General features: G+C 43.1%; 6 protein-coding genes and 1 pseudogene across 7 annotated transcripts in view; 1 reads left to right on the forward strand and 6 right to left on the reverse strand.

The window, feature by feature from the left end:
* The window catches only part of LOC133924980 (uncharacterized), a 2,831-nt gene extending 1,983 nt beyond the window's left edge, over positions 1-848 (reverse strand). For both annotated transcript variants that reach the window (XM_062370750.1, XM_062370751.1), the window contains exon 1: positions 490-848. In XM_062370750.1, the coding sequence (XP_062226734.1) occupies positions 490-669 (180 nt within the window). In that variant the 5' untranslated portion in view covers positions 670-848. The remainder of the gene's footprint in view (positions 1-489) is intronic.
* Positions 849-5,776: 4,928 nt separating this feature from the next.
* On the reverse strand, positions 5,777-21,581 carry LOC133924981 (probable LRR receptor-like serine/threonine-protein kinase At1g56130). The gene is made up of 24 exons (XM_062370752.1): positions 21,244-21,581; positions 20,995-21,181; positions 20,821-20,892; positions 11,987-12,058; positions 11,837-11,908; positions 11,336-11,407; positions 11,147-11,218; positions 10,980-11,051; positions 10,702-10,773; positions 10,535-10,606; positions 10,386-10,460; positions 10,195-10,266; positions 10,024-10,089; positions 9,868-9,933; positions 9,698-9,742; positions 9,530-9,594; positions 9,046-9,425; positions 8,751-8,949; positions 7,972-8,133; positions 7,774-7,892; positions 7,349-7,559; positions 7,029-7,260; positions 6,793-6,943; positions 5,777-6,350 (listed from the first exon to the last, which is right to left on the reverse strand). Exons 1-24 carry the CDS (start codon positions 21,371-21,373, stop codon positions 5,982-5,984), a joined length of 3,105 nt encoding a protein of 1,034 aa, XP_062226736.1. The 5' UTR covers positions 21,374-21,581; the 3' UTR covers positions 5,777-5,981.
* Positions 21,582-25,072: 3,491 nt separating this feature from the next.
* Positions 25,073-35,076, reverse strand: LOC133924982 (probable LRR receptor-like serine/threonine-protein kinase At1g56130). Its single transcript, XM_062370753.1, has 24 exons — positions 34,796-35,076; positions 34,023-34,209; positions 33,706-33,777; positions 33,297-33,368; positions 33,142-33,213; positions 32,884-32,955; positions 32,706-32,777; positions 32,435-32,506; positions 31,764-31,835; positions 31,598-31,669; positions 31,440-31,514; positions 31,237-31,308; positions 31,080-31,145; positions 30,929-30,994; positions 28,910-28,954; positions 28,744-28,808; positions 28,263-28,642; positions 27,967-28,165; positions 27,220-27,381; positions 27,010-27,128; positions 26,608-26,818; positions 26,289-26,520; positions 26,050-26,200; positions 25,073-25,626 (listed from the first exon to the last, which is right to left on the reverse strand). The coding sequence occupies exons 1-24, from the start codon at positions 34,929-34,931 to the stop codon at positions 25,285-25,287; spliced, it is 3,084 nt and encodes a 1,027-aa protein (XP_062226737.1). The 5' UTR covers positions 34,932-35,076; the 3' UTR covers positions 25,073-25,284.
* Positions 35,077-46,528: 11,452 nt separating this feature from the next.
* Positions 46,529-47,409, reverse strand: LOC133923654 (multiple organellar RNA editing factor 3, mitochondrial-like; annotated as a pseudogene).
* Positions 47,410-49,411: 2,002 nt separating this feature from the next.
* On the reverse strand, positions 49,412-50,123 carry LOC133923655 (auxin-responsive protein SAUR71-like). The gene has a single exon (XM_062368942.1). It carries the CDS (start codon positions 50,016-50,018, stop codon positions 49,659-49,661), a length of 360 nt encoding a protein of 119 aa, XP_062224926.1. The 5' UTR covers positions 50,019-50,123; the 3' UTR covers positions 49,412-49,658.
* An 8,327-nt stretch (positions 50,124-58,450) lies between these two features.
* Positions 58,451-59,304, forward strand: LOC133923656 (auxin-responsive protein SAUR32-like). Its single transcript, XM_062368943.1, has one exon. The coding sequence runs from the start codon at positions 58,547-58,549 to the stop codon at positions 58,856-58,858; it is 312 nt and encodes a 103-aa protein (XP_062224927.1). The 5' UTR covers positions 58,451-58,546; the 3' UTR covers positions 58,859-59,304.
* Positions 59,305-62,395: 3,091 nt separating this feature from the next.
* LOC133924984 (peroxisomal ATPase PEX6) lies at positions 62,396-67,666 on the reverse strand. The gene is made up of 17 exons (XM_062370754.1): positions 67,311-67,666; positions 66,218-66,862; positions 65,870-66,113; positions 65,631-65,772; positions 65,254-65,437; positions 64,969-65,160; positions 64,614-64,886; positions 64,462-64,533; positions 64,222-64,308; positions 63,969-64,091; positions 63,777-63,887; positions 63,622-63,660; positions 63,408-63,529; positions 63,189-63,333; positions 63,023-63,106; positions 62,793-62,939; positions 62,396-62,709 (listed from the first exon to the last, which is right to left on the reverse strand). Exons 1-16 carry the CDS (start codon positions 67,545-67,547, stop codon positions 62,850-62,852), a joined length of 2,790 nt encoding a protein of 929 aa, XP_062226738.1. The 5' UTR covers positions 67,548-67,666; the 3' UTR covers positions 62,396-62,709; positions 62,793-62,849.
* Positions 67,667-70,202: the final 2,536 nt, after the last annotated feature.

The raw sequence follows: 70,202 nt of genomic DNA on the forward strand, positions 1-70,202 counted from the left end.
TAAATTGCTCTGTGCCCAGTCTGTTTTGTACTACTGCTATTTTTGGGAAGGCAACACCAAACAGTTCAGTCCAAACAGTATGCTGGATTCAGTTGCATCTTATTACAACACTAAGAGGGCCAGATTGAAAAGTGTACGCGGTGGTCACAACGGTATCTGTCACCTACAACCAAATGCCTGGCAGCATACGTTTCCCTCAAGATTGGAACCCATCCATAGCCCTAACCAGACAATCTTATCATTTTTACCGAAAAGACAAGTAATCACAATTAGCAGCCCTAAATCGCCGGTATCCTTGAACCCGCGACCAAATAGCCACGCCTGGCAGGCTAAAAACCGAAGCTTTACCCTAATCGGCGCTTCCAAGCACCAAGGGACGCCCAAACCCATCACCGAAGCAAAGTCAAATTAAACCAACGACGTAATCGTTCTTTGAAGAAACCGGCGATGTCATCCGCGAAAGGGAAACAAAGGGAAGCAACAGGAGACCTTGTGGAAGTCCTGGAGCTTGAGGTAGCAGGCGGCGCGGTTGCTGTGGAGCGCGATGCGCTGCGCGGGGCCCCGCGCCGCCGCCAGCGCCGCGGAGTAGAGCTCCAGCGCCTCCCGGTGGCGGCCGCCCCTGTAGAGCTCATGCGCCCTCTCGACCGCCGCCGCCGCCGCGCCCGCCATCGCCCGCGCGGAAAATCCGGAGGCGATTTGGTGTTCCAACGAATCGGGGTGGGTTCGGGGGAGGAGGATTCGCGAGTTGCGATCTGGGGGGATGGATAATCACGAGGAATAGAGGAGGCGATGGCGAGCGGAGGGGAGGTTTGAATGTGGGTGGATGACTGGACGGTAGCGGGTTGTCGGGTTGCTGCCCGCGAGGAACACGGCGTCCGGGTTTTATCTTCTCTTCTCTCTCTGAGAATTGACGGATTTGCCCCCCGTTCCTAAACCTCGAACCTTCCTCATCCAGGCATCCTCACTTTCTGTAACCTCTAAATCATCTCAAGCACATACCTTAAAACTTTATTTTTATAATATTATTACAACGCTCTCTAAGACTATTATATTATTTCTTATTTTTTCATCTCCAACAGCTATCATATTTTTTGCATTTCTTTATTATCCTCTTCTCGTATCAACAAACATACTTTGCGAACAGTGATAGAGATCGAACAGAGAATCGGCAAATATGTCATAACCGTATCACTGTAGTGATGGATACCGCCTCTGCTGAAGAGTGAACCGAGACAACAGAGGCGGCAATCCAGCCGCTATAGTTATACGGGAGGTATTTGCTATCTTTGTTGGAGTAGATTTAAGGCTTTTTTTGGATTGCAGATTTTTTTCTCGAATTATATGTTTTTCTATGAAATTCCTGTATCATTTCTATAAAATTTCTATGTTTAAAAGAAACCCTAAATATCCGCCTCTCGTGTAGTCGTGTGTGCTCCTCTTGGCTGGAAAGATGGGTTCTCGTGTGCTGTTTCCATTGTGGTGCTGACACTAGGATTTTTTTTTTAGGTCATGCTAACACTAGGAGTATATAACATGTAAATGATTCAAACAGCTGCCGATTTTCACCTGCTCTGTAACACAATAATTTTTGCAAGTTATGGTAGCCCCTACAGCCACTGCTTTTGCTTGGTATGTGCTGATTGTGTCATAGAAAGCGTTGGCTTGGCATGACTATCAAAAGATTTCAATTCATCAGTTTGTAGGCTTCCTTCACAATGGCTTATACCAATTTGTTCGTGGTTCGCTCTGTTGGATATATGTAAGAATCACCACGAACACATGATGCCTTCTCGAGTAGCGTTGCGAGTTTTTGTGTCCTGATCTTGAATTTTCGCAGGGTTTAGATGATTATGGCCGGAGTTGTATGTGTGTTTGGATGGGTGGATTTCAGATGATATCCAGATCAGGAGTTGTTTTGCAGTCTTTTTCTTATTTGGATTCTTGATTGGTTTCGAGGGGAATCATGTAGCAAATTCAGCAAGAACTAATCGAATTATGCTCCAAGATTATATCTTTTGGGTAATCTTAATCGTGTTTGGCGAAGCCTTTGAATTCTGATTGATCTGTTAAAGATTATGCTGTTTTTCTGAATTGCTTGATCTGATGGGATCTCAATACAAGAAGCATAATCTTTTGAAATGTGATAATCTGGTAATTTCTTCTGAACAGTTAACTGACTCTGAACAACTAACCATATTCGAACATTCCAGGGAGTTATAGAGATCCTACTTTCACCATGATTTCCATAAATTGAAATTTAACACATACTTGCTTGCAGAAAATGATACTGGTTCTAGGAAGCAGTACAAAAACTGGGAACACTACACCTTCAGCTCCACCATTACAAGATGAGGTGTCATGGGCTCTAGTATCACCAGGAGTTGATTGAGAAGAAAATCAGGGGCCTCTAGAAGATCAAGAACCTGGAGAACGAGTTGATTGCAGTCAAGTGCGAGATAAAACTGTCGAAGATCAAGAAGACCCTGCTGGATAGTGCTTTGAATCAGCTCAAAGTATATATCAACATAGAGGCACTGAAGAGTTTTTTTCCAAAATGCAGTTAACTTTCCAAAATGCAATTGCTTGTACAGTTTGGTCTATATGAACATAGGGGCACTCAGGTGTAAATTTGGTGCAATTGCATGCATAGTTTTTTCCAAAATACAATTAACTTTCAGGAGTGATATTACAACACAAAGACACAGAGTTAACTTCATAACATTGTGTTCAATTAACTGAGAGCAAGAGCAATCGAGACGATATCAAATAGCCCATTACAACAAAGGCACTCAAATTGTTTAACTTTATCCATGGGAATATTCTCAGGGAGCAATAGAAAATTGTTCCATATAAATAGTCTATGCTTGAGCTAAATTTTAGCGAAAACCGAATAAATTCTGAACTAATAGAATACTAGTATCATATTTCACAAAAATATTGAAACGACCATTAAAAAGATCGCAACATATTTTGGGACTCACATATATTTTGCAAATTTACAATATATGTATTATCAACTATTTGCATGTGTCCAATAATACTAGATTACATGCACTTATGACAGTTTTTCCCAAATATTAACAATAGTCATTAAAAATATTTTGTAGAAACAAATACATTCACAACTATCAGTCAAGAGCATTATAGATATTGCACACTTCATTCAGTTCAAAAGCTATCAGTTAGGCTATCCAAAAGTAGTGTTGACAAACTAACATAACTTTTACATAAGCAAGCTTTTGGAAAAAAAAAAACTTCTTTACCATCAGTCAAAAGCAGCTTTTGGAGAAGACAGCATAAACAAACAGACCCTTAATTTCGTAAGGGGAATGTGGTTTTCGTGCTTTTCTCTTCTTCGTTTTGATGTGTTTTGATTTATATACTATTAGACTAACTGATTGCTTGTGCGTTGTAACTTAACAAAAATCTTGCATTTAAGCATTACAGGTGATTCATGTGAGAGTAGGGCTATCAAAAAAATAATTTATCTGAAATGATATCCATTAAATGAAATTTTCTGAGATTCAGACAACTACGATTTCAAGCAAAAATTTTGTAACAAACACCAATAGTTCTAGCATGCAATGGTAACCATCGTGCTTAAGAAGGGCACAAGCTGCAATGGTAGTACGCAAGCTGCAAAGGTGCAAATGCATATAGAGAAGCACATCAGTTTCAATTTTAAATATTGGCTAAATATGAGCTTCATGGAATATAGGAAGGGCTTGTATGTAACTGCAACAAATGGAACTAACATTAGTTCATCCTTTTGCGAGTGTTCATGTACATCAGCCTTAGTTTAATACTAAATTTTCTTCTCTTTACAAACTGGACATAAAAGTAAACAAAAGAGCAATTATCTTACATTCAAAAGAGGCTTATCCAGTAAGTCAACTCAACCCTAGAATATCCAGCCACTTTGATCTGTGACCTCTGCATTAAAAGTAAAAAAATTCTAGAAAAACAAAAATAATATTTGAGCAAGAGCAATTTACTATTTCTGCCATGATTCACCAGTGAGATCAGCCATGAACCTTACATTGTCTTGTATGACTGCAATGAAATTTGAATAGAGCATCACAATATGCATTCATATAGCAACCGTATAAAATTGATGAAGATGAAATGAACAGAAACACTCCATCAGCATTTATTTGTGCCTTGACACACCCCTATTGCTTAAGATTGTCACATGATTCATCAGTGATTCTTTGCCGTGCCTTAGCATGCACCATAGAAAGATGAATAGCAAAAAGAAATAGACTAATGTTATTTACAGTCTAATATTGTAGTTGTCAGTCAGAGGAAACCATTTTTAATTGTCAATGCCACCAACCAATTTTCCTTGTTACAGATAGAGCTTCAAAACAAATATTACATTAGAAAAACACACCGCTCCTCCTGAGCAATGTCTTAACATTTGAAGGCCTATAGCTGCACCTATAATGACATTTGTAATGTTAAGTCAATATCGAGCACTACATACCATACCTACTGTGTTAATTCAAAGAGGAGATATACCTTGAAATCATAAGAAGCATTTACTATTAAATGAAAAAGGAGTATATTCTTACAAGAGAACTATTGTTGTTTAGCTCTCTAAATTATTTAGCAAATGAGTGGGGCGCGATTTTTTTGGTTGTTGGACACTGGTGGGGAGGGGGAGGATCGGAGGAGGAAGGACACCGACGAGGATATGGAGGCAGGCAGAGGGGAGAAGGGTAGGTTCACAGTGGGGGCGATACGCGGGGAGGAGTCAAGGTGGGCGGGGTGGAACAATTGAAGGGCGACTCGGGAGGGGACGGACGGGTGGAGGGGTAAGTGAGTGGCATGCGGCTATTTAACTACGGAGGTAGAATATGAGGAAAGTATGACGTAAAGATAGACACCGAAGGATACAAGAATCATTATGCATTTTTTAAATAGTAGAAAATATATGAAATATGTGGTATATGATAAATTGGATAGACGATTAATCCTACGGATTGTTAGCGCTAAGGATCCTAAGCATGCTTAAACACGGATCGTGGTGATCTATCTCCCCAATGAGCCCATGTGAGTTTGCTAACGGTGGATATCAAAGCTAGTTGAAGACTTGCATTGCACGGTCGCATGGATGCATGAGCTGCACATTGAGCAATATTCGCATGATACGCACCCTGCAACAAATTTATATATTTTTCACAAAGGAAAAAAGAACACGCTTTGATTTAGCACCCGAGAAGGAAAAAGGAGGTGAGAAAAGGGCAGGAAAGGTCGACCGGAGTACCGGACACGGCTGTCCATTCTCAGCAAGGGGAAACAAATACTGTAGGCACTTGCGCTAACCATGTGAGGCATGACAAATTAAGACTTTGTTTGTTTAGGTTTTTGTTTCTGTTTTTTCTAATACATTGTGTTTTTTAATTTTTTTTAAAGCTGCTTTTTGATTTTAGCTTTTAAATTTTACAATAATTGTTTAACTTCTCAACACACAAGCTACTCTTAACTAGTTTCTCAGCTTGTAGTTTATTTTCTCAGAAACAGACTTTTGACTTCTCAAAAATCACTTTTCAACAAATCCGTTTGTTTAAACTTCTAACTTCTGAGCTTATAACAGAAACAAAAATAAAAAACAATCTAAAACAAACAAGCCCTAAGCAGATGACTTGGAATTTCGCTGGGGCCTCGCAACGTGGCCACCTACGTCGTGCTGGCGTGGCGTTAGCAAGGCAGAGACCTGACGGCGACTTTTATTTTTGAGTTATTGGATCAATTCAAAACTTTAAAAAATAAATTAGATGTTCACTTCCACCTAATTAAATTAAGAAAAAAAATATTAAGTATCAAGAACAAACAAAGGTTATCCTTTTTTAACACGAGGTTTAAGCTCAAAAGCATCGCTCAGCAAAATGGTGGATGCCATGCATGCTGCAGAAGGAGAAGCAAGTGCAGGAAGACGAGGTGACGAGAAAACCAGCACGCTGGGCTCGCTCTTGCCGTCACCTGCCCCCCTCAATGATGGAAGTGAACAGCGGCGACGGGGCCACCGGCGTGACCTCCCCAGGCTCACCGTTGACGCCAGAGGACGGCTGCGTCGACGACGAACCGAGCTGAGTGCTCGTGAAGCTGCCGCTGACAGCCTTGACCTGCCACTCCGTGATGTAGCTGGGCTTGGTGACATCCTCGGCCATGTCAGCGTCCCCGGCAAGCATCGAGACGACCTTCGACATGGATGGCCGTTTGTGAGGCGAGCCCTGGGTGCAGTGAAGCGCGACGCGGATCACTCGCAGGACCTCGTCGCCGTTGAATTCGGTTAGGTTAGGGTCGACGAAGTCAAGCGGGCGGTCGTTTTCATACAGCTCCCAGACCTGAGAGCATTGGGAATTTTGGACGTTACATTAGTCTCTCAACATTTTGTTATTCCACCACTAAAAGAATAGGAGTTAAAGGAATTTTATAAAAAACTTTAAAACAGTGAGCTCTTGCACCGCCACATGTTCCACAATCAAGCCTCTATAAGCACATCATCTTCAAGTATAGTAAAAAACGAAGCAAAGCACATTAATTCCTTCATTCCTTGGGCATGCATATTCAGAATTTCAGATACACATCTAGGGACCTGGTTATTGTGGTTTTCTAGATAAATAAAGGTAACATTAGGGGTTTCATCAAGATTTACTTTAGTATATGAACTTCATATTCCCAATGAGTATAGTACACATTTTTCAATTGTAGTTTTTTCAACTGTGAATTTTACCATAGTAAAGTGACAAAACTTATGAGTAGGTTTAAAGTTCGTATTAATATTACCCTTTCAAATATATACGTGGTGTCTTCTTCAAGTGAACTGTAATAGTTTGATTCACCGGCAACGATCTCCAACGCGACAACGCCAAATGCAAACACATCAACCTTCTCAGTCATATGACCCCTCATGGCGTACTCAGGTGCGAGATAACCACTAGATGATACAGTCAAAGAAGACAACCAATTGTCATTAGCTCACATATGCAAATAATATAAGGGTGAGATGAAAATATACTTACAATGTGCCAGCAACTTTTGTGCTGACGTGAGTCTTCTTGTCATCATAAAGCTTGGCAAGCCCAAAATCCGAGATTTTAGGATTGAGATCAGCATCTAGTAATACATTACTGGCCTTTATGTCCCTGTGCACAATGCAGACACTCGATTCCTCATGGAGATAAGCTATACCTCTTGCTATGCCCAAACATATCTCAAATCGTGTTGGCCAATCTAGGTTCAAACTTCCCTTTCCTGAAAATGAAGGTTTAGGGCTTTAGGCATATGAAATTGCTACATTAAAGTTCCACTATTTGTCATGTCGGATCAAATGAACTCATACCAAACAACACATGATCAAGGCTTCCATTCTCCAGGTACTCATAAACCAGCAGAGGTGTATTGCTCTCAAGGCAGCAACCATACAACCTCACGAGGTTACGGTGTTGCACTCGAGATATAGTTTCTATTTCTGCAGCAAATTGTTTTTTCCCCTGATTAGACGATTGAGAGAGCTGCTTCACTGCCACCACTCTTCCATCACTCAGCTTACCCTGCAAGAAAGTTGCACTACTTAATTATGCAAGGTATTTCATAGCTCAGGGCAAGGTTTTGCTTATGAGAACATTTGAAAAGCATCAGTTTACACTAAAGGACATATCATTTGACTTTTCCGTGTAGTACTATTTAGATTATCAGGAAACAACCTTTAAGCGATAATAAGTTCACACATTGAATAAAATGCAGTTATATACTAGAAAGACGCACCTTGTAAACTGATCCATATCCTCCTTCACCAAGTAGGTTACTAGAACAAAAATTTTCTGTAGCTGACCTAAGCTCACTATAACTGAAGACATTTGGTCTTCCAACTATAGTGTACAATTCTGCAAGGTCCAACAAAGCTTGTTAGCATAATTTCTGTGTGCAGTCAAGTGCATAGTGTGATATCGGTATATCAGGTACCTTCTAGCTCTAACAATAGCTTTCTCCTTCTCTGACTCCATACAAAGATTCCAACCAGTGCAGCCAATGCAAAAACTGAAACACCAACTACAACTCCAGCAATCACACCAGTTTTACTGCTCCTCTTGTTGTCTGCAGAACTACGCACTGTAGGGACGAAATCTGAAAAAAAGATCACTTGGTTGGAGCATTGAAAACCTTGTATACAGCATAATTGAGATGGAATACGCAGTATTTAAAACATTGGCAATTACATCAAGTACTAGAATGGATAATGTGCAATCTCAGCCCTTATCATGGGTGTTTCGATGTTTGTGCTACTTTTCAATTTGAAATGGCGTACACTCAACTCAATTTAGGAAGATTAATCAGTTGCATTTATCCATGTTTGCTTTATCACCACAACCAGTCAAGAAAACTTTGATTAATAACTTACAATAATATATTCAGTTACAACTATAAACCATCATGAGTACCTGCGCCAACAAATTTACATGTTCTGATTCTATCTATTAAATAGAAAAGTAATATAAATAAATAAAAATTGACATCATGTATACTACACCACCATGTTTTTTGTTTTTTAGAAAGGACGGCAGGAGGTCTGCCGATTTTATTAGACTAGGAGTAAAAGAAGGTTTACAAAGGAAAAAGCGAGACAACACCACCATGTTTTTTGTTTGATTATACTAGTATGCATTGGTTGATACTTCAAAATGGCATTCTGGGCAGTAGTATAACTGCAATGTAGAACAAAGAGTTAAAGTTCAGGTGAGTACTTGGAGTTGCACTCAATGCCGATATCGCAGGCCCATAGTAGCCTTGAGTAGGAATGCAGCAAGTACCCTTGCCAGCCCAGAAGAGATGAATCTCAAGGAAGTTTTTGGTCACTGGAACAACATACTGCTTCTTAACAGCAGTGAAAGATTTCCCTCCTGCCGCTTTTCTGATGTCAAAGTTCTGCTCCTTGCGCTCTCCCTACACAAGCATGAAGCATCAAGCAAAAAAGAAGTCTTGACCGCAGCAGATAATCTAAAAGCATCAGATGCCAGCAAGATATAAGTTTGTAGCCACCTGAACATAGATATCAAAAACCCTCCTCCCTCTGCTTCTCCAGGACTGTATGTCTGGAAAGTCAGACTCTGCAAATTGAAGTGTGACTGTGTAGTTTCCGTTCTCGAGTCCAATGCCATAGTATCTCAGAGATGATGGTGACATCCTTGCTGTTTGGAACAGTGCAGAATCTAGTGTGTTCTGAAACTGGCGTGAACTGTAGATTATGTAACTTCCATTCGGTGGATCCATGAATCTTCCAACGCTGCTAACACCCCACGTAGGTGCACCCGCAACATAATATGATGCAGCTCCAAGACTAGCATTATCAGCCTGATACATGGAATTATCTGAACCTGATATGGCTCTACTACCACCACAGTCCACCGCAAAGGAGGCAGCTGCATGCAAATTATCAAAAAGTATTCAGTTGGAATCTGCAATTTCAAGTCCAATATTCATGGAATAGACACATGCTCGAAATTGCAAAAGGTTGAAGTATTACACTGTGGAGAACCAAGGAAACAGGGAGTATTCCGCTGAAGACAGTTCAATCCCCATGGCAAAACACTGCAGACAAAATGTTTCAGTATTTTGAGTTCTGATTAAAAGCTAAGATGGGCAAATCTTTTTTTAAGTTAGCCTTGATAGGAGAAGATGAACTGCCGTTCACCTGTTATTAGAGCTATCCATCACAAAGTCGTTTGCCACCAAATTCCTTAGTACAAAGTACAACATAGGGGAGAAATTAGCGATTACTATTTAATTGAACCAGACAGGTTTTGTGTTCAATAAGTAAAAATGTATAGAATTCACAACAGAGGTTTCAGAACACAAACATACAATTGTAAATTTCCCTGGGAAGCCCAAGAAGGAAAGCTTCCTGAGAGATTGTTGTATGAAAAATCTCTGCAGAAAAGTGCAACAAAAGATAGATATTGATCAAGAGTATTTATTTCCTTGAGCAAAATGAAAAAAAAAAAGAGCACGTGAGCATACAAATTGGTCAGTAAGGGACTTTTCGTGGCTGGAAGACTTCCCGAAAGGCTATTGTTCCCAAGAAATCTGATTCAAGCACATTTTGGAAGTAGGATATTTGCAAATGTCAGCAGAAGATTAAAAAGCAAAAGGTTCATTCAAACACATTATGAAAAAGTTCAGCATGCTTACAAAAAAGTAAGTGACGGAAGATTCAAAATTGATTGAGGTATTTGGCCTGTGATATTGTTGAAACTCAGATCCCTGCAACAGCGGGGGAAAAGAGATTAGAAAACAAATGACAAACTTTCAACTGAAAATTAAAGTACAATATAAAGAAGTTGTCACTTTATTGTGACTGTCTGACAGGGGAGAATGCTTACAGTAAATTTAAAATTCCAAATTTGGAGAAGTCTACCGATGCAAGTGTGTCAGATATCATGCTGTTCCTCAATACTCTGCAAGATAGAACCTTGAATGTTTAGGCTCTTAAACTTAAACTGAAAGGTAAAGTGGAGGGCACGTGCCGTACAGGTCACCCAAAGATGTCATGTTGCCAATGAACGCCAGTGCAGAGCTTCCATTTGCTATATCGCCTATTCTTCTGTTACATTGAAACAATCAATGCACTAATTACTGCCATTAGCTTATCTTTGCAACGATAACAATCCTACAGACACAAAACTACCAAGGACTCACAAGGTTGTTAAGTTGACAAGATTAGACAAACTTCTGGGAATGGGGCCTTGAAAAGAGTTCCCTTGGAGCCTCCTGAAAGCTCATATATATTTGATTAGTAAAGTAATACCTATGCTAGTTCCTCATGATAAATAAGTTGTGTTATGAATTAACAGATGATGAAGGTAAATAGGCACATCTTGCAATTCTCCAGAACAATGAATGACTTTCCTTATTGAGGTCAAGAAAACAGTTAGAAAAACATTGAAATATTGGTAGTTGGTCAAAATAAATCTTACAGTTGGGTCAAGTTAGTCAAGCTCCCGAGATAATCAGGTATCTGCCCACTGAAATTATTGTCTGATGCCCACCTGGATACACGATGGCAAGGGTGTGTGAGATTATTATTTTCTACCTCGGAAGAAAGAACAAATCCACAAGTAGATATCTTGTTTTACAAACTTACAAGACTGACAGGTTCTTAAGTTGGGACAATGTCGATGGTAGAGGACCACTGAAGTCGTTACTGTCAATGTATCTGCAACTCAAAAATGGATAGCTTTTCATTTATGCATATGATTATCACTCTAAACAGTAAAGATTCCACTGGTGATCACGTAGAAGACATGTAAAAACGACCAAATAGATAACTTACATTTGCCGAAGTTTTGTCAATTTCCCCAGCTCATCAGGAAGTGTGCCGTTAAAATTATTTGAACCCAATGCCCTAAAAAGAATAAGCTAAACTAGGTTAGCTCCAACAAGAAGTGCTGTAGAATTATTTTTAACAATTTAAACGCTGATGAATATTTGATCGGGAAGATGCTCATTCTCTTTCGTCAGATTCTCTTCCAGAATATTATATTAACCTTTTTGAGAAAGCAATATTATATTAAAACTTGCATGAATGGGGGGGACACATCAAAGATCAGACTATACTCAATATTTGGCCATAATGTTCGAGTGGTATCCTATATGCAAACTTCAAGCCCTTGACATACAGCCTCATGACTTGTGTGCAAGTGAAAAGCAAGTATAGCCAAGAGCTCAGAACAACAGATGCATGGTAGTAATTGAACATCGACAATTCAACATCAATTAGAGAGTATCTATGTTTAAGACCACCCATTATAATAACATGATAGGAGGATCTTACAGTGATAAGAGATTGGTAAGATTCCCAAGCTCCTTTGGGAGAGGTCCTGATAATGCATTGATGCCCACGGTTCTTGTGATTTTCAAGGAAAAGAATGTAAGTTAGGTTGAAAACAGGAACTGCAGCGCAATTTTGAGTTCAGAGTGTTACACGAATTCCAGAGCAGTTAGTTCTCCAATGAATGCTGGCAATGGCCCGGTAAAGTAATTTTTTCTGAAGTCCCTGAAATGATAAGATCAGAGACAAGCAGCGTTAATCTTGCAAGTCTCACACGAAGATTGGATTGGGTCACACAGGATCGTTCATGAATTTGGCTAGTTAATGATCTTTATTATCCACGACAAATTTTCTGAAGTCAACATCAATTTGAAAAACTTTATGCATACTTCAGAAACCAAGGAACTGAGCCTGGCTGGCGGGAGGTGTGGGTGTATACCTCCACCACACGGGTTCAAGTCCTCCGCTTGAATCTAGGTGTCTAATGCAAAGATATCTAGTACCTTAGGCAAGCGACGTTTGTGCAGTGATCGCCTTGCTCGATAACCAACCAAACAAACATTTCGCCTTTTGACAGAGAACAGAGTAAATAAAGGAGTGGTAAATTTGACTCATGCACACTGACCAACAGACAAATCGGCAGCCAAAGAAATTGGGGGTTCTGACTGCGGCAGTTGATGGGTTACACAATGGCCACCAACAATGACTGATTTGCTCCTACTACTACCCACTAGACATGAGCTAGGACTCGCGGGGTTGAAGGAAGAGTAAGCATCACCTCCACGATACTGAAAATTACAGTGCACAACCTGGCAAGCCCTAGGGATTAAACTGCAACCACCAGCCAAGAACTACTCGTTCCTCCGGGCGTCAAGCCCTCCCGCGCGCACTGCGCCGTCGGACGCGCCGGGCGAGCGACGGTCGGCAACCTCTCCGGCATTTTGGGAGTGGATGGAGCACGGTGAAGAACGGAACGGGGAGAGTTGGAAAGCGGTGTTCATAACTAGCAGACCGGGCCGCCCGGTTGTTTTGCCCAGCCGACAGAAGTTGTCTACAGATACTCTCTCCCATTAGGCGAGAGTATGCTCATGGTACCGTAAAAATCATGTTAAAAATGATGATTTTTTACATGAAAATCCCGTGAACCAAATTGATAGGATGTAACCAAGGCATTATGTAGTTGGCAAGAATCTAACTGGGAAGAAAAAAAACAGTTCGGCCTTGGTCAGAAACCACTATTAGGCAGCATATGTTGAGTAACAATGTTAGTAAATCTGGACGATAGAATTTGGATCCGTCTTGTTCTTTAAAGATTTATTTTTTTTAAATAGGTTTTTATTTTTTATAGATTGATCCTATCTCTTACAGATTTTTACAATATATATAAAGGCAACACATCTTATTATAAACACAAATGAATAAAGAATAAGTAGTATTTTCCCAATATTATGTTTCATTTGTAATTGTTCTCTCGAGGGATTGCTAGACTACACCTGTTAGCAGCGATTTCTCAACACGTTATCAATACGAAGCCCTGCCGGAGACCATGCTAGTGGAACGAATCTGCATTGTATTGAAACATCTTCGTTGAGTGGGCATGTCATGGTCTAGCCTATATGCCATACGCGGCACGAATTCGCAAGAATTGAAATGTATGATTGATTCGGTACGTATTCTCGCTACTACTGTTTTTGCGTCAAAATAGATATGGAATCGTATGAACAGTAATGGATCGCAAGAAGCAGTAGCGAATCGTATGAACAGTAATAAATCGCACAAACAATAGCATCGTATGCATGAACAGCACATCGCAAAGAACGACATTGTATCGTCGACATGAACACAACTGGTCGGCCCCACAACCACCACCACGCCGTCGGTCGGCAAACCGACGGCCATCCCCCTACATAAGAATGTGTTGGCTCAAAGGCCACCGCCATAGATCAAAACTAAAAAAAGGTATACCGCCGCCATGAAGCCAGCAGCCTTCTAACATCTGCGTTGCCCGAAGCAGCGCCACTGCCGTCGTGTTGGCTGACTACAGCTTGTCGCTCGTCGTGCGCCCGAAAGTGGCCCTACCGCACATCGTGCAGGTCACCAACCGCACTGCACATCCCGGTTGATGGAGCCACCCCGTAGACCACCTCCTCCCTTGCCTGGCTACGCCCAGCCGCAGTCGCTTGAAGCCGGCAGCCCACCGCTGCCTACGGCACACCAGCAAACTCACTCGACACCTGAAGCACGCGTCGTCGAGTCACTGCAACATTTGTAGGCTCGACCCACCGCCTGCAAGCGGCCAGGAAGCCGCCGATCGCGCGCCACTACCTCCTCCCTAGCCCGCACGCTGCCACGCCATCGTTTGTAGTCGTCGTGACCCCCTCACACCAGACGCCGACATTGCTCCACAACGGCCATGGAGATGCCACACCACACCGCACCGACCGCCAGCGCTACCCTGTCACCAGCTGTCGGCGCCACCTCGCACCAACCACGCAGGCGTCGCTCGCCACTGCCACGCCCCTCTCGCACCTTGCGCTGCTGGCCTGAAATTGACCGCTGTTGGGTTAGAGTGACGGCTAGGGTTTGGAAACCCTAGCTGCCCCATTTTATGTGAAGTGCGCGGGCTGAAGTGGGCCGGCCCAGCCCAATGCCAACGGGACTGCCCAAATAAGGAAGAAGGCAGGTGAGAATAAAGAAATAAGAGAAAATCTAAATTTTGCATTTAGCCCCCCAAGTTTTCCATTTATTGAGCGCAGCCTCTGTATTTTACGTTTAGGCCCCTGGTTGTTCATAAAATTATCCAAATGACCTGTTTTTTCGCATATTAGACCCTGTGGTTTCTGAAAATTACACAAATCCTAGAAATTTTATGTATAAACCCTAGGACTTTACAGAAAATCCCAAAGATACCTTTTCTTGCAGAAAAGTACCTCTAGAATTTGATTTTTGCATCTGTTTTGCAATTATGTAGTATTTATTTCTATGTTATTTTTACTATTTAAATTGCCTATTATGCATTTAAATTTAATAAAATTGAATAATAGCATAGAAAATATTGAAAAATTTGCAGCAATCCTATTTAGCAACACGATTCAACTTTACTAGAAGTAATACTTGTGTCATTTAAAATATGAAGATGGCTGGCATCACGAACATGGAGTTCGCTAAGCTAAGTGCAGATGGCTGCAACTATCTCATTTGGGTGTCGTATGTCCAGATTGTACTTGGAGCGGAAAAGCTCCGTGCTACGATTGGCCTAAGAACGAGTAGTGCAATGGTTCACACGGAGGATGAGAATCATCATGCATTTTATTTTCTCCACCGTCATCTCTCCCTCACTTTCAAGGATAAGTACATGTCAATGATTAGTGCTAAGGCACTATGAGAAGCAATGCAGGAGCATTTTGAGCGCCTTAAGTACACCATCAAGCCTTTCGCAGAGCAAGAATGAGTTCAGCTTTGTTTCTGTGACTACAAGCATGTCAGAGGTCCACGCGGCACCGCATTTGCATAATTTTGTGTCTCTGTGGGAAAGAGATCACAAGAGGAGAAAATTGAGAGGACTCTCTCCACTTTTCCACCTGAATGCGGTAGAATCTACATGCAATTACCGTCAATCAAAATACAAGAAGTATCCTGAACTGATTGACGTGTTGCAGTTTCATGAAGTTCATGACGAAGTCATAAACAAGAACTCCTTATCCCAGCCATAAGGAAAGAGCAATGGTCTAGAAGTTAATCCCAGCTCTTTCATAGCACGTAAGAATCACAATAAGAAGCGGGAGAAGAGAGGAAGGAAAGTGGTGGTAGATAAGGTCAAGCTTGGTGATAATAATGGCAAGACAAAGAAAGAAGTCAAGCCATATGGTGAGCAGAAACAGAATCTGCAAAGCACCATAGCATGTTGCAGAAGCATACCAGAAGAAGAAGAAGGAGGAGGAGGAGTAGCCAGAAGCACACCTCACCATTGCAGTGGGAATGGAGATGGAAAAATAGCTGCAATTGAAAGGAAAGCATCTCACATGGAAGTTGATGATGCTCCCACACTTGCAGTAAAAGACATTCCAATAAAGGATACAGAGGCATCTAATTTGCCCTTCTCCACTGTCATAGAAGATGCCATGAAGTATGAAGCGGAAAAGAAAGTTATTATAGAAGAAGTGGCTGGATATCTCGCAGACTCTATCTAGAATTAGAGTAATTAGCTATTTATTTAGTTGCTAAATTTAGAAAGAATAATATTTTTCGGTATAGAATATGTGTGATGCCCACATAGAGGAAGTGTGTTTTGTGGATAGTGGAACTATAAACGCCATCTTAAGAGAAAATGTATATTTTCAATCTATCAGAAATAACTATAAAAAGTTGATGACCGTCATTAATAGTGATAAATGCATAATATATTTTGAAAGAACCATAGTCATACTACCTATGGGAACTACTTTGCACATCAAATAAGCATTGTTGTACCCTGAATCTACAAGAAATCTCTTAAGTTTTATATATATTCACGCTAACGGTTTCAGGTAAAAACTAGTGAAGAAGATGGTAGGTAGCACCTACTCATCACTAAGCGTGATAGTAAAGTGAGAATATTAGAAAAACTTACCTCCATAAGCAGTGACTTATACTACACTCATATTAAAGCACCTGAAGTGTTCACTCGTAGTGCAGAATTATTCTCCTTATGATATGATAGATTAGGTCACCTTGGTCTTAGAATGATGAGAAATAAGGTCATGATATAAATGTGAAGAATTTCTCAAATCATGAAGATTTTGTATGCCTTACTCATGATACCAAAAAATTAATTATAAGATCGTCTACCTTGCAGGTACAAGGTGAAATTTCTACATTCCTAGACAGAATCTAAGGGGATATTTGTGGTCCTATTCAACCACTTTTGGCCCGTTTTGGTACTTTATGGTATTGATAGACGCATCCTCAAAGTGGTCACATGTATGGCTATTATCTACCTGTAACCACGCATTTGCAAAGTTGATCTTGCAGATCATACAAAAAGGAATAATTTTTGGATCATCATGTGAAATCCATTAAAATGGACAACACTGGAGAATTACTTTTAAAGCGTTCGATAATTATTGCATTGGTATGAGAATTAAAGTTGAACATTTTGTACCGCATGTCCACACTCAGAATGGACTAGCCGAAACGCTGATTAAAAGAATAAAGTTTATTGCTAGACCTTTGTTACAGCCCTGTAATTTGCCTGTTGCATATTACGGACATGCAGTCTTACATGCGACAGCTCTCATTTATTATAGACCATTCTCCTATAACATCCATTCAACTATGCAACTAGTGCAAGAGGTAATTCCGAAAATTTTCTATTTACGCAAACCTGGATGTATGGTTTATGTGCCAATATCGCCACCACAGCGAACCGATATGGGACCTTGCATACGGCCCGCTTAGCTGACTGCATATTTGATGAAAATAATTTCCCGTCATTATGGGAGGAAATATGTCCTTGGATGAAGAATGTCGAGAAATTATTTGGTAGGCTGAAGGAACCGCAGCACATAATCCTCGCACTAGTGAAGCATATGATGAGTAAAGAAAATTATCGTTTGGCAGAAATTAGCAAACGATCTGTCTAATCATTTTTTGATTTGAAGAGCGTGACTAAGTCGCATGTGACTGCACGCAATGCATCGGGGAGGGTGAAAATACCAAAAGAATGTACTCCTCATCTTATCCTAGGAGCTCCAAAAAATAAATAAATGATAGAAAATTCAGTTACTCAAGTCCCAAATAGCCGGAGACGTCTAGCGAAAATGGGAAATAAGAGCTTACCATAGCCAATCACAGAAATGCCCAAAAGGAAAAGGAAGTGGAACCAGTTGGGACCTGGTGATGGTATGAAACCTTATGAAATAGGCATACTGGATTTGAATCTTCCCACGCGGGAAGAAACTAGCGAAAATACGCACACTGAAATAGAAATTGACGTTGGTAAACTAAAGGGTCTTGTTCCAACAGTAAGAAATAATGAAAAAGCACCTGAAAGAAATTATGAAGGGCAAGATGAAAAAGCACCTAAAAGTGCAACCTATGATGGCATAGCAATAAACTATGTGAATTCAGCAGAATCCTGAAATAGAGCAACCACAATAGTTGATATATACTTCGCAAATAAAATTACCACAGCCATAGATTATGACCTTGAGCCTACATCGCTCACTGAATAAAGAATGATGTCAGATTGGTAAGACTATTAGAAGATAATAACAGTTGAACTATTGTCTTTGAATAAAATAGAGCTTTTTAGACCAGTATACTGCACACCTCCCCACATCAAACTAGTAGGATACAAGTGGCTTTTTGTTCATAAGAGGAATGAAAGGAATGAAATTATGAGGTACAAAGCACGACTAGTGGCACAAGGTTTCACTCAACGGTCAAGCGTTGATTATGAAGAAACCTATTCTCCGATGATGGGTGGCATTACCTTTAGATATTTAATCTCAATGACAATTAATTTGGAGTTGAAAATGAAATTGATGGATATTGTGACCGTATGGGAGTCTTGATTCGGACATTTATACAAAGGTACCTGAATAAATACCTTTGTTGAATTAAGATAGAAGAAATAGACACATTTATACTGTACAATTGAAGAAGTCGCTATATAGGTTAAAACAGTCAGATCCCAAAATGAATTTTTGCATATGAAGATGATCTGAATATCATCGGTACAGAAGAAAAAATAGAAGAAGCAAGTATGTACTTGAAGTATGAATTTGAAATGAAAGACTTGTGTAAAACAAGTTTTGCTTAGGCCCGCAGCTAGAGCATGTGACAAATAAAATTTTAGTATATCAGTCAAACTACACTCAGAAGTTGTTAGAGTGGTTTGGTTTTGGAAAAAAATTTATTTTCCGCTAAAACCCATATGGTTGGAAGGTCATTGCAAGTACATCAAGATCCCTATAGACCTAGAGAAGAGGGAGGAAGTATTGGGACCGGAATTTCCAATACAGCGCAGAGCCCACTAAAAGGCATTAGAAGGGTGTGAAGGATATTCTGTGTTACTTACAAGGTAGCAAAGATTTGGGTATGTTCTACAGAAAGAATTATGACCTAAGTCTGGTTGAATACGCAGATATGGCAGACCCGCCTATAGCAAAATCATAGACTGACTATATTTTTCTACGTGATGGAACTGCAATTTTCTGAAAATCATCAAAGCAAAGTCTTGTATCTACTTAGACGAGCCACTCAAAAATAATAGCATTATATGAAGCCGCACGGGAATACGCATAGATTAGAAGAGTGGTCAACTATATCCAGCAGTTATGTGATTTGAACATTATTTACACCCCACCATTATCTATGAAGATAACATTGCATGTGTTGCACAAGCGCAATCAAGAGAAAAGCAACTTAACGGAGCATATCAACCATAAATTCTTTTATGTTCATGAATTGCATAAAATAAATAAAATAAAAGTAATGCATACCAAGTCATGTGAAAATCTTACAGATTTATTCACTAAGTATCTTATTGTATCTAGTTTTGAAAGGTGTATTTGTGGCATTAGGATGATGAGGCTTAGATAGTTGCACATTTCAGGAGGAGAATTTTTACATAATATCGATATGAGGAATTAAATCTTAATCAAGAAGATTAAGTTTCCAAAGATAATCATGAAGATTATATGAAGTATTTTGGGTGAATTGTACTCATTTTTCCCTTAGATGAGTTTTCCTTAAGTTTCTCATATTAAGGTTTTTAATGAGGCAATTTGTGTGATCATGTCGCAAGCTATATATTTTTCTCCAAATTTTTCTCACTGGATTTTTGGGAGTTTTGATGAGACATATATATTTCGCGAGAAGTGCCCAATGGAGAGTATTAGAAAATCTAGAGTTTTACAATATAATTTAGGCCCATCTCGGTCTCTAAAGATTTGGCATTCTTGGAATATGTCTCTATTTCTTAGGGGTTTTTTGACACTATATATACGAGACAATACCCCTTATTATAAACACAGATGAATAAAGAATAAGCAATTTTCCCCTACATTATATCTCATTTGCAATTGTTCTCTCGAGGGATCGCCGGATTTCACCTGGTAGCAGTGATTTCTCAACAAACAAGACTATACGTCTTTGTTAAAGTTGGAATCGAGGCTCCAGGGGGATCCCACAACACGCCAAGCGCCAAGCTCCACAACCACCCCCTCGGTCGCCCTACTTCTTCCCCTCCAGCAGTCTCACCGGCGGCAAGAAGGAACGGGGACCTCATCTTCCTATAAATTTATATAATTGGAGTAGTTTAGTCCCTAAATAAATTCCTCTAGTAGTAGATCTATTTAAGTTAGGATTTAGCTTCTCCACGGTGATAAGTGTGCTTAGAGATTTTTGCTTCCTCCATCTCTTCGACTGTAGATTATGCGAGTTCTACAATGAAGATATGAAAATGTATGTTTTCTTCAACCTAATTGCAAACAGGTTCAATGGAATTTTGCCCCCCTAGTTTGGGTGCCCCTCTTCCGGGTTGTCGATACTTCAATCGATAACGCTAGCTTTGTGTTCCTAGTTGTTGGCTTGTTTAGTGGCGCCAACTTTCTGATCTGCAAGAGAAATAAAGGTAGTGACCGATACTCGTTCATAGGCTCTTGCGTGCCGAAAGTTGGTCAACGTTCAGGTTACCCTCATATGCACGTATTTATTGTGGGCTTTCAGGGTTTGGAGCCGCTTTGTTTATTTGGTGGATGTCTATGTTCCATCCTCGTTGTTTTTCATCTCCACATGCTCTTGCAGTGGTCTGACGACATCCTGAGGTGATCGGGATCTATGCCAGCTGAGACGAGAACCGGTGTCTATGCTAGTGTAATTTAGTTAATCTCTAGGATTCTTATTGTAAATCAGAGCTGTAATCATTGTCACTGATTTAATATAATGTATGTCCGTTCGAAGAAAAAATTGGTTGAGTAAACAAGAGAGTCGACAGCACATACAACTTTCTGAGGTGAGTGAGGTTCCGCAGCTCTTCTGGAATCGGACCAACCGCATCCAGCGTGTTTATTTTCCTGCACCGACAAAGGGAGACGCAATCTGATGAACCTGAAGAGAGCAAGGTCGTCCTCATCATCATCATCAGACGAAGCAGCAGCAGCTTTGGATGGACTCACAATCTGATGACGTGACAGAGCGTGTTGTTGCGGTCGGAGCAGTCGCACTTGATGGCCGGGTTGAAGGTCGGGTTGTCGTCCAGCGGCGTGTCGTCCGTTGCCGCGCCGCTGCACGGGTTGCCGCTGATGTTCCACGACGCCGGCGCGCTCAGCCCCAGCTTGCTCAGGATCGCGTTCACCGCCGCCGCTGCAAAAAACCAAGTCTCAGCGAACGAACGGGCTGTGTGTGTATGCGCGCACGGAGCGTACCTTCAACCGGATCAGTCTGCGGCGGCTGAGGAGCCTGCGCAGCTGCCCTCCAAGAAAAACACAGGAGGAGGAGCAGCACCGCAGGGGCGGCGCCATGGAGGAAACTGCAGCGAGTCAGCCTAGGCTTCATCTCTCCCTCTCCCTCTCCCTCCCCCTCCCCTCCTCTGCCTGCTCCCTTCCGAGGCAAGTGGTGGTGGATCGAACAAAGGAAGTGGACAAAAGTATTACAGCTATGGAAGCATGCAATGATGCAGAGATGTAGGGTAGCCGATTTGTTTATATGAAAATGGCGCCACAACTGTAACAATTTGGCAGCGGCTACACTCTGGCGAGCCGGCGCCGGAGGAGCAAAGTGATCAGGCTTTTTAGCTGGCGATTGCTGAATTTGATGAGCACGGGTGGTATGGTTTCAGATTGGAATTCTATTATTGGACAGCCGATTTTTAAACGACTGATGTGGAAGGGGGACCTAAGGCTATCTCCAGCAGCTACATCAAATTTTCATCCTCAAAAATACTATTACAGCATCCTCTATCACTATTACAGTATCTCTTATTTTTTCATCTCAGTTACCCCATTTCCTATCTTCTACTCTCCCCGGATCCACATGTCAGTCGCTGGCTACAGGAATACGGCACCCTTTTTTCCTCCGCAAGTTTGCAGCCGGGAACTCTACCTCCGTATCCCTGTTTACCTGAAACCGGCTCTACTGGAGAGCTCTCCACAGCGACTGGATCGGCAAAAGTACAAGCTGCAGGCGGCACAATGCTTTACGAAAGCGGAAGGCGAAACTGCTGGAGAAGGCCTAAGGTGGCAATGCCCAGGTCCAATGAATCCAGTAGACTCTTGCCAATTATGTGTTTAAGAGCTCGTCTGTGAGAGCTCTGGTTCTAATTTTTTTTAGAGCTGTTTATTTTTAATTTCAAAAGTTTTTGGAGTCTGAATTATAGACAGATTAAGAGTCTTTAGTTTAAATATTTTTTTTCTTATTTTGAAATAAAAATAGATATTTAAATCACTTTATTTTATTCTATAAACTCTAAATTCTATATGAATCTTAGAGCTCCACCAAACATAGTATAAATAGATGCTCTGTATATAGATCTTGTTTGTCAGAGCTCCATATATCTATGTTCACGTTAGGTTTTAAGATTGTAGGTTAAAATAAAGTTTAATTATTAGTTTTAATCTAAAATATAAATAATATGACTCATCTAAATATCTTTAATGTACCTATAGCTTCAGTACCATAAATTTTTGAAGCTAGAAATACACGGCTTTAAAAAATTTAGAGCTACAACTTTGTTAAATTGAGCCATAGTTGAGGTTAAGCTACTAGTCTTTAGTTTTCTTCAAGTACACCCCTACAAAATTCCCTATTCTGTGTCCTATGTACTCCATCTGGTAAAAAAAAAATATGATGTTTTTTTATTTTTTAATAGTTTTTATTATGAAAATATAGTTATATATAATAAAAATATAATATTATGAAAATAATTTTCATGACAAACTACGCGTATAATTTTTATATTTTCAAACTAAATATTTTAGAACCTATTGACGGTTAAAGATTTAAAAATTTAACCAGATCTTGATCAAAATATCAAGTATTTATATCTAGAGGAGTATAAATCAAAGACATTATTGGCATTTCAAGTGATGGTTCAAATATAAATTTATTTAGGCATCATTTGGCTGAAGATGGTTGCATTTTTATTTCTAGATCACTGACGTACTAGCTAGCTAGGGAATCATGATTTGTTTCAGAGCTGGTGATCCATTCATGAGATGTGTATTTGCATTTTTGTTCAAGGGGACTTTCGTGAGGAGGTCTGGTTCATGTGTTTCGACTTGGACTCTTTTGGCTGTACTATTCTAGTGTTCCAACTTGGACTTCAACCGCAACGTCATCATCCCCGTTCATTTGCTTGGACAAGGCTCAAATTCCGCTGTTGGACGCAAATATCAACCAAAAATCTACCACGTCAATGAAAGATATTGTATATTGCTCTTGCTTTCCATGGATATTTTCAGAACTAAATTAAAACAGATCCAGCAGTACAAAAAACAATGCAAGTGGGTGTGGCAGTTTATCGTCCTTTTGCACACAACTTGACCAATTATAAATTACGAGTTGCTAATAACTAATCAGCCACGAGAAAGTGGAGATTAAAACTAGCTGAGGTTCATCAAGCGGATGCAGACATTCTACCCAAGGATTCGTCCTAGTGCAGTGAATGAATGAAGGCTCTTATTAGTTGCATCTTGAGCATCGTTCAACATATTCGGACATGCTAACTCGTGTAATTTCTGCTAGATATTATGTCTTAAAATAATAAATATACTTTTAGTTAGATACGTTTCAAATATGGCCTATAAATATAGATCAACATTTGTACTTGTATTTTCAATCATTATAATACATATTTACCTCTCGTGTTTTTTTTACCTTTGCTTTGAATGGGTTTTTCATATTAAATCTGTATTTTCCATATCCATAAATCCTAACAATCTCTTATTAAAAAACAAACATATCACTGGTTGTATTTCCAACCGGTAAATTACTCAATTAGCCTTTAATCCAATCCAGCAGGCAAGTACCAAGGAACTTTGTTCTTATTACCTTACTGGTTGATCCTATTCCGTAACTCCTTTTCCTAAAAAAAATTATATTTTTTTCCTTACGCAATAAACATGCAACTATCTTACGCGAAAATATAGTAGTGTGTAAGGACGACTGCACGTGACCGACTGTATTTTCAAAACTTTTGATTGATCAGCAAGGCAGCAGCTAAGCACATGCTGTCTGAATCAAATCATTCAGGTCTGCAATGGTCTGGAGTTCAAAAAATGAATCGTTTCGTCATGGGCGACTTGTACGACAGTAACCAGTTCAACGGAGCAACGTCAGCTGCTTTCTTTTGAACAGTCGTTCAAAAATGAAGCACATCAGTTTGAGCCAACGAATCATCATTGGCATACACGCGTTAGCACCCGTTTAGACCCCATGAATTATCTTCTTTTTGAACAGGAAGGCCGCAGGAATTTCATTAAAAAAATAAGAAAGGTATTTTTCTAGGTTAGAAAATACTTTTGTTGCCTTTGTTCCTAGGATTGATCAGGGTGTTTATTCTTCCATATTTCCAAAATTTCAGACGCTTGAAATTTAAGATGTGAGATAAGGCGACGAAGTCCGACAACAGGGGTTAGGGTTAGGAGTTTTGGGATTTGGAGTGTCCTTCATGGCTGCCGAACTTAAGAGTAGGTCTGGGGGAGGAAGGTTGGTCCGTCAGAGGAGGTGGGAGCAGGGCAGAGCTACGCGATAGAGGCGGTAGGAGTAGATTCGATGGTGTCCTCATTGCCGAAGATGGCTGGAGGCAAGGCGGGGCGGGATTGAAGATGATTGTGAGCCGTTAGATGCCCATCTAATAGCTTACCGCCGTCGTCTGAATTTTTTTCAAAAATAGACGTATGAAATTAAGCATCCGCCTTATTCTTCTACGTTAGAAAAATATTTTTGACTCTCTAATTGTATGGTTTATCAAGGTCATATATTTGTTTGTAGGGTTCACCAAGCTAACTTAGAGGTAAACTATTTTCGTATGTTTACCATTAACATGCAAAATAATCAAAACAAAATAACGGAATTTGATCCCATGTTCACCACCGGATCAAAGCAGCCAGCTATGCCCGGACAGGCAGCCCAAGAGTCCATAGCATGCACGTTGGTCAAAGTCGATGAGCTTTGAGGTAGGTGGCAGAAACATGTTTTTGTACAGTGGAATCTATTTCCAGGAGGCCCGAAACGTGTCTGGTCCAGTCAATTGCAATTTGCAAATCTTATATACACATCCAAATGAATCAAAGCAAACGCCATCCGATTATGCATACATATAAAACTCGCACTGCACACGTTATAATCGAACGGACCTCCCCATAAAAAAGAAAAGGAAAAGATGGTGCCAAAGCAACCATCAAACGCAGGACAATCCGGGCACCATTTGACAGAAGCTGATCTGAACTGAACCTGATGGTCGATCATCACCTGCCGTCCTCGATGACGGAGTTCAGGAACGGCGACGACATGGCTGCCCTCGTCCCCGAGCTCGACTGCCCGCTGACGTCGCTGCTCATGAAGCTGCTGGTGTTGCCGCCCTTGATCTGCCACTCGGTGATGTAACTGGGCTTGTTCACCACCACGCCCACCTCCACGTCCCCGGCGAGCATCGACACGGCCCGCGACATGGACGGCCGCTGGTGGGGCGAGCCCTGGGTGCAGAGGAGGGCCACGTGGATGGCCCGGAGCACCTCGTCGCCGTTGAACTCAGCGAGCTTGGGGTCTACCATGTCCAGAGGGTGCTTTTCCTCGTACAGTTGCCATACCTGAAAGCATCGAGGTGGTAAACTGAGTTAACTTTCAGTGATGCTATGTTGCGGGTCAAATTCAGATCTATTTTATGCTTGTTGCGTTTATGCAATCGGATCATCATAAGATGATTCAAAATACTAAGCTATTGTACTGCAACAAGATCCACAATCATGCTGCTACGCTAAAATTTAGCACACTACTGTATTCAAGTACTCTGTAAGCCTAAGCAGATAACAACTAGCATTTTACATATGGTTTAACGATTCCACTGCATTTTTTCATAATGCACTAATGTGACAAAACTGTGGTTTTATGAAGGCATGTAAGGTCCATATTATAAATCCCTAGCATAAATTTTACTGTAGAGTTTACCGATAGTACAGAAACCAGATTGCAACATTGCCCGACCTGGAGTCTAGAATTCAGAGTGAACTTACCCATTCTAAAATATAAACCTTGTCTTCGTCAAGCGTATTGTCAAAGTTCGGCCTTCCAGCTAAAGTCTCCAATACGACCACACCAAATGCAAACACATCAATTTTCTCGGTCATATGACCTCTCATGGCGTACTCAGGGGCAAGATAACCACTTGACAAAAGAGTAGATTTTTTGCCATTAGCTTACATATGAAAATAATCTGTAGGCATAAAAGGGCGCAAGATGGAAATGTACTTACAATGTACCGGCAACTTTTGTGCTGACATGCGTCTTCTTGTCATCATAAAGTTTGGCAAGCCCGAAATCCGAGATCTTAGGGTTGAGATTGGCGTCAAGTAAGACATTACTGGCCTTTATGTCCCTGTGCACAACACGGATGCTAGACTCTTCATGGAGATAAGCCAGACCTCTCGCAATGCCTAAGCATATCTCAAAGCGTGTTGCCCAGTCTAGGTTCAATCTCCCACTTCCTGCAAATGAATGTTTGAGTTTTCATATTTCTTAACAAACCTGAACTTCTAGAGTCACAGCTGCATCAAACTGAAAAGAACTTATACCAAACAGTGCTTTATCAAGGCTTCCATTCTCCAGGTACTCATAAACTAACAGTGGTTTATTGCCCTCAAGGCAGCAACCATACAACTTCACGAGATTACGGTGTTGCACTCGAGAAATAGTTTCTATTTCGGCTGCGAATTCCTTTTTTCCCTGATGAGATGCTTCAGATAGCTGTTTTACAGCCACCACCCTTCCATCGGTTAATTTACCCTGCAAGAAGGTGCCATTTTTCAACAATGCAAGTTTCAGGAATCGCATAGCCAAGCATAATGTAATGGAGAAAAGAAGAAGAATTTACACAAATGGGTATATCCTTTTGCTGTGCACAACTTAGAATAATTACTTTCAGAGGTAAAATTTCAAAGCAAATTCACATCCATGTGTACTATAGATGAACTAACCTTATAAACTGACCCATATCCTCCTTCACCAAGAAGGTTACTGGAATTAAAATTCTCAGTAGCAGCCCTTAGATCACCATAACTAAGTACATTAGGCCTTCCAACAATACTGTACAGCTCTGCAAACATCACAAAAGATAAGTTTATAAACACAACCTCTTAGCACGGTTAAGAATATGTTGTGACTTTTGACCATGGCATATCATTTACCTTGTTGCTCCAATGATAGTTTTCTCCTTTTCTGCCTCCACATACAGAGTCCAGCAAGTGCTAGTAGTCCTAAAACTGTTGCACCAACCACGACTCCAACAACTACACCTGTTTTACCACTACTCTTCTTCTGTGCAGCACTACGCACTGTAGGTTTGAAATCTGTCAGGAAGTTCACTTGTTAGAAAAATGTGATCTTACAGCCGAATCATTATATTTTGACTTTTAATTCAATGTTAGGTGTATATGAATTTTCACTCGTTTTTATTTGAAAGTACACATGAGAACATTCAGCGCAGTTCAATTCTATCATAATTTTGGTGGCTTGGTCAATCTGGAATCATCGCAATCGCTGCGTGTTTGATGGGATTACCCCCAACCTGAATGGTGTTTTGTTGCTCATTAGAGAGGAGTTACTTCTATGGAGTCTGGCTGGGACTAGAGGAATTTCTCATCTCCTCGCTCTAGTGCCAAGTGCAAACTAGGGCTCTCTTTCTCGGTCGAGGTCAAGTCTTTTTTGAGTGAGGTGCGGTGTGTGTGGTGTTGCTGTTTGGGTTTTTGGGGTTTTATACCCCTTTTTCTTCTTCTTAATATATAATGATACGCAGTTCTCCTGCGTGTTCGAGAAAAAAAAAAATTGGTTCAGCCAGCAGCATTTCTTGTACTAGAAACTATGTATGCATTAGTTTATTCCAAGTAAATTATCTAAACAGTATTAAAACAATGATTCGTTGCTAAGGAAAGTACTTGGAGTTGCACTCAAAGCTGAGATTGCAGGTCCGTAGTAGCCTTGACTAGGGATGCAACAAGTGCCCTTGCCAGCCCAGAACAGATGAATCTCAAGGAAGTTTCTAGTGACAGGAACAATATACTGCTTCTTGACAGCAGTGTAAGATTTCCCGCCTGCTGCCTTCCTTATGTCAAAGTTTTGCTCCTTACGCTCACCCTGTACCAAAAATAGGAAAAAAAATAATTAAGAAAATCTTGACCATCTCATAAGCTAAAACCCAAAAGCGTAGGTTATCAGCACAACTGGAACCTACCTGGACATAGATATCAAAAACCCTTCTCCCTACACTCTTCCAAGTCTGCGAGTCTTCGAAGTCAAACTCTGCAAATTGAAGTGTGACCGTATAGTTTCCATTCTCAAGTCCAACACCATAGTATCTTAAAGACGATGGTGACATCCTTGCTGTCTGGAACAGTTCTGAATCTAGAGTATTCTGAAACTGGTGTGAGCTGTAGATTATGTAACTTCCATTTCGTGCATCCATGAACCTCCCCACATTGCTAACACCCCATGTTGGTGCTCCTGTAACATAATAGGATGCAGGTCCAAGATCGGCAGCATCAGGCTGATACATGGAATTATCTGAGCCAGATAGAGGTCTACTGCTCCCACAGTCCACAGCAAAGGAGGCAGCTGCAAGCAAGTTAAATTATTTAATATGGTGCTAATTTAGTAAATATGTCTAGTATTCCTGAAGTAACCGCATGACTGAAATTGCGAAGATGGAAGCTCACACTGTGGAGAGCCAAGAAAACAGGGTGTGTTTCGCTGAAGGCACTCCAGCCCCGATGGTAAGACCCTACAGATGTAAAACATTGAAATTTTGAATCCAAAATATGAGCTGAGAGAATATAATAATTGTACTTGAGGACTTGAGGAGCTATTGGAATATGAGCTAACCTGTTATTGGAGTTGTTGATCATGAAATTGTTTGCCACCAAATTCCTATGAAGAATGAAACATAGAAAAAAAATTAGACGGCATCATTCATACTTCGATAGCATATTGAGGGTTTGTTTGGTCTAGAATAAATCAAGATACACTAAAGCAGGGACAAATAGCTGATTCAGTTTTTTGCGCTAAACTGTAAGGTTAAGTAGCAGTATTCTCAAGCTGGTGGTGCTGAGCGCTGAAACAGATCAACAAGCAGCAAAAGAAGGGTCTTTTTTTTTTTTTTTTTGAGAACGCAGGAGAGCTGCGTCATTTGTATTAAGTAAGGAGAGACTAGGATCAAAGATCCCATGAATAGTTACAGCGGGCCAGAAACCTGAAACCTTAAAAAGTTGTTACATAAGCGAGAGGAGGGGAGTTATACTCCCATGCAGGAGCTAAATGGCCATAGAAAGTGATCCAACTTGGCGCAAATGAGCATTCAGTGTTGACAGGTGTGAAGCACCGGCCAGACACCATTGTTCAGCGGACATCCTAATTGTGGCTAGCAGAGCGTCAGTGGAGGAACGGCTGTTATTGAACACTATGGCGTTTCGAGCTGACCATATTGTCCAAATGGTTAACAAGATGAGAGAATCAACCCCTCGGCGGAGTTCTTTGGCAGCCCGTGCTCGGATGTGTAGCCACCAGTCGCAGAGGTTGGACTGATCCTGCGGTGAATGAATGCCCAGGATTCTCCACCAAAGCTCCCTCGCCACAACGCAGTGCAGAAACAAGTGGTCAGCCGTTTCGGGGAGCTGGGCGCAGAAGGAACAGCAATCATCCGACTGAAGACCGTGGCGTCGCCGACGGGAGGCCGTCCAGAGTCTACCATGCAGGCAGAGCCAGGCGAAGAACTTGACTTTTCTCGGCGCCCAGGCCTTCCAGATTACCTTAGCTCCGGAGAAAAATTCAGAGCCTTGGAACAACATCTGATAGGCTGAGCTAGCGGAGTATACACCTGAGGAAGACCATCTCCAAATAATCCTATCATCATCTTCGGTGAAGGAGAAGGAATTTAACTGGTTCCATAGATGAAGGTACTGTAGAAGTGCCGGTAAGGGTAGAGGTCCCGACAGGTCACGGATCCATCTACGGTCGTCTAAAGCCTCGCAAACTGTTCTGATGCTGACGATCGAAGTAGCGACGCAGCGATGAAGATCAGGGGCTATATAGCGTATGGAACGGCCGTCAATCCAAGCGTCGTTCCAAAGATTGTTGAGGCATTGAAGAGTGCGACCACCTCACGCGCGTGCTGCAGAGGGACCGAGGCGTATGGGGTGTTGAGGTCGCCCCTCTGCCGCCAGAGCCAGCGTAGACTCAAAGCCACGGCCGCTCGTCGAAGGTCTAGAATGCCTAGGCCGTCGTAAGCCACAGGTCTGCAGACTTTCGCCCAAGCTACAGTGCAAAAGAAGGGTCTTAATTCGCTAATCATTTTAGATGCTTGGGAAAGTTGGAAACATTGAAATGATTGTGTGTTCAATGGAGTTTCTCCTGATGTGGGAACGGTGGTACTAGCAACGACATACCAAGGCGTTCTGGTGTGTTGCTGGAGCTAAGGACCTTCGGGTCTTGTTAGCTGGGTAGTCTAGGATTCTGTTCCCTAGTGTTTGTTTGGTCGCTTTTTATTTTCCTGTGGTGCATCTGTCTTAAGTTTTTTTGTGGGGGTTTAGGTGTTGTACTTTGTTACTCGTCTTCTTTAATAAAATAACACGTAGCTCTCGTTCGAGAAAAAAAAAAGGTTAAGTACGTCTACTTCTACAAAGATTCTAAAATATAGGTGGCTTAGAAATGCAACAATTTTAAAAAGAAATATAAGCAAGATGCACCAAAAGCAGCTTTTCAGATGTATCACAAATTCTAGTTTAATGCATGCATACATAAGCCTAATAATCCAGGTTGGGCTGGGCTGGATTATTATTCAATAGATTATAATTGGGCTGGATTTGGTTCAGTCGGTCAGTTGAAGTTTCAGAACTCAGGACTTACAATTGCAAATTGTTCTGACTAGCCCAAGAAGGAAAGTTTCCTGAGAGTTGGTTGTAAGAAAAGTCTCTGCACAAAATTAAAAAAGGCAATGTTATAGATAAACGCCTTCCTGCATTTACTGCACAAATTAAATTAGACCACAATGACATACAAGTTTGTAAGAGAAGGTCCTATAGAGCTTGGAAGGCTTCCTGAAAGGCTATTATTCCCAAGAAATCTGATAAGAACAAATTTGCTTGCATTAGCAAGATAAATAATGGATGTCTTCAGTTCCTGAAATAAGCATTGGAAGGCAAGAAAAACCATACAAGAAATTGAGCGAATTCAGATTCAGTAGGGTTTGGGGTACTTGTCCTGTGATATTGTTGAAACTCAAATCCCTGTAACAGTAAAAGAAATGAGAATAGGAGCGAAACGAGTCATCAAACAATGCATAATCCATAGCAGTTCATTAAAGAATCTTGCACAAAAAACACTTGACTGGAGTTTAAGAGGAAACAAAACGCCTTACAGTAAGCTTAATCTTGCAAACTGTGAAAAGTTTACTGATGCCAGGCTATCAGATATCCTGCAGTTCCTCAAAACTCTGCAATGAAGCATGTCACCAGTTTTAGGATTTAATAACTGGGTTGCATTTGAGTCATTAAGTGAATGACAAGTTATGCATACAAGGTGCTCAAGAATGTCATGTTACTGATGAATGCCAGTGAAGAACTCTCATTTACTATGTCACCTATTCGTCTGCACCACAGAAATAAATAATTCATTCTTCCCTTCTGCAACCTTGACATTTAAAAACAATACTTAGCTGCTCTCGCCTTCAGCAGTCACTTACAAGTCTGTCAGTTGGACCAGATTAGAAAGAGTGGTTGGAAGTGGTCCTTGAAAAGAATTGCCTTGAAACCGCCTACAAAAAAGTAATTCTTGTTACTATATGAAGCATCATTTCTTTACAGATGCATTTACCTACTACCAAGCAAAGAACAAAGGAAGATGACACTTAATTGGTAAAACAAAATTAAATAAATTTATGTAGCTAGAAATACAACTTATTTCATAAAGAAAAGATAAGTATTAGAAAAATTATTCAGATAACTAATACTAGCAATTTATTCAAAAACAGCACCGTGTTATCATGAATAGTGAAAGAAAAAGATGCAAAATATTTACTAATACCACCTCACATCCGTCCTGAAAAAATTATTTTAAGAAGCCACCGAATGGAGATTCGGCAGAGTAAGAAAAAAAATAGAAAGTAGAAAAAAGATATCTCTTTTACAGACCACAATGAGCCAAGTAGGTTTAAAATGAATATCTTACTTCAGGACCAACTTAAGTTCTGCTAAAGTAAAGCTCGACTTGTGGAGAACTGTAGAGTATTGTACCCATACTCTTTGGGAAAAATAATCAAAGCAATATGAAAAATGTAAAAAATATCCAAACTGTCTTTTACTATTTTCAATTAGAAAAATAATTACAAAGAATGAAAGTTAATAAAAATCTTACAGATCTGTTAAACTAGTCCAGCTCCCAATATAATCTGGTATTTGCCCAGTAAAATCGTTATCTGATGCCCACCTGAACACAGAGAAGAATAACACATAAGATTGAGTGCCGTGGAACAACACTGTCGACAAAACATCATTTCCTAAGAAAACACTGGAGGGGAGACCCCCCCCCCCCCCCAATTTTCATTTGTTAGGTAATGAGAACAACTAAAGTTTACAAAAATAGTACAGAACTACATAAGTAGACAAAACGTCTTTTACATGCATACAATTTATTCATTCTTGTAAGCTTGGAAAATGATGATGGTAGAGGACCACTTAAGCCAGCGCTATCAATATACCTGCATATCTTACAAATATGAGCACATATTAGACATGGAGCCTGCTAGTCCAAGCAAAATGAAAAGTAGAAACTGTATGGAGTGCCCAAAATAAGTCAAGACGCACAATTCCTTAAGTTTAGCCAGGTTCCCCAATTCTGAAGGAAGGGAACCATTTAAGTTGTTTGAACCAATGCCCCTGAAAACCCACCAAAACAATCCAGGTTAGTCACAAAAAAATGAACACTGAAATCTCTATCCTTGGAAGCATACTAGAGCAGCATAGATACCTTTCCAAAAAGAGATTTCCAACTTTTTATGATTCGAAACTTAGTGTTGATTTCTAATGAAATAAGGTCACGACATTAAGAACTATCTTCCTTACAGTGATATGAGATTCGTAAGGTTCCCCAGCTCCTTTGGAACAGATCCAGAGAATGCATTGATGCCCACACTCCTGTATGTTCAATGGAAAAAAGTTTAAGATTTGATGTTAAGCAAAACATGTAATGTGATAATGTTTTAAGTTCTAAATCTCACATGTACTGCATAGCAGTCAATTTCCCAAGGAACGATGGTAAAGGCCCTGTCAAGTAATTTTGTCCTAAATTCCTGAAACAACATCAGATCAGATCAGACATCAATGAAAAGAGATCGGCTCATTAGGTATTATTCTTAGCATATTTGAATTTGGGTGCAATGTCGTGCTACTGTGAACTTAAGAATATCCTTTTAAGTTACTGCCAAAGCTCATGAGAAATAATAGAACGTGCAAACTCCATAGTGGCAAACAAGCAAATGATAAAAGTTGATGGCAGAATACTATTAAGCAATACGCATTGGCAAATAACGAACTCCCCCAATGAAGCACAAGTAAACAGTCTTATTGGACGCTTCAGATATAATTGGCTCGCAGACTATTTCATGCAAGAAAGTTGAGAGTTCATACAGGTTGGTCAAGCGCGTGAGGTTCTGCAGTTCTTCTGGTATCCGGCCAACTGCATTCAACGCGTAAATTTTCCTGCAGCGACCAAAGCCAAGTAACATCAGCTCACAGCATCTCAATTTAGCCATCATCGCTGTTGGCCAGATATAAACACCACCAGCAGGCGTATGGAGTACCGCCGAATCCTCTAACTAGCGCTATATAGTTACAGAGATAACGACGCACTAGCACGGCTCAGCACAAACAAACAGCCTCAGTCAGGCAATCCGTCGAACAGCTGATGTGCGGAGCGGCAAGACGTGATCTGTGAGGACACTTACAGCCTGGTGACGTGGCAGACGGTGTTGTTCTGGTCGGTGCAGTCGCACTTGATGGCCGGGTTGAAGTTTGGGTTGTCGTCGATGGGGGTGCCGTCCGTGGCCGTGCCGGTGCAGGGGTCGCCGCTGATGTTCCATGCCGTCGACGCCGTCAGCCCGAGCTTGGCGAACACCGCGTTCACCGCCGCCGCTGCATCGCCACATCGAAACCCGGCTTCACATTCCCAACCAAAACTTCAAAAGAAACGACTACAGCTCCTGGAGGCCTGGACCGTCCGATGGCCCGAACCCGCGCCGATCGGACGGCCAGGAATCAGGATCCACGCTGACATCGCAAAACCGGGCAAACCACACGTTGTTTCTGACTTTTCGTGGGCAGGCAAAACAAGATCAAAAGTCAAAATATATATCGATAAGCATGGCAGAGTTGACCTTCGAACCGAGACAATTGGAACGAGCTAGTTTCTTGGAACAGATACAGTGGGTAGGATAGATCATGCTTGCGATTAATCAATTCTGCAAATGTTCTATCCCGCCCCAGCACAAAGCAACTCAATCGACATGCATGCCATGGAAAGAAAAAAAAATTCTTTCTTCAGAGCAAAACACAGAGATGAACCATGAAGCGATTCATCATTCCGACAGCAAAGCAGCCAACATCGCAAAGAAATGAGGAGAAACAAGAACCATGAAGCGATTCAGCAGAGCAAGGTCTCACCAGGAGCGAACGGCTCGATCTTAAACCACTTTCTGTCAGGAAGGAATTGCACACTCACCTTCAGTTGGATCGGTCCTTGTACTCGGCGCTTGCTGAGCTTGCGCAGCTGCTACCATAAGAAGAAGAAGAAGAAGAAGCAGCAGCATCGTCCAGCGCACAGAGCCATGGAGGCAAGAACTGGATCCAGGCCTCATCTCCTTCCCTTCCCGCTGTCTTCTCGTAGCTTACTTAGAACTGGAATGGGCCTTGTCTGAGAACCCCGCAGCCGCAGACATTTGTACTCGATGCATGTAGGCCGGGTGCAAGTGGCGCCACTGCTGTCCAAATACAGAGCACCCGACTACCTGCCCCACATGAAAAGGAGATGGAGGCAGACGAAGGAGACGACGCGCGCGAACCGAGTGGCTGAAGCAAGCTTGCAAGTCTACGGCTTTTACATGCGTGCCCTGCACGGACGCTGGATGGCGATTGGCGTTGTATGTCGGATGGACGTGTAGTTGGCTGGCGGAGAATTGTCCACATTTTAGCGCGGCCGCTGAGAGCACGAGGGAAGGAATTAAGAAAGTTTCTCACCTATCGCGGCACCTCGTGTGCATAACTTTCAGCCTTTGACGCTCAACTTGAAGAATTTAGAAAAGTTTGCCAACCCACCCCGTGCTGGATGGACGAGTTATAAGGATTAATTAACATGAAAAAGAAATATATTTGTGTGGTCTGTATTATTGTAGGTGAATGGATGTGCACTTGATTTGTAATTAGGGAGAAGAGAACGATGCGTTTTGAAACGGTGAAGCTGTTTACACGTGACAATTGAGAACGGAGGTTGAGTCGTAGATGAAGGGAGTTTGAATGTTCGGAGAACTTGCGACGGCGGACAAAGGCAGCCGTTTGCTGCTCCGCTCCAACGAGCGTATCGTCGTCAGTCTTACGTACGTCGGAGCTGGCGTCGCGCTGACTCCGGCGAGCGAGAGACCGTGCCGGGCTTCAACGTGCGTTTAGTCTGCGCAGGCGCAGGGCAGCAGCGTAACGCGGGAGGTTTAGCACCAGGTCCAACTTGATTACCAAACATCTTATGGGCTCTGGATGTGTTGGGTTTTAGTGCCAAGAAACTTGGACTGGGCTGTGGCCTATATATCGCTAGGCCCAACTCGATTAGCCATGTCTGCTCCAATTGGTGCGAGCGACACTCTACGACATCATCGTACATCTTCGGCATATCGCTAACTTCCGGCCGCGGTCTCCCTCTACCTCATCTTCGCCGTTCTCATCTGATGGTGGTACCGGCCACGATGGCAACCCTGATCACGTTTATGGTGAGAGCCGCGGCATCGGGCCACATTTACGGTCCTTTTCATGTTTGTCCGGGGTACTTAACGGTGATGCTGCCCCCCGCGGCGTCGACGATGAACACGAGGAGCTGCGGCCTCAACCACTCAGAGAATCTGCTTTCCCCCAAAACGAAGCACTTTTTCCTTTTTTGTTGGCGACAGGCCGCTGCAGCCTACAGCTTCTTTTCCGAAGCGGAGACATGTTAGACTTAATCTTGTTATTTATGTGTTCTTCATATATATTGAGTTAGAGTTATGGATTGAGTCTAAATTAGTATGCGTGTTACACGGCTTAGAGAGTTGATTAGCCGTTAGTGATGCACAAAAGTGTGTGTACATGATGGACGGATCAGCGGGGTCAAATAGTCGAGCAAGCGTCGTGTAGATGCAGTCAGTGTGTGAACACGTTCTGGAGTTATGCGTGGGCTTCGGATAGTGTTCTGCATGCAAGAGAAAGTGGCTTGCATGTAGGGAGATGGTAGTGGACAAGCCACGAGAATGTTTGGCCAAATCGTGCAACAAAATGTGGCTTTGCTGCTTAGTGTGTGCGTGCATATTTAAACTTCTGTAATCAGCGCTGTGTTGATAAGTGTAGAGTGGTAAAGTGAAATACAAGTGAGAAAAAAGCTCTAGTGTGCAAAGCCGCAAAATCATTCTCGTGTGTATTCGCATGTGTATCCAGCTTCTCCACAGTGCTCGTGCACTGCTCGGGAATGGTCGAGTAGCTCGCGTGTGTAGTCAAGTGCACTCGCGTGAGTGCTTCTGTGTGATTATGAATGGTCTTGTGAGCTCTTCGAGCAGTAGTCGAGCACTGCTCGTGAGTTCCGAGTAGTGCTCGTTGCGCTCGTGTGTGTGCTCGTTATGCTCACATGAGTGGTCGTGAGGAGTGCTCGCGTGCGCTTGCAAGGATTTTGGACCAACAATCGGTATCAGAGCCAGGTTCAGTGAATACCGAAGATCATGACAGGTGACGGGTCATCGAAAAGCGATGCCGCCGATAGCAGCGCTACGCCAAGAGTGCTGGTGAGGGAGGGGCACCCCCTCCATTACCCCATGCTCGTAAAGAGCAATTATGGGGTGTGGGCTATGAAGATGAAGATCTTCATGCATGCACAAGGAGTGTGGGTGGCTATGGAGGGCGATGGAGTGGTTGATGAGAAGAAGGACCGGATGGCTCTTGCCGCCATTGTCCAAGTTGTGTCGGAGGTCATGGTGATGGCCATATTCGAGGACGAGACGACAAAGGAGGCTTGAGACGCTCTCAAGAAGATGCACGTCGATGAAGATCATGTGAAGAAGGTCTGAGTACAAACTCTCAAGAGGGAGCTTGATGGTATGCACATAGATGATTATGAGAAAATTAATTAGTTTGCCTTGAAGGTTACCATGATCGTAAACGAGATACGTTCTCTCAGTACGAAAGTGGAGGAGAGCACTATTGTCAAGAAGCTCCTACACTCCGTCCTCGACAAGTTTCTATCCATCATCAGCACCATCGAACAATGGGGGGATGTGACAGAGATGTCAGTGTCAAAGACTATCGGACGCTTGAGGGAGTACGAGGAGTCCTCGAAGGGGGCACGCTGTGACAAGGAAGGGAGCCACAGCTGATACTCACGCTCGCTGAGTGGGAGGCCAAGGTTGCTGAAGAGAAGAAGACCAACGAGGGATCCGGAAGCGGCATCAAGAAGAAGTACCGTGGTAAGTTTGACAAGTCTAAGATCGATTGCCGCAACAGTGGTGAGTACGGCCACTTCGCTAACGAGTGTGAAGAGGCGAAGAAGGTGAAGAAGGGTGTGGCGCACCTCACCTTGGCGGATGCTGATGACAAGCTTGCGCAACTTTGAAGCCTATGATGGGGTGCTCAAAATAAAACCAATAAGATTAGGGGTGATTTTTAGATTTAATCTTGTTGTTTATGTGTTGAGTCAGAGTTGTAGGCTGAGTCTAGATCAGTATGTGTGTTGCTTGGTTTAGGGAGTTGATTAGCCGTTAGTGATGCACAAAAGTGTGTGTGCATGGTGGACGGATCAGCTGGACCAAATAGCCAAGCAAGCGTCGTGTGGACGCACTCAGTGCATGGATACGTTTTGGAGTTGTGCGTGGGCTTCAAATGGTGCTCTGCATGCAAGAGAAAGTGGCTTGCATATAGGGAGGTGGTTAGTGGGCAAGCCACGGGAGTGCTTGGCCAAGTCGTGCGACCAAGCGTGGCTTTGCTTATTAGTGTGTGCGTGTTATTTAAACATCTGTAATCAACACCGTGTTGATAAGTGTAGAGTGGTGAAATGAAATACAAGTGAGAAAAGGGCTCTTTTGTGTAGAGCCGCAAAACCATTCTCGTGTGTGTGTATTCACGTGTATATCCTGCTTGCTAGCTTCTCCACAGTGTTAGCCTCTCCACAGTGCTCGTGCACTACTTAGGAGTGGTTGAGCAGCTCGCATGTGTGGTCGGGTGCACTCGTGTGAGTGCTTCCGTGTGATTACGAGTGGTTGTGTGAGCTCCTCGAGCAGTGGTAGCAGTGGTTGAGTACTACTCATGAGTTTCGAGCAGTGTTGGTGTGTGCTCGCTGAGTGCTCATTGTGCTTGTTGAAGTGCTCGCTGTGCTCGTGTGTGTGTGTGCTCGCGTGAGTGGTCGCGAGGAGTGCTCGCGTGCGCTTGCAAGTATTTTGGGCCAACAAGACACACAACGCTACGCATGGAGCAACTGAAGGAAATGGAGCTCAAGCTTGTTCACCTCCAAGACAAAAGCTATGGAGCAACGAGAGAGAACACCCAACCTTGGAGAAGTTGGACTGAGTGCTTGTCACTGTCAATCCGGAGCTTTAGTTCCCCTCTTGTTTCCTCCGAGCCCCCTCTCTTCTGACATCTCTGACCATTGTCCCCTACTGCTACCAACCAATGCCACAGAGCATGCCAAGCGCAAGTTCCATTTTGAAAAAATTTAGACCAACTCCCAGATTACATACCAGTTGAGGCTAGCAGTGCTCGTCGTTGATCGCCGACCTTGTAAACCTGCTCGATCCAGTGCAATCTTGTGTGATTTTAGAAGAAATTTTGCTACCTGCTGAGCAGGAGGTCAAAGAACATTCGCTTGAGTCCTCGAAGGGGCGGTGTTGTGAGAAGGAAGGGGAGCCGCAGCTGCTGCTCATGCGCACCGAGTGAGAGGCCAAGGTTGATGAGAGAAGAAGACCAACGAGGGATCCGAAAGCGACATCAAGAAGAAGCACTGTGGCAATTTCAACAAGTCGAAGATCGATTGCCACAACTGTGGTGAGTACGGTCACTTCCTAATGAGTGTGAAGAGGCGAAGAAGGTGAAGAAGGGTGTGACACACCTCACCTTGGCGGATGCTGATAACGAGCTTGCGCTACTTTGAAGCATGTGATGGGGTGCTCAAAATAAAACCAACAAGATTAAGGGGTGATTACTAGACTTAATCTTGTTGTTTATGTGTTCTTCATATGCGTTGAGTCGAAGTTGTGGGATAAGTCCAAATTAGTTTATGTGTTGCGCGGCTTAGGGAATTGATTAGCCGTTAGTGATTCACAAAAGTGTGTGTGCATGGTGGGCGGATCAGCAGGGCCAAATAGCCGAGCAAGCGTCGTGTGGACGCAGTCAATGCGTGGACACGTTCTGAAGTTGTGCGTGGGCTCCGGATGGTGCTCTGCATGCAAGAGAAAGTGGCTTGCATGTAGGGAGGTGGTTAGTGGGCAAGCCACATGAGTGCTTGGTCAAGTCGTGCGACCAAGCGTGGTTTTGCTGCTTAGTGTGTTCGTGCCTATTTAAACATCTGTAATCAGTGTCGTGTTGAGAAGTATAGAGTGGTGAAGTGAAATACAAGTGATTACCAGGTTGAGAAGTGTAGGTCAAGCACCAGGTCCAACTTGATTACCAAGTCATCTTATGAGCTTTGGATGTGTTGGGTTTTGGTTCCAAGAAACTTGGAATGGGCTATGGCCTATCTATCACTAGGCCCAACTCGATTAGCCATGTATGCTCCAATTGTTAGTTGCACATAACACTCTACGAAATCATCATACACCTCCAGTATGTCGCTAACTTCTGCCCGCGGTCTCCCTCTCCCTCACCTTTGCCGCCCTCATTTGATGGTGGTACCAGCCACGACGGCAACCCTGATCGCGTCTATGGCGAGAGTCGCGGTAGCAGGCCGCATTTGCAGTCCTTTCCGTGCCTATCTAGGGTAATCAACTGTGATGCTGCCCTCATTGCACCGGCGATGAACACGAGGAGCTACGGCCTCAACCACTCAGAGAATCTACTTTCCCCAAAAGCAAAGCACTTTTTCCTTTTTTGTTGAAGATAGGCCAATGCAGCCTGCAGCTTCCTTTCCCCAAGGGGAGACACACAACACTACACATGGAGCAATTGAAGGAAATGGATCCCAAGCATGTTCACCTCTAACATAGAAGGCTACACATGGAGCAACGAGAGGGAACACCCAACCTTGGAGAAATTGGACCGAGTGCTCATTACCGTTGACCGGGAGCTTCAGTTCTCGTCTTGTTTCCTCCAAGCCCCCTCTCTTCTGACATCTCTGACCATTGTCCCGTGCTGCTAGCAACCAATGCCACACAACATGCCAAGTGCAGGTTCCATTTTGAAAAAATTTAGACCACGCTCCCAGACTACCTATCCGCTGTAGAGAAAGGCTAGCTCTCTGTCGATCGCCAACCTGATAAACCGGCTCGATCCAGTGCAATATTGCGTGATTTCAAATGAAACTTTGCTACCTGCTGAGCAGGAAGTCAAGGAACATTCGCTTGAGGATACCATCGTTTGCTCATTGTTTCCACTTACCATCTGGACTCTTCATCTGTTGTCGGTTGTGCCCTGCTTTTTCCTGGACACCTGTAGGGTGCTCTTTGCTGATGAAAAAGTGCTATGTGCCCTCAACATGGAAGGACTCATCATGTTTTAAATTTGCACAATTCTTGGGCCCTCCAAAACCATACAGGATAAGAGAAGTTGGTTTCTTTTGTCAAAAATTTTTAATTGCCTGAATGAAGGCATTAGGTTAATTTGTGGCTGTGACTTCGTGTGGACACAGTCAGTGCGTGAACACGTTCTGGAGTTATACGTGGGCTTCAGATGGTGTTTTGCACGCAAGAGAAAGTGGCTTGCATGTAGGGAGATGGTTAGTGGGCAAGCCACGAGAATGCTTGGCTAAGTCGTGCAACCAAATGTGGCTTTGCTGCTTAATGTGTGCATGCATATTTAAACTTTTGTAATCAGCGCTGTGTTGATAAGTGTAGAGTGGTAAAGTGAAATACAAGTGAGAAAAAGGCTCTAGTGTGCAAAGCCACAAAATCATTCTCGTGTGTGTATTCGCATGTGTATCCTGCTTCCTAGCTTCCCCACAGTGCTCGTGCACTGCTCGTGAATGGTCGACTAGCTCGCGTGTGTGGTCAAGTGCACTCGTGTGAGTGCTTCCGTGTGATTATGGGTGGTTGTGTGAGCTCTTCGAGCAGTGGTCGAGCACTGCTCGTGAGTTCTGAATAGTGCTAGTGTGTGCTCATTGAGTGCTTGCTATGCTCAAGTGCTCGTGTGTGTGCTCGCTGTGCTCACGTGAGTGGTCGCGAGGAGTGCTCGCGTGCGCTTGCAAGGATTTTGGGCCAACAATGGTATTAGAGCCAGGTTCAATGAATACCAAAGATCATGCCAGGTGATGGGTCGCCGAAGTCACCGAAAAGCGATGCCGCTGATAGCAGCGCTACGCCGAGAGTGTTGGTGAGGGAGGGGCACCCCTCCATTACCCCATGCTCACAGAGAGCAATTATGATGTGTGAGATATGAAGATGAAGATCTTCATGCGTGCACAAAGAGTGTGGGTGGCTATGGAGGGTGATGGAGTGGTTGATGAGAAGAAGGACTGGATGACTCTTGCCGCCGTTGTCCAAGTTGTGCCAGAGGTCGTGGTGATGGCCATATCCGAGGACGAGACGACGAAGGAGGCTTGGGACGCTCTCAAGAAGATGCACGTCGATGAAGATCGTGTGAAGAAGGTCCGAGTACAAACTCTCAAGAGGGAACTTGATGGTATGTACATAGACGATTCTGAGAAAATTAATGAGTTTGCCTTGAGGTTACCATAATCGTAAACAAGATACGTTCTCTCGGTACGAAGGTCATAAACGCGACCGAAGCCAGCCCATCAAGACAAAGAGAAAATTACAAATAGGAAGCAACTAGTCCCGCACAGGGTGAACATGTTAATATATTGAAAACCTAGGGCAAGCATTAATTTATATCTATACTAATGAAAAAGTATGAGTTCAAAATCACTGTTCACACCACGGTGAACATGTTAGATCTCGGCCCCCTATGTCTTAGGTCCTACAGCTCTCCTTGCACTTCATATGCTAATTTTGTTCAACCACACGAATTTTCTTAGCTATGTCTAAATTCATTTCAAAAAGGGAGTGCCTTAAGTTGCAGTGCTGTGTATTACAAGTTATGTATATTCTGCAAAAATACTCACGACATGGTGCTGCCTAACGGTGTCTCCCCGTGCCACGTGTTGCTTCCATCATTGCATTGTCCTCCCTATATGTGCCTGCCTTTCAGGAGTTTCAAGGGTGCCACCATTGTCACCATCATCCCCGTGTTTTCTCACTACTATTTGTCATTCTTTACATCGTTAAGTCGACGTAATATGGGAGGTGCTATATCTCAAGCAATTAAAATAAAAAAATCACTTCACGGATCCTAGCCATCGATGTTGATCCAGCGGATCAGATATCATCTTCTACCTCCAGCATCCCACCTTCTATCTGTTTCTCGCTGCAGTTGCATTCGCTCCTGCCCCGCCTGCCTCCTCCGTATGGCCTGCCTGCAGCCTACCTCCTAAGGAGCTCCTCTAAGCCTAGCAATGAACAAAACCTCCCAAACTTGAACCCTAATCCCCTCCCGAACCTATCCGGTGGCGTGTGAAAAACACGTCGACTGAAGCTCTCACGATTTTTAGTCGACTGAAGCGTAGGAAGTATGGCGTAATATTCTTCTCAGCATAGCCTCGCACAATCTCGTCCTTCTCCCCAAACAGTTGCGTCAAGCTTGAGTCTTGCTCAGGCGAGCTCTCACTCTAAACTCAAAGGCCAACTTAAGCCTATGCCTATACCAACCTCGAGCCTAGGTGTGGAAGCAAAATGCCTTAGAAACAAATAATAAACAGACAAACAAATAATAAACCACAACTCGTGCATAATCTGACAAACATACATGATAAACCATGCAGCATATATGATTCAGAAACTTGTAAACCGACAAACATACATGATAAACCGTGCATCATACATGATTCATAAACTTGTAAACTAAGTAATTGACAAACAACTCTTCTAGACAAAAGTAGAAAATGCAGACCACCATATTTTTGCATACAAACAGCATTGAACAGTCCGGAACAGAAATCACAAACGATATAAAGAAATAAGGACCCACTCAATCCCTCTACTCTTCACACTCTACAGGTATTGTTGTATTTACCTCTAAGGAAGAGTGTATGTCAGCTAGTACATTTGATGAAGAACCAGATCTTGCTGAAGCTGAAGCTGAAACTGGCCCAGACCTTACTGTTGCTATCAAAGACTCCGATCTCATGTCATATGTCACTTTATCAATGCAAGCTCCATTAGTTTCTCCACAAAATGCATAAGCAAAAGCAGACATAGATGTCTCAACTTGTCCTAACAGAGCACTGAATATAGTATCCGCCTTCTGAAAGACAAATTTATCATCCACTCCACTGGAAGGTGCACCGACTGAAGTTGTTGCCAATGGTAATGAGGGCACGCTTTGGCCTGTTGTCGATGGTGACACCTTCCACCTCTTATTCTTGACACGGGCAGCAAGTGTAAACATGTATGTTACCTCCTTTGACTCATTTATGGCCTTCAGACGATCTAGCATATCCTGTGTGACTCTTGAACACCTTTGCGGTCTTTCGTGCGTTCAATGTATATTGCTCACTGGCAAGGCGTACATGCGCGATCTTGTCGATCCAGAGTTCGACCTCCGAACGTGCACCTTTATTTAAAGCTTCTAATGTAGGTCTCAGGAAGAGAATCCGGCTGTAAAAAAATGTATTGTGTAGACATACATGAAGCTCTTTTCATCCACTGCCACCGAAGGCGAGCGATTAAAATTCTTGCTGAGAAAATTACAACAAGCCTCAAATGAATACTACAACAGTGAGATTCACAAGTTAAGTTAGTCTTCTAGTCCTTACGTGGCTCTCCTAGAAATGCAAAGGGACGTAGATTTTACCTCTATAATTGATGATTACATCAGACTATTATTTCCCGGACAATGTGAGGTAAGCTACAATAGTGGAATTTACATACAATTTAGTACAGAAATCTTTACTTATTTAAGCAGGTGACAAAATCCAAAGTAAGCTTTGGTAGTTTGCATAAGAATCTATGTTAAAGAAACACATACATCAAAAAAAAAAAAAATGAAAGTGGCCTTCGGCTGCCTTGCCTGCCGGAAAGGGAGCAATAGCTTTTTGCCATCCTACCAGATGACGCTCGCTCAAATGCCACTCTACCAAATTTTCTACCTATTTGTCACTCAAATACTGTGCCACTCAAATACTGTTCAAACATGGTTTACATCATGCACAACAACTTTTCCGTTATAAACAGTAACCATGAGCCAAAAAAGGCGAAAAAAATATGTCGATTTTTGTACCTGCTCTATAATTCATAAGCAACCCATTTTAATTGGATTCATCTAAAAATATTATGTATAATTCAAACTAAAATTCTTCATATGGTGCTAATTTTGTAACTTCTAGTAATTTTTAAGTCCTCACAAAAATTCCAAAATATCTGGTAAAATTAACTAATATTCCTCTAATGCGATATGATAATTTATAAAATTATCTCCCACCCTAGTTTATAAGGTGAAAAGTTGACTTACTTTGTAATGCCTATTTATTAGTACTATGACTTACTTTGTAATGCCTATTTAAAATTAACTAATAATTTACAAAATTATCTCCCTGCCGGTTCCAGCGCCGGAGGCCGGCGTAACTCTTCCTCCTGTCAACGGCGGCGATCAATCTGGAAGGGGGCGGCACAACAGTCGATCTGGCTGGGGGTGGGGCAGTGAAGGATGGAAGCGCCTGGAAGATGGAGTGGCTAGCTGGTGGAGAGAGAAGTGTAGTGAGCGACCTTGAGCAACAAAGGGCAAAAAGGCACAGGTCATGGACCACTCTTCCTTACAAACGCTAGCTGGAAGAACCCACTGAATGGCACCAGAAATGCGCTGTTTTGCGTTGCGAGAGAGAGAGAAGAGTAGCGGCGGGCGGTGCTGAGAAAGAGAGAAGGCTAGTACAAGGCATTACGGTAGGAAAGGGTTATGAGCTAGTTGGTGGGCTCGGCCAGACCCCTTCTTTCTCCCCCTTTTTCTTTTTTCTTTTTCCTTTTCCTTTTTATTCCTCCTGAGGATATTTCTCTGTTTCCAGGTTGCGTATGACATCATCTCACCTCGCCTCATAATCACCTAGGTGTCACCTAGGCGGCTGGAAAGGGGTGGGTCGCCGCATCTCGCCTTACCGCTTAAAAACTATGGTATACATAACTCAAGCTCATAAGGCGCATACTAAATATCCATTATTAACTACTTAGTACTTACACTAATCCCATGCGAAAGACCAGGGGTGGGGTGGCAACGTATCAAATACAAATTGGCTAACCCGGATGCGGTTGCTGGATAAAACATGATAGTCAAGATTCAAGACTCATTGAATCTTAACAATCCAATAGTCTGCATATCAATACCAAGTAAATGGATAATCCGGATATTCACTGTCACCCCAACGAATCAGCACATGAAACTCCAAGATCAGCCAACAACCAACAAATCCGGTCAATGTTCTGACATTGTGGTAACAAGAACTCCATTGTGCTTAGCCAGCTCAGGATTCACTGGATCATTTGCAATCTGAATGATTGTAGCATTGTTAGATAGAAGACTAGGATCAGCACATTAAACTCCAAGATAAGCCAACAACCAACGAAGCCGGTCAATCTCTGACAATGTGGTAGCAAGAGCTGTGAGAGCCACTTCATCATTAGAGTATGAAACCGCAATCTGTACCTTGAACTTTCATGACGATATGCCAACTGAGAAGAAGGCTCTTGGTTGTACACTTATGACCCTCATGGCGCTGGAGAACTCATAGCCAAGTGGAGATGGAACCTGCGTTGATAATGGTCTATAGTCTAGTATGTCATCCAGTTGAGTCAAAGGCGCATGAGGCGGCATGCCTAGGCCCGAATGTGACATGTAGTTAGGCAAAAGGGCATCAAGCTACAGAAGGCTCATGAGGCGGTATGCTAAGCCCAAAAGCGAGTCCAATGCTTTTAACAGCAAGGTGCCTGTAAGGCTCAAGGCGCAAACCTCGCAGTATGCGAGTTTAGGGAAGAGAAATTCAGAAGAAACTAGACAATAACATCTCTATATACCAAAATGGATGAAGTGGCATGCCCACTAACAATGCAACTAACTAGTAACACATTCAATTAGGAGGATTTTTGCTAGCCTAATGTCAGTCAGCTCAGGGACAATAAAAACAAAATCGAACATTTACGGATTCAGTTAGTTGACGTGATTGCTCCAACAAGATCCATCAAGTGCGCACATATACCTTCCCAGGACGGAGGCGAGGGTCTTGACGTAGGCCGCGACCATCTCTTCCTCGGACGGCTTGGGGTCGGTGGGGAACTCCGTTGACGATGAGCCAGTGCTCGTAGTCACAGCCGTCGAGAAGGATAGTCTCCTTGGGCGGCCGGTTGCTCCAGTGCGGCGAGGGGTCGTTCAGCGGCGAGTACCCGGACCCACCGGACGACGCGGTCTTGGCCCCGCGTGATGGTGGCGCCCATGGGGCGAGGTGCGCTGAGGCGGCGGCGAGGGGGCGGAGGCGGCGGGGGAGCGCGCGGGAGGAGAGGAGGAGCTTAGAGAGGCCGCGGCGGGTGGCTGCTGCAGGCTGCAGCCGCCATGATTGTCGCTGGGAGGAAGAGGCGGTGGCCGCGGCCGCGCCAGGAGCCTGGGGACGGCGGGTATCCGGCGGCGGCGGTGGGTGGGAGAAGGCGAGAGCGAGACGGGAGACGGGAGACAGGGGATGTGGTGGCGAGGGAGGCGACGGAGCTCCAGGAGATGCCATTTCCTTGGGTGGAGTGGAGGTAGTTTGCTATTTTATTTTGCGATTTCAATCAAATTTGTGGCCATTGGATTCAAACCAACATTCGTGCTCGCTAGCTTCATGGGCCTGATTCATGGGGTTTTTGCTTTTGTGGCCTAATTTGTGGGGTAAAATTTTTCAGAATTTGCTGCTTTGCTTCGTGGGCCTAATTCATGGGCTTTTGCATCGTGTGTTTTTTTTCTTCCAGAATTTGTGACCTAAACTGTTTAGTAATTTCATATATTCTCAAAGTTTTAAGAGTTTGACCATACCTTATACAAAAGGTCAAGTATTTATGATGAGATAGAGTATTTAGAAGTTTCCAAAAATTCCAAACAAATTGCCAGATGTTAAGGGGCGGTGATATTGTAGAATCATATAAATTTTCAAGAACAAACTTGATTTTGTTTGTGATATATGAAATGGACAAATGACGAAGAAAAAAAATGAAAATCAGGATGAAGAGTACCTGTCCTGAATTTTTGTCTTTTTCTTCATTGTTTGCAGATTCATATCTCGCAAAGAAAACGAGTATGAATTTGAAATTTAACATGGCTGTACAATATCACCTTCTGTACCTATCACATATTTTGGGAACTTTTGGAAACTTCTGAGTATACTTTATGCCGTAGTTTCTCTGCTTCCACTTTTTTAAGGATCCTACGTTTCCACCGAGTTGTTGGTTTTTTTTCCCAGATCGAAGCAAGGGCGACGGGTGGTGCCGACATCATGGGTTTGAACGGTGGAGTCGGGCTCGTACCTGGGGACGGATCGGAGCTAGTACCGACCACGACCTGGTCTGGCCGCTTTCCATGTCGATGATGTTCGTAGCTATGACGCTGCTCGTCGCCGTGCCTGGCCGTGACCGTCTAGCTAGCTCGTCGCCGGTGGCGAGGGCGCCGTACTGGGAGCTGGCTGAACGAGCGGCGAACACGGCGGTGAAGGTGCCGAGGCGGTTCGCGGCGACGCTGGCCGTGCCTGAATGCAGCTCTGGGCGCGGTGGCGATGACGTACCAATAAGTGTGCTACGTATCAGCGAAGACTACCAAGGACATGGTTGATCAGAATCCCGAGTTGAATGACATGCATGCGCGCCGACTAATTTGTTAGGCTATCAACTTACAATAAATGGACATCTCTGTTCCTGCGTCCGAGTGCCTGATGTTAAACAAACAGCAACACTACTGATGCATACATGATTCACAAAGCAGATGCAAGACTGCGCCTCAACGATTTTCAATTTCCAAAATCTGACACTTGCCATACCGAACAAGTGCTCACTTATCCCCAGAAAAAGCCCTTCTGTTAGCGACCGCTTAAAGAAAATTAAGCCAAATTAAGTGCCTTCTTGTGATCCATCCAAATTAGTAGCACTTCCACTTTGGATGGTTAGATTCGATCTCATGTACGCATATGATTGCAGCAACGCGTAGGATTAGTTGCTGTTTGTTTACTAATCACCGGTGACGACTAGAGCCAAGTGTGCTTCATTTTCTCGTCTGACGATTCCATTCCAGTCTCATCACCTCCACACGCCCTTTAATCTGTTATTCTCTCCACGCACTTCTGAAAATTTTGTATGTACAGAAATTCAATAGGCCACTTGTAATTGTATTCTCTGAATTTGGCAGGAGAGAATCGAATTTTCTAGTGCCAAGAAAAAGGGAGAGGTATTCTTGACTAACAAAATGCTCTGTGTATAGAAATTCAGTGCTCTTTATTTCGTCCTTGGGGAGTGGTTGGTTGGGATCAAGTATGCCAAATTTAAAGCCGTAGCTGAAAATATCTTCCGAAAGGTCAAATATCATAGGGATAAAATACTGTTAATTAAGATTAGCAGTCTGGTTAAACTCGTATAAAACGACATCAATTATACTTTTTGAGAGTCTGAACTCTCAAGACATATGTTGGCCCACAAATATGGGACAAAATTACAGCTGAAATGATCAACTTTTGGGTCATCTGATCTGAACCTGCGTGGTGGGTAAATCTGAATGTTCTGATCTGAAGCATTCGAGCAAAATCTAAAAGGTGAAGTAAATTAAAGGTTATCAGAGAAAAAAAGGAGATCAATTGCCCATGTAACAAGCGTATGGATGAAACATACTTCGGTGGATGAAGAAAGAGGCAAAGACATGTGCTACAAGTAGATAGAATAAACATCTCATCGATCTGGATTTACAAATTTACATGCATATTATTACACAAAAGAAAAAAGGAAAAGAAAGAAAGCAAGAACAAATGGAATCTAGGAGCCCCAAGAAAAGCAAGCAAGAACACTGGGTCACTGACCATGGTTCGAAAAAAAAGAACACTGACAACACAACGCACGCCTGCACAGCCACGCCTCAAGAACCGGGAGGAAACACGCTACGCTAGGATCTCAGACGACCACGGTGAAATAGGCGAGCGTCAGGCCGCCGTCGTTGCCGGTTAGTGAACCGACGAGGCGGCGGAACGCCGCCGCGGGGCAGGGGATGCGCAGCGGGCCGCGGCGCGCGTAGCCGTACTCCTGCGCGGCCCGGCGGAGCAGCTCGGCGATGGGCGGGCGGCCCAGCAGCTCGGCCGGCACGACGAAACGCTCCGTCTCCTCCCCCTCCGCGCCCACCTCCACCGGCACGTGCCCCGCCGGCACCTTCCCACCCGGCGACGCCGCCGCCGCTGCCCCCGGCTCCGCCACGGCGCCCGGCGCCACCCTGCATGCCCCCGTCGCCACGCACCGGAGGAACCCCCTCATCGTCATGGGACGGGCCAGCTCGCAGCTGCTCACGAGCGCGTGGTGAGAGCCGGTGATGGAGATCGGGGGGAGGCGAGAAGGCTTGCAGGTCTTGAGCACAGTGGCAGAGACGCAGAGAGGGCGTGGGGGCGCGTGCTGTGCAGCGTTGCTATATAGCCGCGTGGGTGCGCGAAGGCTCGGTCGCTGAGGCGGACAGGTGGGGCAGGCGTGTCGGTAGGCCCACGTGGAGGTGGGAGGGACGGGTGGGGTGTACGGATAGGACCACGGCGAGTACCCGAGGTGCGAGGAGAGAGGGGAGTCGAGTGGGATGAGAGTTGGGATCGGGGAACTCTCTCGGATTTGAAATTTATAATTATTTTGTGGTGGATTCGAATGTTAAAAATGTTTAATTAAAAGTATTAGATATCGTCGATAGCTGTAATTTTAAAATAAAAATATTTTCATTTGAAATCATAAGAAAAGTTATATATTTTTAAATATTATTTTGCGGGACACAGTATCCACTACCATAACTTGTTGGCACGTGAAGTATGATAGATCTCTAGTCGGCAGTGTATTTGCCCATGTATCTATTTGTACAATATCTGATTTTAGATATTATTTTTATAATTTTTTGATAAAATAATATTATTAAAAAATCTGGGATCGGGTGTATGCTGTGGCGTACACGTCACCGTGTGGCGGGTGTCAGCTAGACGACACGTCGCTCTGACACGTGGGGATCCGGCGGCGTCTTAACGCGAGGGTCGCATGGCTGGTTCGACGGAATGGAGGAACGCGGCTCGCCGGAGACATGGAGGTGGTGTACTGCATCTCAGAATGGTCATCTCCTCGTTGGCTTGATGAGCCGGACTTGCCAAACACACACACACACTCTCTCACAAGCGCACGTGTGACGTGTCGTGTACTGCATCTCACATGCACATTTGTGGTCGCTCGGACAGCAGCTGCAGCAAACGGGTAGGGCGTTACCGTCGCCAGGATGGTCACGTCCGCGTCGCGCGAGGGCGACGGCACGTGAGGCGCGGCCCGCGCGGTCCCTGTCGGGCGCTTCCGTACGCGGCCCCTGTACGGTTCCGTAGCCACGGGAGTCGGTGGTACGGCACATGGCCCCGGCCGTGCGTTACCTGTCGCTTCGCCTTTCCCCCACTCCCCTCGTCGTCAAGCTGCAGCGCGCGGAAAAGGAGTGAATGCCAGGTCCGGGCAAGTACAGACATGGGAGCGTGGAGAGCATTGCCGACATGGGTGACGTCTATTGGAGTGCAGAAGTCCTTTCGGGTCCCTGTGGAAAAGCAACTGATCTGGTCTTGGTCTTTCTTCGAGACTTGTAGGTAGTGTTTGATTCATGTTTTTGTAACAACGTAATCAGATCACACTGTGAAGTGATTCAATTTTTTCTGTTTGGTTTGGGCTCTCTATAAATGAATACTGTGTAATTGGATCCCACCACTGTACAAATCCTATTACACCCGATGATGAGGGGAATGGGATCTCGTCTCTTCCTGCGAGGCCACAATTCGTTCGCCATCTCCGCTTCTCTCATCCCCACGTCAACAACTCGATGTTGCTCCATCGTCGAGACATACAAGGCTTAGGTTCCGATGCTGGGACCTCCCAGATCAGGACGCCGTCGCCGACGCGGATCCCTCCCAGCCGTCGCGGATGGAGATCCAAACAAGCAACCGCGGCGACGCCTACACAAGCGACCACCTTCGTGGACTGTCGTGCGTCCCTGATGGACATGGCCGCGAGGCGCACCATGTTCGCCTCTGCCAGCAGCGTGCCCAGCCGCTTCATCGATCGGGAACGTGGCGTACACGTCGCCAAGCTCGAGTTCCTCGTCGGCCAGCAGCACGGCCAGCCACGCCCCCACCTGCGCGTCCGTGAGGAAGTGGCTCGGCGTGTCCATCAGCTCGGCTGCCGTTGCTGGGAGCTCCTGGCCGCACGCCGACGTCTAGCAGTATCACCCTTGCGTTTTCATTTCCAATTATATTACAATTTCTAAAACCATACACCACCTTAATATAGATCATATCCTACTAGATGCTGCATCATCGATCATCCTTTCATTTGAGACCCTTCCGTACAAGGGTTTTTTTCTTTTCTTTTCTGCCACTCCCTTTTCATCGAGAGAGGGGAGAGCTCTGCTGACTTTAATGGCATTTTAGAGCCGTCCTTGTTCATCAGTAGTCCCTTACACTGGTACTTGTTTATTGGTGCAACGTGCTACAGTATCGGGCACTGTTTGACCAGCACGGAATGGGTTTACTAAATCTTTGGTGGAGTATTGCAGCGCATCGCTGGGTCGCTGCTGTCTACGAAATGAGTAGTCGAGCACGAGCACAAAAGTCATGCACCACACGTACGTACTCGATGAAAGAGAGCAATCCCCAAACACCCCTAGCCGTGAGTAGTCTTATGATGCAACAGAATACTCCCCAACCAAACGGATGGATCAAACTCGTCGGGCGATCGATCCGAGGTACACGAAACGCGCGATGTAACAGCTCGGGAGCAGCAGATGAAAGACTAGGATAGCTTACGCGATGGACGGGATGGGAACGAAAAGGCTGTGTGACCCGGCAACGAGGAAGGTACGAGACGCGTGTGACCAACGGCATTGTTCGGTCCCGAACCAAACCGGTAGTAGAGGAGGTGGTACCTCTATTTATAAGGAATGAAATTTTAATTTTTATCACTATGTGTTTTATTATGATGGATTTTTTAATAATAGATAATGTATTTGTCGATAGCGAAATATTTATAGTAACTTTATTAATCTTCGAATCTCAAATTATTTAATTTTTAATAATTATTGTATGAGTGAGTATATCTTCATGTTGTATTGGTATTAACAGGTAAAAGATAGCATTGTTCGGTCGGGAAAAGGTTCAGAGAACGTACTGTACGACATGGGTGACAGCCTAGGCTGGTAAGTTCATGGGACAGTCGACCGGGGCCCGACACACCAGTCCGTGGATTAGTTATACTGGGCAGAATGGCGTGTGTTACTGCGCTCGTCTAGAATAAATGTATTAATAAAATATTATATGATTTGTAAGCTGTATTTGAAAGGTAAAATTGATCTTTTTTGTTTTTTTTTTCGGACACACTCATTGAAATGTTGTGATTAATACGTCAAGGGCCATGGATCAATTATGCGTTCTTTTGTTGTTGAGTATTTATTTGTTAAGCTGATAAACTGACATCGGTATAATTTTTTAATCTAATTTTTATCTATTTTTTATCATTGCTATTTTTAAGTATGAATTGTCAATGGTGAGAGAAGCAGATCCAGTATTTTGACACGAAGAAATTGCCCAAAAAAATCTTCGTTGCACCCGCAGGCCGAGAGAGAGCTGATGAAAAGCACACCCAACTGATCGATTCTCCGACTTTGCTACTCGGCAAGAGCAAGAGTCTTTGGACTCACACAAGGTGGGAGTTAAGATGGAACGAGAACGTGAGAGAAATATAGAAGAAGGAGGTGGCAAGGATTTTCTGAGCCTATGGCTAGTAACAGGTAAGAAGTATTAATTTGAAAAATGAGGTAGCAGTGTTTTTTTTTTTTTTTTTTTTTTGCCCGGTGCCTGGATTTTTCGGAGGAAAATGCTGGATTTTATTTGGTCTCATATGCATGAAAGAATAAATGAAGGAATAAATGAGAGAAGTATTAATTTGGAAAATAAGGTCACGGGTGTAGCATCTAGGCCCCTAGGTAAGTGGTAAGTGTTTCGGTGATTAATGACAACCATATTACTGTGACTAACAATTTATTTTGAAGGGAATCAAAAATTCAGTATACAATGACATTTGGTTAATCTTAGTCCCTAAAGTGCTTATATGGACAATCAAAGGACATATGCTTTAAGACTAAGGATCTTCTAGTTCTAAGTGTCACAAAGGAGATGGAGGATACTTAGAGTAGTATAGGTCTCCTTTTCTTTTTGTCTTTTGACCATACTATAAAGGAGGGCTAAAAGTAGTAGCTTGACTTAGTGAGTCTAGACGTAGATGATGCACACTTGTTAAATTCTAGCACTAGGTAGAGCATACAAGTCCATGGTGAAGCTGTCAAGGAATTAGAGCTCAAAGAGAGTTGAATTGGACAAGCTCACAAAACATTTATTCACCGGATTATCCTCTGATGGATGTCTAATACTCACCGGATAAACACTAATTGAGGCATCCGAATTATATGAAAAATTTCAGAAGTGTTATACCGGAATATCCGGTGATGAAAGTCCGGTGACCACCGGAGCTTTTCCAACAGAGAAAATTTTTGGAGAAAAACAATTTTGTACCCACCGGATTATCCGGTGAATGCATAATATGAACACCGGACTATTTCTTGCAGAGAGCATTGCTTCGGGCCACAGTGGAAAATTACGTTCACAGGATTATCCGGTGACTTAGCTGGCAGACCACCGAAGAAATGTTGTGAAGAAACTCAGACAAATTGAACTCACCGGATTATCCGGTGCTAGCAAAAATATCACCGGAGTATTTCTTGCAGAAGGTTCTGAAATTCGAAGGGTCAGGTGAGTTGTACTCACCGGATTATCCGGTGTTGACTGTTGTTCACCGGAGTTTATCACCGGACAAATGTTGCCGTGCAACAGCTAGTGACAGCTGGCTCTGGGTTTGAACCCACCGGACTATCCGGTGATCTTAAGGATATAGCCAGCGGATTATTCGGTGATTACAGTAAAATGAGAGTGGTTAGCCAACGGCTAATTTTTGATCTCTAGGCTATAAATACCCACTCAGTTGGTTTCAACAGTTGCTCTTGCGACCCAGAAGCAGCTCATACACTTGGTGTGTCATTTAGAGGCAAGAGAGGGAGCACTTGTGTCCATTTTAAGTTCTTAGTTGAGGATTAAGGACTTCTTTGAGTGCTTGGAGAGTAACAAGTGTGCATCTAGCTGTTGTCTAGGCTTGGTTTTTGTCAAGTGAAGCTTGAGGCTTGTTACTCTTGGTGGTTGACAACACCTAGACGGTCTTGGTGATCGGAGGATTTCTCGGTGAGCTCTTGGAGCAATTGTGGGAGCCCCGGAAAAAGAGGATGTACTTGGTTTGATACCCGTCAATCCGGAGATGGAGAAGGGGTAATCAAGAGGGAGCACTTGAGCCTTGGTGACTCAAGGGGGAGCGACATCCTTGGTGGATGCTCCAACGAGGACTAGGGGGAAGTGCCAACTTCTCGAAACCTTGAAAAAAAATCGGTGTTGTCTTCTCCAACTCTTTACTTTCTTGCATCTTATTTTGAGCTTTGTTATTATTGCAAGTTCTTCTTAGGAATTGTCTTTCTTAGTTAATTCTTGCGTGGTTAGCTATCTTGTGCTAGTTAAAATTCCTTACTTGCGTTTCTTATAAGTTTTATTTGGTCAAGCATTAGTTAATTAAAAAAAAATTAATATCCCAATTCACCCCCCCCCCTCTTGGGCTATTCGATCCTTTCAACGGGTTTTTTTTTTTGCCGACGATTAAAGTTTCCATCAGCGGCTAAAGTTTCCGGAGGGAAACTTTGGATTTTATCTAGGCGTACATGTATGAGGAAATAAATAAGGGAGATTTTTTTCCGCTGGTGACTAAAGTTTTTGGAGGAAAATGCTAGATTTTATCTGGACATACGTGTATGAGGAAATAAATAAAAGAGATATTTTGTTGATTTTTTAGAATGGAATAATTTTTTTTTTCTAAATATCTGAGAACATTAGTTACTATACAGCACAGTGTTTTCTCATACAATATTTGATGTCATGATAGTACGATACAGTAGCTCCAGTACGTTTTCTTATTTCTGGTGCTTGCCTGAGCTCGCGGCCTATTTTTTTATATACTTTGAAGACTTGTGAGTACCAGAACTCACTGGAATATACCGTTCCGCTGACCAGGGAATGAAGTGGTGGGGCTTAACTGTCAGCACAGGAGCTACAGCGAGGGAGAGGGGCTGAGAGCATGCCGATTCCACCCTGCTTAGTAGTATAGTATTGATATTGATTTGTATTGTATCCTTCTCTGAATAGCTTTGTTAGATTAAATGGAAGTAAACCGAAAGAGAAATGGTGTGTTTGGTGCCAGGGCGAACGTGCTGCTGCATGCTACCCAACTCTGACAGGACCAGAAAGCTCTCAGACCTCGTGCGCGACAAAGAAACCCGATCAAAAAGCCGAAGAGAAAATGTTAAGCCGTCGATGGGCCCAGACGTACGACGCTGTGGGCTGCAGAGCTCACGCCCTGAGAAAACGGAGAGCAAGAGCAGGGCATGAAAGGCCTCGGCCCAACCCAAACAACCTCACGGATCAAAGGGGTCACAGCCATTTATTATCGGCTTCATCGCTAACTCGCTAAGGAGCTGATTGGTTGGTCACATGGAAGGATTTTAGCTCCAGTGAATGAATATATATAATCTTAAGATAAGTATATTTGATTGTTTATATGTATTATTTTAGTCTATCCTAACAGATGTAATTGTAGTTTGTAGTTTGACACATGCAGTTTGACCCAATGAACACAAACTCTGCATCCGGTGTCTGCTCATATAAACAGATCTAAGTTATCAGTATCATAAAATTATATTTATACGAGTAACTAATCATAAATTCAATTCTGAGGCCCTCTCCAACAGGATCTGCAAATTTGAGGATTCTAGTGCTACAGTACTTTGCGGGGGTACTGTAGCACTAAGAAATTCGTCTCCAGCCGATCTGTATTCAGTGATACAGTACTGTTACAGTGATAGAGATAGAGATGCTGTAATAGTGATAGGGGATGCTGTAATAGTATTTCGAGAATGAAAATTTGAGATAGCTGTTGAAGATGGTCTTACATCACTTTATATAGACTCCGATTCAATAAATCAAATGTAAACTCATCTCATCATCTGCGATCGGTTGATCAGGTCAATTATCCCGGCCTCCTGCACACGATTTCAACGGGGTGATTGATGAGGGGATCAAATCTTGGACTGCTCGCTCTGACAGTAAATCTGAATATTCTGCCCGTTTCAGATCTCCAGACTGCTCTCTCTGATGAGACACTCCGCTTTGCAGAGAATAACTTCTCTATCTCTGTTTGCCTTTAGGAAAGAAGAAGAGACTTTCCTTGGCTTTCGTCTACGTTGACGTGATCCAGATCCATTCATGTGTTTCCGTCAGATGAGAAGCGAAAGAGAACACAATTCAGGCATGCTTTTTGAATCAAAAAGGAGAATTCGGATTGGATCCGGCCGCCACCATTCAGAAAGACAGGGGATACTTCAGGCTGAGAAGACGAACATTGAATCCACGCGCGGCCGATCGATCATTGGAATTTGGAGAGGCTTAACGCTCAAGATATGGGCACCGCCTCGAAGTTTTGATGAGAGCTTCCTGCTTTGGTCACGCGCTATTTTGCTGACACGGTTGCTGATCGAAACAAACGAAAATAATGCGTGCATGGATGGATGCGACTTGCAACTTCGCAAAATGTGGGCTTTACTTCACGGTTTGATTCCCTGGAGCGGGCAATAATCAGTTACTTCCGTTTTGGACATGCTATGGTCATAATATGTACTTTTGACCACTTTTTTATTATAATATATTTTTAAAATATCATAGAGTTACAAGATTATAAAAGTCCTTTTCAAAATAAATCTATATATATAATTTTCATGTTTTCAAACTAAATATTATAAAAAAAATTGGTAGTCAAATTTTCATATGTTTGACTAGATCTTGTTTAAAATGTTAAATATTTATGATTGGAGGGAGTAGTAAATATGAACCAGAACTAACATTTTTCGTAACAGAAAAAAACCAAGGAGTTTGAAATTTTGAATTCTATTCACGTACAGGGCAACACCTGGGCGGCTGCCTGCCATGACCCACGTCAACCTTTTCTGCCTGGCTGACTCTAGATCTCCAGATTCGGCTCGGTTGGATTCGGCTCAGCAGAACCGCCCCTCCGGTAGGTTTACTTTGTTGGTTTTTTTAAATATCTTCGACAAATTCCTTTCACGCGTAGTTACTTTCGTGAAGATATTTTTTTTTCTTTTGAGTGCTCTAATAGTTTTGTTTTATAATTTACTTCAAAGGGATTGTCTCTTACATTTCTTCCACTCTAGAATTTTCTTACTCTTCAAAAGTAAGTTATTGAAGATGAGGAGTAATAAAAGAAATAAGAATGGAGATAAACATAAAAACCGGATAAAGGTAAACCGGCAAATAGGTTCAGCCGGGCTGGACCGGCCGAACGAACTGGGTCCGGTCAGAGACCTGTTTCCTCAACGAAACGAAACGAAACACGTGTCAAGAAATGGACGACACGAACAGGATGTCCCAATCATATGGTATTCCTACCATGGCACACGCGATCACACGTTGACCGCACGAGCGCCCCATATATACACGCGCGCGCTTGCGCTTCGAGCAATCGTACGTGCTGCCGGTGCCGACGATCAGCTTCCTCTGACGCCATTGCACCGGTCACGGTCCAAGGCTCGTGCTCCTCTGCCTCTCTACGTGCGTGACTGCGTGGAGCTAGCAGTCGACATGAGCTGGGAGAGGAAGAGCTCTGGCCGCGGCGGGCGAGAGATGCGGGAGCGGCTGATCCCCGCGGGCGGCAGCAAGGCCGGGTGCGTGCCGCGCGGGTGCGTGCCGGTGCTGGTCGGGGAGGACGGCGACCCCGAGCGGGTGGTGGTGGACATACGCGCGCTGGGGCGGCCGCGCGTGCGGGCGCTGCTGGAGATGGCCGAGCGGGAGTTCGGGTACGACCAGAAGGGCGTGCTGCGCATCCCCTGCGCCGCCGAGGAGTTCCACCGCGCCGTCGCCGCCGACAGCACCGCGGCCGGAGGCCACCGGTGAAGACGATGATGAGGCCAGGCCACGTACATGCCGACCAGCGCCTGGTGAGTCAGGTGCATGTGTACAAAAGGTTTCAATGGAGCGTGGCCTGACGTACGTAGGACGGGACCAAGCCTGGTCTGTATAACAAGCAGCTCTGGTCGATCAACTCCATGGACACCCGCCACTTACATAGAAATAGACAGGCATGCCTGATTTGGTCTAGTTTTCCATGATGAGTTTGCAAGTGTTCAAACTTTGGAGAACGTGAGGACTGCTCGTCAATTGATTTGGTTTCGTTGCCCACACTCTCGCGTTAAGCTGCAGCGTGTCCCCCCTGTGCCTGCCGAGCCATTTCAGGCGGATTTGAGATTTCTGCATACGCGAGCACGGCACTGGGCCGTCTAATTCGGGGAGAATATGCTTTTCTTTTTCTGGCTTCGGGCACTCTTGTTTACTGTTTTACCCGCGGGTACCCTTTCTTATCAATATATTCTCACCATTTCATAATGTTTATCCACGTTTATCATTACGTACAAATCAAAAATACTGAAATCGAGTGAAAAAATATAATAAAATAAACATGCTACCCCTAATAATACAAGTATGAGAGCAAGTAACTCACTAGCGTTAGAGTAAATACATACACTTAAAGACATAACAGAAAAATAGACTATAAAACATCCTTGATTACCGTAATGGACAAATAATTTGAGACAGATACTCTCAAAGCTATGGACAAACATTACGAAACGAAAGGAGTAATGGATAGCTCTCATATCAATTCATTTTGAGTAAATTTAAAAAATATATAACTATTTTAATATATGTGGTAAAAAAATATAATTTCTCGTGCACATTTTAAAAATCTATAACTATTTTGATACATATTGTAAAGAATTATAATTTTCTCACCATGAATCCACCTGTCATCCTTTGTATATGTAATACAAGAATGTTAACAAAATAGTTATAGAATTTTTATAATATATATCAAAATAGTTATAAATTTTTTACATACCGCCAAGTATGATAGGTGGATCACGGTGAAAAAGCTATAGCTTTTTACAATATATATCAAAATAGTTATAATTTTGTTATAATTTTTTAAATAAATATCAGATGTTATAGTTTTCTGTAATATATATCAAAATAATTATATATTTTAAATTTTGCTTATTTATTGAAAAAAAACTGTGACCCGTGGCGCATCCACGAACGTGTTACAGCAGCACCTCAGATTTTAGCGGACGGCATGGCCGGGCACGCCGCACGTTTGGCTCGATCCTGAAGCTAGGAAACGACACCACGCGCCGCGGCATAGGCGATTCGATTGCCTCAACCCACCACGTCGCGCGGGGGGTATTGTCTCTCTTCCTCTCGCGCGCACCGGCGGCGGCACACGGGCGTCAGGCCGTGCGCGCGTTGGCTCCTCGCGCCGGGCCGGTGTTTGACTAAGCGCGGCTTCCTGATTCCATCATGGCGGTGACACCGACCGTAGGAACGTAGGTTGTGATTGTTTGTACTATGGTCTTTTTGGTATAGATTGTATACGTGAGTTGAGAAGGAAATAGACCGAACGAAATCATATTTGTTGAAAGTAATACTCTTTCTGATTGTATATATATGCTGTTTTAGTCTTCTCAATTATTCTCTAAATATAAGTTATTCTCGAACTTTTATGCATTTTTTCTTTTTTGTTTCCGCCTTGCCCTTATTTAATAAATACTACCACTCTCACAAATAAATGAGTTATCTTTTCTAATGCAGAATAAATAAAGAGTAACAAGGTCATTTGATCTACTTTCTTAATCCTTATGCACAAATATATAAACGACCTACATTTACAATCGGAGGGAGTAGTATTTAGTTAATTGTATCTGTTTAAATAAATTGAATTGAGTTTGTGTTTGATTGAGTGAATCTAAGTTCGTATGAATATATGTAAAAATTAAGATTGTAATTAGTTATTCATATGAAGATGATTTTATAATACTGATAAATAAACTCACATGTATAAACAGATATAATCATATATTTATATCTATTAGACTAGATTATAACAGTAAATATGTTTTGTCTGAGTTGGTATGTACGTGCCAAATCAGGTTGCTTAGGAGCAACCAATTAGACGCGTAACGTGCACTCCCCCGGTCGCCGTGCTGAAGCAGCCATCAAAATTTAGACTTGGTATCCGTATTGAATGAATAACGACCATCGGCGCCATCGTTTACGAGAAGCGAGAGGTGATTGAACTCGCTTCGGCACGGTCGCACCCCCAGCATTGACAAAACGTTGCTTCATATATATAGTGTAGTATTTTCCTTTAGCTATTTGTCAACTCGAAATGCTCGCAAGTCATGGAGAGTGAGATCATCGAAGAAAATTGAACTTTTTAAAGAAAAGGCTTGACTTACGGACTGACACGAGTTTGATGTGCCGGCCGGATGTTTGATATGTCCCATCATCATCTCCAACCGATTCTAGTTAGGATCATAATTTCATCATGAAGAGATTTTCGTTTTTTTCAGCACTTCAATAATTTTCTTTCACGGTTTTCATCACAAAAATATTCACAGTTCATTCACTTTAGAACGGGCAGGATTCTCTTATTTTTCTTCACAAATCTTTTCAAAGAAAAGCTGTTGAAGATGTGAGAAAATAAAAGTAAAAATAGAAAGAAAAATTAGGAAGAGAACGAAATGAAATGAATATAATTAAAAATAATCTAAATTTCATCGAAAACAAATGCATGATACCTTTCATTTTTTATATACCTTTTGCGACTCGACTGTAAAGGCTGCGAACACTTGATTGACAAATTTCATCGAGGACAAATGTATCGTTTTCAGTGCGGAAGTTAGTTTCAGTCATAACAGTGAGGTTAAAATAAAATATAGAGCTATTTAGTCAGGCCGACGAATAGCATAGTGATTGGAAATTCGGATGGTTTTATTTACACCTTTCGTTTCGACGATTTAAAGAAAAAACGACTTGCACACGGCACCCTCCTGCCAGGCCAAGCGTACCTGCTGTTGCGCAGGCTGACTTCATGAGCAGGGTCAGTCCCAACATTTCGGTGGCTCAGATTGAGATTAAAAATAGAACCTCATTATTAAATATAAATCGTTCAGATCTATTTTTTTTAGTTTATTTTTTAACTAATATACACAGTATACATATACATATAATATATATACATATAGGGTCACTGAATTTTGGAGACCCGGGACGACCGCCCATATATATATAGGGTCTCTGAATTTTAGAGACCCGGGATGGCCGCCCCGCTCGCCCCCTCCCCCTGAGAGGGAGGGCCCTGTTCATGAGAAAGACAGTACTAATCACTGCTCGACATTCAAACGCCGAGCAAGAACAAGCCATTACTTACACCGCACGAAAGCAATTTTCAATGGCTGCCACTGCCAGGGTGCTTCCCTGGGGAAATGTTAGCAACAGAGAGCTAGTTCAGCGTAAATCAGCTTTGGTCCATTGATATGGACCTGTTTTGAAGGAGATCATACTGAGATTCCCTTTGTTAAAGGTGCAGAATAGTAAAAAAAATTATTATGCAATAAAAATGTTGCATTTAGTCTTTTTCTCTTAAGAACACAGTGTAGCAACAAATACAACTATACAAAGTTGATTCATCATTTGCTAAAATCTTCGCGAGCCATCTTATTGAAACCTAGATAAATAAGTTAATAGAATGACAGGCAGTCTCTCTTCAGAGAAGTTGGTCTAATGTCTATACAAATTAGCTGATTTATAGATGCTGCTATCAGGATGTAACTCGGTAAACCCGGGACATGGTAGAACTAGAAAAACGCCCAAAATCATGACATTGGGGACGAGTTTTGTCATGGTACCATCTGTCAAAACAAGCACTGGAGTTGTAAAAGGACAAATTAAGACACAGAAATTTAGGAGACGTTAGCAGTTTAAGAATGTGAACCTTGGGGATGCTCTGGTGGGACAATGTCATCTATGAGAAATAAAATATTAGCTAACATCATCTCGAAGGTCCTTCAATCTTCTGCCTCAACTGTTCGTAGTTTTGTAGCTCCTCCAGAGATACTGATGGTGAGATATCTCCTAACACCTGTGTAGTAACACGAAGAGCTTATTTCCTAACATGCAACCAAACAAATATTATTTTGCTTGCCCAAAATGATTTGGAGATACCATCATAAAATCATCAATCTCGACAATGACTTCTTCAGCGCCGGCATCATTACTTCTTGAAGGATCAGTTTCAAATGTTTTAACCTAAAAATACCATGTATAACTTCAATGGAGCAAAGCTAGGACAAAACACAAGGTGGCAAAGCAAGGGAGCAGAAATACTCACCGTTCGCTTTGCTGCATGAAACCATGCATCCGCACACAGTGCATAAATATCAGCACCAGTAAAGTTTGGAGGACAGCGCTGAGCAACTGACAAAAGAGAAACATTCTCGTGGAGCTTATATTTGCGCGTCTGTGCTTTAAGGATCCTGTATAGCAATTACACTGAGATCACAGTTGCCACGAATTTGAAATCGATAAATTGAAAACTACCAATAACAACCTTTCCCTGTATGACGCATCAGTATTTACACCAACATAAAGAAGCTTATCAAACCGGCCAGGGCGAAGAAGTGCAGAATCAAGAAGGTCAGGCCTATTGGTAGCCCCAATAATGAAAAGGTCCTACAAACAAATTGGTAAAAAAAAAAAATCTTCATGTTGAGCATCCCAGAAATGGCAGGTAAAAACAAGCACAGCATGGTGGAGGAAACAACCTGGCTGTTATCACTCAAACCATCTATCTCCACAAGTAACTAGTAAACACGAAAAAGGGGAAAGTGAGACGAGACAGACCCAGCATCTTTAACAGCAAAATTACAGGAAAAAGTTGTGACACTGCCTCAGCGATGACCGATGAAGTTAATTATACCTGGGAAACAACTCTATCCATGACACCACCAGAATCTGAAGATGATCCTCGTGCAGGAGCGAGAGAATCAAGCTCGTCAAAGAAAATGACACATGGGCGTGCAGACCTAGCCTGAGATTGACAGCGAAAAATTGAATGTTAAATAATCTATGCATGTTTATGACAATTAAATGGACGTGTAAATTTTCATACCTTTTCAAAAATGTCCCTGACATTCTTCTCTGATTCTCCAACATACATGTTTATCAATTCTGGACCTTTCACGCTAAGAAAGTTCAATGAACACTCAGTTGCTACTGCTTTCGCCAATAGGGTCTAAAACATTCAAGAAAAAAATATTTTAGAGAACACATATCACAAATCTTTTTCGGATGCACCTATATCTTGTAAATACAAAGAAAGCTCAAATTCATGTCAAGGAAGTATGAAACCCTTTTAAACCTACCTTCCCTGTTCCTGGAGGCCCATATAGCAGGACACCTGATCGCTTGCGCAATTTAGAAGAAAAAAGGTGCTTGTACAACAGAGGTAACTGGAAATTCAGGAAAAAAGGTCAATATACCCCAAAATTGATGATCCAGCTTCTAACGCTGAAAACTAAAATAGATAAAATCTCATTTTTCATCCATAGGAGCGAGTAATATTAATATTATAGATATTTACAGATGAATTAAGTCAAAATTACCTGAATAGTATCTAGAATAACCTTTTTCACTTCCTCTAGCCCACCAACGTCCTCCCATTTGACATTGGGAACCTAAAAGAAAATAAATCAATTTCTCACAGGAAGCAAGTTAAAATTGCTGATGGTCCTGAAAGCTAGAAGAAAAAAATTACTTTGGGTGTGCCCAGTGCAGCACGATTCCTTTTCTTGGCACGTTCTAAGGAAGACAGGATATCTTCTTTGCAAAAATGTTTTTCCTCATTTTGAGTGCCAGAAGAGCGTTCTGGAAGGGCCTTCTCATGCTTATTGATTTCTTTGCCATCTTTCTCTGCTGCAACTTTATGTGCAAAGGACACACCAGCATCTGCAACCAATGCAAGTATGTCCCTGGGCATGAAACCTGACGTTTGCGCTGCTAAATCTTTTACAAACTTGTCATCAATACTCTGAAAAGTGAAACTGCATAAGCAGGAGATGCATTGTAAGAGTGCAAAATAACTTTTGGGCCAAAAAAGGACAAAAATGCACCTCATCTGCAGCTGTTGCAATGCCTTGGAGTGTCTCAGATATCAGTTTGTTTCTCTGCTCTTCGTGCATAGTCTTCATGTCGATCTCATGGCGGAAACATCGCCTAATTGACTGTTGCATTCCTTCAGGACTGTCTGCAGTTGCAACTAGTATAACTTGAAGTGAGCTTACACATTCAGGTTCCACAAGGTACTGCAAGAAAGACGACTTGTTAATAATGAATATGACATAGAGATGGTCGTATATCATTATATCTTGTTGATAGTAAGAGGAATCAAGACTTACAGAACTCCCATTTACATCTCTTGCTGTCATAGAGTCCTTAGTAACCCAACGTTGTCCAGTGTACTGCTTAATAACAGATTCAATGTTTGACGCTATCCCAGATTGCTCAGATTGTGGGCCTTCGTTGGAGGATGCATTCCCAATTGCATCGAAGTGGCGAAGAAGTATTATGCAAGGAGAATACCTTCACAAAGAAATTTATTCAGCAAAATAAATGCCAAAGACATGAACAACATCACCTGAGAATGGGTAAATGCAATGCAGTCCCCCATAAGAAAATATAACAAGGTAAAGAGAAATCCATTTTCCTAACTGAAACAGGAATAAGTTTCAACGGCAGAGAATAAGAAGGGGGAAAGAGAGAAAAAGATTAGTACTTCTGAGCTTCTTTAAAGGCAGCCGCAAGTGCAGCAGGTGCCCCACTTTCTGACGATGTCATTAGATCTTCACAGCTACACTCAACAACATGTAGACCAAGATGGTTAGCAACATGCCTGACCACTGTGCGCTTCCCACATCCTGTTAACCCACCATTTTTCAGGACACAGGTTCAGTTGAAAGTTGCGTAGTAATCATTGGGAATAAAATTCATAAATTATTATTGAACTGCACTAACCTGAAGGACCGTACAAAAAAGTGGAAAACTTTATTTTTGGTAAAATATCTGAAGGGCATAATGCTGGTGCAATGATAGACGCTAAATGCTCCACTATTTCACCATGCAAAGGAACTGAATCACCAGAAGCAGCAAAGAAGGAGTAAGGGGGGATTGCAGCAGAAGCAGCTCCCCCAAGCACAAGGGCTGTTTCATTGCAACTAACACGAAGAGTCGGTTCATCTGATGGTTCCATGCCGGTCACCTAGTGTTTCATTAAAATATTAACAAATTGAAACTTATATACGACTATGAACAAATGAAGCTAAGTATAAGCTAAAGAGTTTGATCACCTCTGTTGAATCTTACCTTAAAGTAGATCATATTATGAGGATGCAGTTTATTATCCTGCTTATTGCATGCCAGGCAGGAGCTCACGCCACAACTCCAATTGTTTCGTATGCAAAAGACATCTCCTCTTGCTAGGATTCTATCAAACTTAAAGTGCTCGTTCAATGCTGAATCTATCATATCTTGGTAATCACTTCCTCCCATGCCCAAATTTATCTTTAAAGAAGCAAGCACACCACATTCAGGAATCCTCACAACAGAAACCCGTAAATGCAAAGCATGTTTAGGCACTTGAGGGCATGGAAGAAGCTCTAAGTAAAGAGAAAGATCACTTCCATTACTGGCAGCAGCATCATGATCTTCAACTCGAGAGCAAAACTTGAAAGGTTCCCTTCCTTTCTGAATAAGAAGCTTGAGGCAAGAAACATGCACTCCCAAGTTGAATGCCAAAAGTGGGCTAACATAAGCAACATCTTCATCCAAGGACGCAAAACCAGTTGCTGGAAATGAGCAACAAGGTAAGAAGGCCATGGCACGATCAGGGTGAGAGGTGGAGGCCACATGCTCAGTCTGTTCTATCTGGGACTCATCGAGGGATGGGTGATCAAGTAATACTGCTTTGACAATCCTGCCAACATTATTGTCGGTATTCTTGACAAGCACCTGAAGATCAATATGCGCTTATTATTTTATTAATTTCAACAGAAGAGATTCATATACACTTCCAATTTACAATCTATCAGTTAAATTTAGTGATTTACTAAATCAAGCGCATAGCTTCCTGATCGAAATACCAATACACGCCCAGAATGGTCAATTTTTGTAGCAGCAATGATCCAGACGTCTTGCTCATTGTAGTTATCAGTTACCACGGCTCGGTTTGACTAATTCCATCGAAGTCGTCACCAAAATTCACAAGGACAGCCCCCTAGTTCTATGAACAACTAAATTCCATGAGACACAATTCGCTCCTCAAAGCACCAAGCATAATTTCCTCAACCAAGACCCTAAGAGATCGAATTTTAAAACACGACCATCCAATTCACAGCGAGAGTTGGGTTCTGCACTTGTGCTTTTAAGACGAGAAGCCGGGCGAGGGCCGACGACGTACCGTCGTGCCGGTGACGACCGCAAGCCGGCGGAGCGCGGATGCGGGGAGCGCGACGAAGGAGGCGAGGTCCCCGAACTCGCCGCCGCCTCCGGAGGCGCGGGCGGGGAAGCGGAGGACGCCGGCCCTGAGGCGCACCGGCTCCGGTGGCGCCCCGCGGCGGTCCCCCGGGAGCGAGTCGAGGAGCGCCTGCGTGGAGGCGAGCACCAGCGGCTTCCTCCGCGCCCGCCTCTCCACCATGGCTGCGACAGCGACGGGGGCCGGGCACAGGAGAGAGACCACTTCAAACAGACGATGTGTCGATGTGAGGTTGGAGTCTCTAGGTAGAAGAAGCGGATGGATCGCATGTTTAGTTTTGCACTGTGAAAAGCGCTTTTAATTATGGTTTATAAACAGTTGAAGTATTAAAAGTTATAAATTGTTTGGCTACTTAGATTATGAGAGGGTTGAAAATTAAATGGGGTCTACTATATAGTGTAAAGAGAATGATTGTGTGTGATCATGTGGTTTACAGAGAAGAAGAGATCGGGCTGAAAATTAGATGGGGTCTACTACGTAGTGTAAAGAGAGTGGTTGTGTGTGATCATGTGACTTACAGAGAAGAAGAGATCGGAGGGGAGGTAGGGAGGGCGGCGAGATCTAGCCAGAGCAAGGTATCACAGCATCACACGCGCGGCGAGAAACTCAATGGAGTAGGTCTCGGTTGATGGGACCGGGAAGAGGTTGACCAACGGTAAGAGATAGGCTGACTGCAACATATATAAAAGTTGTGTGACGGCCTCGCGAAGCTCACCTTGGTTGCCAATGGAAGGAATGAGGCTCAATAGCAAGGTGTAGACGACAATGGAAGGAGAAAGATGCGCTGGACTTTAGAATTCGGTCGACGGCAACGAGCTACCGGCGTCAGGGAAGAAAGCCATGCATGCTCGGTTCGCCCAATGAATCAACAGGAATGACCTTGGGAAAGGCAGAGAAGAGTGAGGCAGTGCTCCTCCTAGCTAGTGGTGGCTCGAGCCTCGCGGATCCCGTCGACAGCATAATGGATTTGGGCAGCGAAGCTGTGGTGTGTGGTGTGGAGCTCGATGTGAGGGAACAGAAGGGAGTTAGTGAGCATAGATGAGGGAGTGAGGTGGGGAGGATGGTGCTACAGGTGACGCCGACCGGCAGCGAGCCGCATAGGGGAGGCAACGAAGCGGCTGCACAAGCGTGACACGGTAGCGTGGGCAATGGTGACCGACGACAACAGATGTGAGGAGAGAGAGACGAGAAAAAACGATTTATTGTGAGATTATAGTGACACTAGTTGGTAAATACCACGTAATATCAACGAGTATTTTGGTCTTTTTACTACTCTCTACTGTATTATGGGATTGTGATAGTCCAAGAAGAGAATTGTGGAATTTGGACAGAAAACTGGATTATAAGATTGTGACAATGCAGGACGTGATTTGTAATACAGTACTCGTTCTGCAAATCGAATCGAATCGGATGCAATTAGTAAGACTTGGATGCAATCTGTTCCGGAATTCGAGCAAATTGGCTCGTTCTGCGTCGTGCGTGGCTTGAATTTAGATGCAAAGAACTTGGATTTTGGAGAAATATGATGGAACACTGCTAATTTCACGCTTGTTTGTTGTTTGTGTCGAGACTCTAGAGTCACGATCCGAGCGGAGGAAAATGGAAAAATTACGAGCTCAAGACCCAAAGTCCACAAAATTGATGGCCCATATCCATGCGCCGGATTAGCCATGTGGCACGAGCCAGCCCAAGCATAGAACTCGCGGAGCTTGCCTTCTTCCCAGCCCAAATGTAGAACTCGCGGCGCCTTGCCTTCCTCATCTAGTCATCTACGAGCGGGAAGATTGGCCAGGGGCCCAGCCGACCAGGGCCCAGGGAAGAAAAGGCCAGCCGGGTCGAACACAGAGAGTCGCTTCGGTCCAACAAGCACATGCAAGGGGTGTTTCTTCTTTGTTTGGCATGCGTTCTCTCGACCATGAGATGTATTGGTAGCTCGGTTGGTTAGGATACTTATAGTAAAACTTAGTATCTATTCGGATTTGTGTGGTAGACTTAGTATAGGTGCTCATATTTTTCAAAATTAATTTTAAAAATAGTATATATATAATTAGTGTTTAATAAGTTAAAACGTGTATCCATACTACGAGAGGTTGTACTCAAATCAAATTCTTGTTGAGACAACAATTCCGATCTTGTTCTCTAAAAACGGAGTCTGGCGCCATCTGCCAACTCCCTGCTATGGAATGAGAAAACGAGAGACAACAATCTTGCGTGCCCCTGTGAAGCTACACATGGCGAGCGAGAACTTCGGCTGAACCAAATAAAACAATTCACCCGACTCCATATAATCCCGCCGGTCCTTGGATGATTTCGCAGGCGTGTGAAAAAGCGGCACGACCAGGCCACACCGAAACCTGACAAGGACGTGGCTCCCTCGTATGTGCAGCAGATGGTCATCGGCCCGTTTATTGCTGGTTCCTCTTCCTTCCCTGGCACGGATCGGCCGAGCTTTTTCCGCCGCCGCCGCTGCTGCAGGCACCGCACCTCTTCTTCCTAAGATCATAGTCAAGGGTTTTCTTTTACAGCTCAATTTCCTATTATGAATGTATTTTTGTTACTTTCAGCGCTCTAATGTTTTTTTTTACGGTTTTTATCACGAAAGAATTTTAAAGATCATTTACTTCATGATAGAATTCACTCTCCTCTTATTTCGTGATTCCTCTCGAAGAAGTGAATTGTTGGAGATAAAAAAAATAAATGAAATGAAAATGGAGAAGTGAACGAAAAATCTTGTGTAAGAGGGTGACAGGAGAAATGTGATTTGACGCTAAAACAGCTTTGGGATCGGTGTAATAGCTTCCATCCTAGTCCACGTAT

Source organism: Phragmites australis, chromosome 7 (genome assembly GCF_958298935.1).
Source record: "Phragmites australis chromosome 7, lpPhrAust1.1, whole genome shotgun sequence".
Taxonomy (NCBI): Eukaryota; Viridiplantae; Streptophyta; class Magnoliopsida; order Poales; family Poaceae; genus Phragmites; species Phragmites australis.

Excerpts from the sequence above, each read along its gene's own strand:
- LOC133924981 (XM_062370752.1), bottom strand. The coding sequence starts at position 21,373 with ATGAAGCCTAGGCTGACTCGCTGCAGTTTCCTCCATGGCGCCGCCCCT. Across the intron at positions 10,607-10,701 it reads CTTGTCAACTTAACAACCTT|AAGAATAGGCGATATAGCAA; the intron begins GTGAGTCCTTGG and ends TCAATGTAACAG. Across the intron at positions 6,351-6,792 it reads CCACGTATATATTTGAAAGG|GTCTGGGAGCTGTATGAAAA; the intron begins GTAATATTAATA and ends CAATGCTCTCAG.
- LOC133924982 (XM_062370753.1), bottom strand. The coding sequence starts at position 34,931 with ATGAGGCCTGGATCCAGTTCTTGCCTCCATGGCTCTGTGCGCTGGACG. Across the intron at positions 31,309-31,439 it reads TTTGCAAGATTAAGCTTACT|GGATTTGAGTTTCAACAATA; the intron begins GTAAGGCGTTTT and ends TTACTGTTACAG. Across the intron at positions 30,995-31,079 it reads GGACCTTCTCTTACAAACTT|AGACTTTTCTTACAACCAAC; the intron begins GTATGTCATTGT and ends AATTTTGTGCAG.
- LOC133923655 (XM_062368942.1), bottom strand. The coding sequence starts at position 50,018 with ATGACGATGAGGGGGTTCCTCCGGTGCGTGGCGACGGGGGCATGCAGG.
- LOC133923656 (XM_062368943.1), top strand. The coding sequence starts at position 58,547 with ATGAGCTGGGAGAGGAAGAGCTCTGGCCGCGGCGGGCGAGAGATGCGG.
- LOC133924984 (XM_062370754.1), bottom strand. The coding sequence starts at position 67,547 with ATGGTGGAGAGGCGGGCGCGGAGGAAGCCGCTGGTGCTCGCCTCCACG. Across the intron at positions 63,661-63,776 it reads TGGATAGAGTTGTTTCCCAG|TTACTTGTGGAGATAGATGG; the intron begins GTATAATTAACT and ends CGTGTTTACTAG. Across the intron at positions 63,107-63,188 it reads TTCATGCAGCAAAGCGAACG|GTTAAAACATTTGAAACTGA; the intron begins GTGAGTATTTCT and ends TGGTATTTTTAG.